Source organism: Falco biarmicus, chromosome 7, assembly GCF_023638135.1.
Source record: "Falco biarmicus isolate bFalBia1 chromosome 7, bFalBia1.pri, whole genome shotgun sequence".
Taxonomy (NCBI): Eukaryota; Metazoa; Chordata; class Aves; order Falconiformes; family Falconidae; genus Falco; species Falco biarmicus.
In genome coordinates this window covers 45,018,084-45,088,620 of record NC_079294.1, presented here as the reverse complement: position 1 = coordinate 45,088,620, position 70,537 = coordinate 45,018,084, and the positions used below count along the sequence as shown (strand labels likewise).

The 70,537-nt window shown below is 47.3% G+C and overlaps 2 protein-coding genes across 3 annotated transcripts; both read left to right on the top strand.

The window, feature by feature from the left end:
* The first annotated feature begins 20,500 nt into the window (after positions 1-20,500).
* On the top strand, positions 20,501-52,187 carry LOC130152362 (inverted formin-2-like). Of its 2 annotated transcripts, XM_056345814.1 has the most exons (15): positions 20,505-20,599; positions 41,317-41,725; positions 43,079-43,194; positions 43,726-43,885; positions 44,671-44,704; positions 45,763-45,904; positions 46,008-46,149; positions 46,680-47,474; positions 48,696-48,841; positions 48,928-48,989; positions 49,615-49,717; positions 49,802-49,887; positions 50,435-50,535; positions 51,857-51,927; positions 52,041-52,187. In XM_056345814.1, the coding sequence occupies exons 1-15, from the start codon at positions 20,510-20,512 to the stop codon at positions 52,170-52,172; spliced, it is 2,589 nt and encodes an 862-aa protein (XP_056201789.1). In that variant the 5' UTR covers positions 20,505-20,509; the 3' UTR covers positions 52,173-52,187. The 2 variants fall into 2 exon arrangements, with proteins under 2 accessions (XP_056201790.1, XP_056201789.1); XM_056345815.1 differs by lacking the exons at positions 45,763-45,904; positions 46,008-46,149; positions 46,680-47,474; ... (5 more) ...; positions 51,857-51,927; positions 52,041-52,187 and having other exon boundaries at positions 20,501-20,599; positions 44,671-44,708.
* A 796-nt stretch (positions 52,188-52,983) lies between these two features.
* Positions 52,984-66,265, top strand: LOC130152363 (inverted formin-2-like). Its single transcript, XM_056345816.1, has 8 exons — positions 52,984-53,249; positions 53,860-53,980; positions 54,533-54,697; positions 55,395-55,497; positions 56,343-56,501; positions 57,505-58,272; positions 59,717-59,776; positions 63,206-66,265. Exons 1-7 carry the CDS (start codon positions 52,993-52,995, stop codon positions 59,773-59,775), a joined length of 1,632 nt encoding a protein of 543 aa, XP_056201791.1. The 5' UTR covers positions 52,984-52,992; the 3' UTR covers position 59,776; positions 63,206-66,265.
* Positions 66,266-70,537: the final 4,272 nt, after the last annotated feature.

The window sequence follows — 70,537 nt, the reverse complement described above, 5'->3', positions numbered from 1 at the left end:
TGTCACATCTTAAATCACAGGGGATAAGAACCCAAAGAAAAAGCCTGAGAACTGAGATAAAGCTCCTCCTCTTAAGATACCTGCTGGTTCAATATGTGCTTAGTGGGATTTGCAGGTACAGACTATCTAATCACATCGGTGGAGTGGTGCCTACCCACAAGAACACCAGCCAGAAGAACACAGAGCAACACTTTGCTATGGACTGATCAGCGTGGTAGGACTGGGTGGAGGAAGGTTGCTCTGTTCTTGCCTTTGTTTTTCTTCACTATAACTTTTCAAATGTCTCTTGTTTGGGCTGAAGTTTTATCCACTGTGTTCGCATTTCAGGCTGAATGTCTGGGGAGACAGTCTGGCTTTCAGAAACACAGCAGAAAGGAATTTACATTTTTCCAGCAGCAAGGCTAAGGCGGAGGAAACGTTGCTTTGCCCTTGCAAAACCCAAAATTTCCTTTCTCACACAGTTTAAGGACAAGATGTGGAACTAAGCAGTGAAGTAACTTTTAGGTCATGAACCCAGCCCATGAAAACCTGTCCAGATTAGCCCGTTCACAAGTTACCTCCTGACTTTGCTGCTGCTTGAAGAGGGACAAAGAGACTGCAGAGGGAGAGTGGAATTTCAGACGAAATTAAGGAGCACTAGGCTAACCTTGCAGCGTAATGCCAGTGAAACCTTGCCCTGCCTCTCAATGGATCTCTTGCTTCCCTGGGGAAAGCCTCAAGGTCACCAGTGTTATCCCAGCACCTTCTTTGCTTAGCCTTAAAGCTTCTTAAACCCTAACTGAAGCTGCAGGCAGTGCCAGTTGGATGAAACCTAAGTTCCTGGCAAAAAAAAGAAAAGACAAAGACACAAATTGGCAGAAGGCTTTGTGGGTACCTGGAAGAAAGAAAGGAGATTCAAGACTTGAAATTTCTGCAATCTCCATAACGTTTAGGAGATGTTTCTGTTCAAAGAAAGACATGGCAGAAAGCTGGGGAAATGTTATTACTGCAGGCAGAAAGGAGAACTTGAATTAATTGCCCAAGCACTCGTGGTGAGCTATCACCCACACCTAAAGTGGCTCTTGGAAGTTTGGGGTGCCAAAGAAGCAAAGAGATGGAGAAGCCTGAAAAGTGGGGGCCACTAGCAAGAACAGAGTGAGCTATCAGGTTTTTTATTTTCTCCCTTCAGCAAAATACAGTTTATTTACCCAACTAATCCACATTTCTGAGTAGAAAAATATCTCCCCAAACAACAGAAAGCTTAGTTTTCCGAAGCTGGGCGCCCAAGTCAATGTTTTACTAGGAATCTAATCTAAAAGCTGAGCACATGCCTTGTTGCTGCCAGTCAAGTTTTGGTAGAAATGATAGAAATGTAAAGAGATACACACATGTAAAATACCTCCTTACTGAAGAACATGTATTTGTTGCACTAAGGGTACATACACGAACATGGGAAGAGCACTGCATTTCTCTGCCTGACTCACCAGCAGTACCCACAGCAGATGCCAAAGTGCCAGAAGTTTGGAGGATGTGTGTGGGTAACATAGGGAGGGCTGATCCATCTCAGATGCTTTACTTCCCCTTTTTAAGTTCACAGGAGTGCAGAGCAGATCTGATTCTCTGATTCATACCCATTTCAAGTTGATACCCATTGCCCCCAGCGCTGCCTGCACAGGAAGAGCATTCAATCTGAAGGTCTCACTTCTCTAAAAACCATAAAAAAACCACAGACTTAGACATATGATTTTCAAAAAAAAAGCACAAACAAACAAACAAAAAAAAAACCAACAAAAAAACCCAGACTGACTCCCAGGAAAAGCTGGCCACCAGACCGCTCAGGTCCCAGAGCAGAACCCAGCACAGATCTACAGTCTTCTCCTTCACCCATGTCAAAGGCATTTGCACTGTCAATGCCTAAACATAAAAAAAGTCTGAAGCCTGAGCTGCAAGAAGCGAGGACTCTTTGAAAAAACCTAGAATACGCCTGTCCTCATGTTCTAGGAAGGAAACCTTATTTTCCAAAGGCCTGCATATTCAGTGCATATTCATTTCTGGATAAACGCAAAATGACAGATACAGTACTCACAGCTCCTGCTCTGGTTGTCCACAAAAGGCACATCCTTCGCATCTGATAGACATTGCCTGTCCTGTAAGCCTCCCTTGAAAGGTTCATAGGAAGCATCCTCCACTGAAAGATAGGTCCTCCAGTGCAAACATTTTTCAGTGTAGCCTGATTTGTGTCCCTTCAGGGGATTTGGTCTGGTGAAATCAGACCTACAGCAACAGGATGAAGTGCAGAAAAGGTAGAGACAGGTAGCAGTGGCTGGGCAAAGTAGTGTAAAGAAGCACCACTCTGGTCATTCTAAGTTCATATGCTCTTGCATAGTTGTGGTGAATTGGTTGGCACCCAAACTACCTAAAAGGAGGCAGAGTAAGAGTTACAAGCCTTGCTTAAAAGGGACTTCAGTCTCAGTTGGGGATGCAGACGCTGAGCCTTCCAGACCACCTAAAGCGATGCAACATAGGCAGGGAAAGCTTGTCCAACACTAATAAAACAGCCCCTGCAAGCCAGGCTAGCAAGGGTTAAGAGTCTCATAGCTGCATGTCCTTGGGATTCAAATGAAGCTGCAAATATGTGGTCAGAGCAGGACGATGCAGTCTCCCACCGGGCTGTTTCACAGACTGGATGATCCAGGACAGAGCTGTGTCCACATGGCTCCGCTGTGTTGCTTTCCTGTAAAGAGCAAAAAAAGCACATGGCAACTAGGAAATGCAAGTCAATTATAAACCAGAAAATCAAATAGCAGTGCCATCTGGTGTGATCAGAGTCATTCGCTCCCTGTGCACAATCCAAGTGCAAAGTATATAGATGGTAAAGAGCTGTTATAAGATATTCCCCATCTTGAAACCGTCAGGTTGTGATTTCAAGAAGGGAAGAGGTCATCCTCACAGGCTCTCCAATACCCTGGGAAACGGAGAGGGTTTGGAGATGGCAGACACACCATTCTGGTTTTTTTTTTAGTGAAGTGGTTTGAAAGCTCAGCCCACTCAACTGGGAAGCTTTGGGATGCCAATACAGCCTAAAAACCCCAAGCAAGCACCTTGTCTGGAATTTGCACTCTCACCCATTGTACAAGCAGCCTGGGTAACTCCCTAGACCTCCATTCACTGCTTTAACAGAGCTGATTTTAATGGAGCTGTGCCAATTTTGAGGGGTACACCCTTCCACTGGGCAACCACATTGCAAGCAAAACCTGAATGAGTCTATTCGACAGATCAGGCACTTACTGTTTAATTATACAGATGAGTAACACCAGTGAACTGGTGCTTTTTCTTTGCTAGTTTGTTACAGGGGAATGAATACGAATTAGGCTGTAAAACAAAACAACTGTGGTGTAAATAGTGTAATTGCTGTCTTCTCATCTGTGGTAATCAATGATCTGTGAGCCATTTTACATGGCTGCCCCAAGCCACTTCACTGTCTTACAGTCTGGGGGCAATAAACAACTCCTTTGCAAATGACAGAGAGGGAGATGTACTCACTCCAGTGTGGTACCCAGAGAGAGAGCTGTACTACATCGATGGGGATGCTGGCAGTACGGAAAACTATGCCAGCACTCACTTGACACAGAGAAGGGATGGACAAGCTGAGGCACACAGTAGCACACTTAATATAGGCAGGCTCTCATTTGATAACTCTACTTAGTAAAGTCCCTGGGAGGGATGTTTACCAGCGGTCACAGTGTATGCCCAACTGCCATGTTTTAGGAGAAGACTTAACTGGTTGCCACTTATCTTCAGCAAAACACTTCAACTCACAGGTATGTGAGGCTGAAGTTAAGCTGAGGCCAACGTGTTTTACTAACTTGGGGGACACAAGGGGACTGAGATGATTTGCAGGATCTGGAGGAATATTTGGTAAGTGGGGCTCCTTCTTCATGACAAAAAATCAGCTGAAGGTGCAGCCCTGAAACCCCCTGAGGGCCATGTCTCTCCATGCAGTACATGATGTCCTGGCCTCAGCTTCCCCGTGGAGCCCTACGTGTGCCCTAAAGAGTAAGTGGGGGGATTTAGACAGTGATTTCATGACCCCTTTAGTCCAGTGTTCATCTTGACCACTGCTGCAAGGCCCATCCTCCTCCCCCTCGGTGCAGGCATTTGGGCAGCTCGCAGGGGAGCAGGGCTGGGGGTCCCATCCCTCTGGGCACTGCCCCGGTCCCCTCACACCTGCAGAGCCACATGGCTACAGACATTAGGGAAGACAGTCAAACCAAAACCCAGCCTGCCCTGCAGAGAGCTGCCCCAACAGGCCAGAAGCAGAGGAAAGCAGTGCTTTGTCAGCTGTTACCCCAGGATTAGGGACCTCACTCGGTCTTTTCTCAGAAAGTGGAGAAATGAAATAGGGCTGTGGCTGGTTTGTCCCATATCGCTCTGGGGTGACAGGGCTGACCCAGAACACGGAGCAGCATGGAGGGTCCCAAAGGTCCAGGCTTCCTTCTTATCCAGTGGAATATCTGAGCCTCTCCCCCTCTGTGCAGACCAATTGCCCAATGCAATGCACTTTGGATGAGAAAGCCGATGCACAGTTCCACTCAAGCCAAGGAGAAGGGACTGTCACGCTGCCAGCATCACAGTCACTCCCATTCAGGCCTAAGATACCCCGTCCTTCATCGCTGTCCTCGGGGGAGGCAGAGCTTTCACCCTGGAGTGAGAGACAGAGCTCAACCCCCTTCTTGCCAACGACACAAGCACAGCCTCCTCCTGCAGCTCTGGCTCCAGCTGCGCTTCCTTCCTCAGCAGCAGTTGGAGCCTGTCAGGGTGGGCGCAGCCCCCAGCGAGGTCAGCCCTGCGTGAGAAATCAAACCACAGCTGCAAAAATGGGAACTAGAAATCAAGTGCTCAGTCTGTGGTCGCTACAGCACAGATGGGTATAAGAGCGTGGAACGAGCACCTGCGCGGCTCTGCCTGGAGGCTTCTGAGCGCAGCACCGCGTTTACCTGTGCTCAACCAGAGCCCTGAGTGCACCGTGCCAGCCTGCACATGCACTGCAGGGAGCTCACCTCCAGCTCAGCTCCGCACACTGGCTCCAGCCTCAGGAAAGGCATAACCCTGAACCACAAACACCCCCAAGACAGGCACGGTTTGGTGTGAACCACTAAGCACCCAAGCCTGTGCATAAACGGTGTGCTTCAAAGTGAAGCTGCTCTGCCTTTGCCATCGCTGGGCACACGCACACACACACACAGAAGGTGGGTGCAGACAGGAGCTACTTGGCTTCACAGCATAAGTCAGTAGTTGAGGCAGGTTACTAATCCTCAGGTCTCTCCTTTAGGCTCTTTGCTCTGGCACAGCAGCATCCTGCAGGGTTTGAGCACACCCGGATACTCTCACCACAGACCAGGACTCACCACTTCAGTGTCCATTTGCAGCGTTACTGGTTCCTGCGCTGCAACTGCGATGAGAAAGAAGGAACCTGGCAGCAGTCATGCCACACTCCCAGCAAGCCTGGCACAAGCCATACTCTCCCAATTTCAGTGCTATTGATTCTCCTCCCACCTGCCTCTCCCGCATGCACGGTGCTGGTCTCTGTTCCCCAGCCCTGGGGCTGCCCTGTGGTTCCCCTGGCTCCCCCGCTCCCTGTGGTACTAGCGGGGCTTTGCAGGGCAGCATTGAGACCTGGAAGCAGAGAGGACATGGCTGCCTGCTCACCTCCAACCCTATTCAAGAGCTAAACCAGCTGGCAAGGGATGTTTTCATCTTGTTCATTTAGGACAGCTAGAGGAGGGGCTTTTTTCCTCTAAATCAGCATGAGTTCAAGAAGGGAGTTCACATCCAGTTACAAGCACATGTGCTCACATCTTGGCTAGAAATGATGGCCCAGCTTTTCCCAAGCTCACCTTTCCAGTCGTAACGAGAAATTCCTACCTGGCCTGCAGTTGACCAGCATGGCTGGAGTTACTGCTGCTTACAAATTGACCCTCAGAGGGGAAATCAGTGGAGTCTCTGCTGATTCCACCAACTGCATATCTGACCTGCATGGTGTAGAGTCTTAAGGCATCATTTAAGCTGTCCCTAGCTTGTATTTAGTAAACATGGTGGGGGGAGGAAAAAAAAATGTGCAGGCATCCTCCCAGATTTCCTGATACCACAGCTCATAGCTGTTTCTTTCATAATTGCCAGCAAGCTTTTTATATCGTCCTGGAAACAAGAGTCAGTCATTTGTCCAGACAAAGTGCATCACCTTCTGTGATCATTCCATCAGTGCCGGATGCCTGGTACAGCAGGTGTGGGTGCCCAGACCCTCCTAGGACCAGCGATGGCTCGGGTGGAGTGATCACACAGTCTGCGAACAAACCCTTTGCGCATCTCACTGAGAAGCTGGCAGGGATCATAACCCAGAGCTTTACAAAGGAGCAGATCTCAGAGCACCTAACACCGGTAAGTAGGACATCTCTGTGCATGGGGACAAAGATACCCATCTCCAAAGGCCTTCAGGCACCTAATGGGCTCCGAAACCCAAGTCACAGCACCAACCCGGCACAGCAGTATGGCCCGATGCTGGCTCTCCTGTTTGCCCCTGTTATTTCCCCAGTGGCTGTGCCACACTAATACCTACCACAGGAGGAAGTGTGATAGTGGGGTTTTTTGGGTTTTTTTTCCACCTCCGTGCAAGGTGAAAACCTTGAAAACCTTCTTAGACTTCTTTGGGTTTGATCACTATCAGCACCTCCCTGCCCCCTCTCAGAGCACCGCAGCTGGCTGGCAGTGCTCCCATTTCAAGAGCATCCTGTCACACCCGTATCTCTGGGTCACCAGCGTGTTGTGTAGCTGAATGCTGCTCTGCATGAGTTGCTGCTTCCAGAGGCTCTGAGGTTCTCTGTTTTTAATCAGATCCCAGATTTCCTCCCCCTACACTGATTTGTGATCCTAAAAGTGGCCAAGATTCACATCTTCCGTTTTGGCTTCTCAGGGGGTATAATCTTATCCACAGCAGATATCTAATGAACCCCATCAACCTCAGTGCAATGACACTGTCTTTACCCAGCTGTAACTCCAAACAGCACGTGGCCATTGATTTCATACCATGTTTCAGACACTTCATCACACTTCTGCTTTTTTTTTTTTCATTTGACACAGAGTAATCTCTTTTCTATGTCCTGTTCACACCAAAATGAGGGTTTCAGAAAAAAAAAAAATTAAAGAAACTTTTTTTGGCCTGAAGAAGGCAAAAAAGATTGAAGTTCACAAACCCACCTCCAAGTGGAAAACTGGAGCCCTCCACAATTCCCCTGCCCCTGTGTGGCAGGGAAGCACCCCACGCTGCCTCCTGCGCCTCCAGGGCAGTCCCGCAGGCTTTATCTGCCCCCTCCCATTCCAAGGGCCTGACTCCTCCGGCATTTCTGCTCACCTCCCACGTTACAGGCAGCCTGGACCTTTCTGGGCTGTCCTCATCTGCTCCCAGGGGAAAGGCGAGACTCTCCCCCTCAGAAAGCCCAGCCGCGAATGTCCAAGCTGTGGAGCTCCCAAGCGTCCGTAACGCTGCCCGGCTGAAAGCCCGTTGTCCCTGTGCTGGGTACTCAGAGCAGCCAGAGCACACACAGCCCTGCTGAGCTCCTCTAATTGAAAAGCATTTGCCTTATGTCCCTTCTCCTTCTCCTGACCATCAGAAGATCCCCCAAAAACCTCCAGGATCAATCAACGGTACCAATTCGGAGATCATGCTTGTAAAACAGAGGTGAGACGTCAACCCAGGGACCTGCACCTGCTTTAATCCAGCTGTCTGAAGAAGTATCTCACCCCGCAGCCCAAGCCATCAGACCACGCACTTCGCCTGACTTGTGCTCTGTGGACAGTGCCCTGCTGTGTCTTCACAACTCACTTGACCATTGCGAGGTGATAAAAGCTGGCCGGCGTAGACAGGCCCATGTGCACACTGCAGCATTGGTGTGCAGTGCTCTCCAAGGGTCCAAGGCAGCCCCCTCGCTGGGGAAAGGCTCCAGCTGCCTCGCTTGAGCAGGAGATCAGGTCATGGCCCCGGTGAACTGCAAACCCACCAGCTGCACAGGGCTTCTCTGCACTCGAAAACATAGAGGTTTGTGTACAGAGCATCATTGCAAACCTTCAGAACAAAAGCCAGCAGCTCACCAAGAAGCTCTGTGTGGGTATCACCAGCAGTGACTATCTGGGAAATATCAGTTATTTCCAGCCAGAGGGCTGAAGGCAGCTATTACCGTCCTGCTTGTCATCAAGCTCCTTCAGTGCAAAAAGACTGCAGTAGCCGCATGTTCCTAATGGTCTTCATTTTGATGAGGTAAAAGAAAACTGATCTTTCTCTTATTTCTCTCAGGCCCATAGGAAGCTGAGCTCAGTGCAGGAGCAGCTTTTGCTTCTTTACTTATGAGTAATTCAAGTTTGAACTCAGTTTTCAAAACACATGTCTCACTAGCTAGGAGCTGCTAGACTCTAGTTATTCTTAGCCCGTAAGTCACTGTGATAAGAAGCTAAATGAAAGTGATTCCCAACAAAAAACATACTGAAGTGAAAATATTTATCATACTGCTTCTGGAAATGAAGAAAGGCTCTTCATTTTCAGGGCGAAAAACACACTATTTCTGTAAGAAACCACTTCGAGGTTGAGGTTTACTCATCTGGACTTCCTGGAGTGAAAATAATTGCAAGGTGTTTGTAAGGGGCCCTGCCTCCCTCCTCCCATCCGGGATCTCATCTACAAGTTTGATGGGGAATTCACAGACCAAGAAGAGCAGCTGCACCAGACACACGGGTTCCCAACCCAAGGGAGCTGCCACGGTACAATACTGCCCATGGATGCACTGCATCTGCGGGGAGGGGATGGTAAGAAGTCAAATGAGTAAATCCCATGCCCAACATGTGAGATTGGACAAATGTGCTGTTCTGACTTGGTGGTGTCTTACACCAGCGTAACTACTTCTAGTAGGGTGAGCTCAGCACAGAAACAAACCCTTTTCTGGCAGAGCTTTTGATGCAGGTAAATGTGAGCTACCCATTCCCCATTCATTTACAGCTCTGTTCACCGAGCTGGAAAATAGAGCACAGCACCTACACACCTCCCCAGCTTTTGTCTTACAAATTTGTTAGATAATGTCAAGCTGAAGCTTTTGGGCTTGTCTTTTTAAAAGCTGATGACAGATTTAAAGACCAGTTTTCCTAAGCCCTGCACAGATTTCTTAATAAATAAAACTGAAGTGAGCATAACAAAAGATATCTCTCCCTGTACATCTCACACTGCTTGCCTCCTTCGAGCATCACAGCAATACTTGGATACATGAATATTCATTCAGGCAGTCCACAGCAGCTTTCAGCAGCACTGCCAGGATCTGGTCCGACTGCCTACAGGATGGCCTTTGGGATTCAGATCTTCCTCTGCTCTGGGGAGGAGTTACGGGTCTGTGGCCAAGCACAGCCAACACTGCTGTGATTTGTGGGATCTGCGCCCTGCTGCCAGGAGCCGTGACATGGACTGCTCATCCTTAAGATTTGGCAGCCTGAAATGACCCAGGCTTAGCGTTTGCTCCAGCCACACCGAGAAGTCCTGTTGGGGGAAGCGGGCCCCAGAGCTACCAGCCCCGCTGCAGCCCTTCAGCAGGCATGGTTCCTCTGAAACCTGTGTGAGACCCCAGTGCAGAAAGGCGACGCTGGAAATGCCTTGCCAGCTTTCCCTCTCGCGCCAGCTTCTGCCACTGGTGCGCCAAGGGGCAAAGCTCCCCCGGCCGCTGCAGCCACACTTCTCCCTCCTCTTTACACCGGCTTCAGGTCCCCTCTGGTCGCTGTCTGCCAGACACTCAGGAGACACAGAGCACTTGAAAATTTTACAAAGAACAGATCAGGAGGGCTGGGCCCACAGGTCGCCATCGCATCTGCAATGAGTTTCTCTGGGCACACATGTGCCAGCGCTGCTTTGGCTTTGCAGCTGCTGACGAAAGCCCACTGCAATGACCTGTCCTTCATGCTGAGCCTGGCTTTGCAGGGAGAGGACTGGTTTGTCCAGCCTGGAGCAATTCTCTGCACACCACCAAGGCCACAAACATGATTTTCTCTGATCATCAAAACAGTCAGGCACAGGGCAAGGCAACATAATATGAATGAAACAAGCATGAGGCAGCCCAGACTGCTAACAGCAGGGAAACAAGAGCTAGACAGTGACTTGAAGGCTTGCAACCAAGCGAGGGGTAGAACATATCCTGCCCTACCCTAATATAGCTCTTGCAAGCCTTATGACTCAGTGGTTCACCATGTATCACCACTCCCTCCCTGGTTTCCTCCTGCAACCAAAAGAAGCATTTACTGCTGGCCCACAGCAATGTTAAGTAACAGCCTTTGCCATGCTGGTGGCTGCCTGGCCCCATAAACATGGGGTGGAGATGTGGCATATTCCCCCTGCAGCCCACCTAGCTGCAGGAGGGGACACGTCAGTCCATACACGGCCGAGAACACAGGAGGCAGGTCCCTTGAGTAGGCTCCAGGGCTAAGCACGCTGCTTTCTGAGGTTAGCACAAACCCCTGGGGCTCAGTGCAGCTGTTACATGGCTGGAATGAGGGAAGGGACTATTATGAAAGCAGAAGCTCAAACCAGTGAGATGCAGAAAGCTGTTGGTCCTCCTTACCCCATCCTACCGTTAACCCCAGAGCCTCTGCCCCAGCTCTGCCATTCAGATCTTAATCAAATTCAACTCAAAATTAGTCTTTCTTCAAGCAGTTTTCTGATGAGTAACCAAGTCACATCAGTGGCTGAGTCATAAGAAGCAAACCTTTGTGCAGTGAGAGCAAGCTATGGAAACTCCCTGTCACATCAGCTTTGTGACTGCCGTCTTCAGATATTTCCAAAAAGGCAGCTTCTCTGTACCACAGTTAACTCAAAAGCTGTCAGTGGCAGGGGATAAATGTTTTGAAAATGTTAGCAAATGATTAAATGCTACCTTAATTGCAAAGAACAAAAGCAGAACTGCACAGAGGGAGGCAGGCTGGTTTGCCTTGTCCCGTGGTACATAATCCCGTGGGGACAGAGGTCTGAGTGCTCTTGCAGACCCTGTTGCCATCGTCCTCTGTCACCTTGGAAGAGTCAGTGTCAAGGTCTAGCACCAATCTGAAGGTCAGTCTTTAAAAGAAGTCTGACGCTTGGTTTACTGAGCTCTTTACAGCTCAGGGGGAAAAGGCAAGAACACTTACGGGGGGACCACGTATGCCCCACGTGTGGTATGGGACCATAATCCTGCCTTTGACAGCAGTGAACACTTAGGCAATAAGGACATGGCATGCTAATCCTAATACTTTTCTAATCCATGTGCAGTTTATGGGCTTTCTGGTCCACAGTTTGTGTTGGATCTTTATGATTAATAGCCTGAATGGACCTTTCTGCCCTGAATTTCTCTAACCACTTTTTAAAGCCCTTTATTCTTCAGCATCTACACCAGAACAGTGAGATCTACATTTTAATGTCAGGCTGTGTAAAGCAGGACTTTCTTTTCTTTGCTTAAAAACTGCAATACTGAAAAAAAAATGAGTCCATTTTATGAGCCCAGGTTCTCATTTTGCAGAAAAAAGTGAATAATTTTGTTCTCCATTCACCTTCATTGCACTTAACGACATTGCAGCCTCAACCACAGACCCTTTCAATCACCCCTCTTCCTTGTCAGCAAAAAGTCTTCTCATGAGAAGTGGTTCTACTCCCTTTACCATTCCCATTGCCCTTCTCCACATCCTTTCTGCTTCAGCTTGTTTTTATTTCTTTCAGCAAGGAAGTTAAGAACTGCATGCACTGCTCTGGGTGTGCAGCATCCTAGCCGTGAGTGCAAAACATTTCTAGAGTAGCTTATTATGTTTTCTCTTTTGTGCTCTTTTCCTGTTTGAACAATACCTAACAACTGATTTGCTGTTTTCTTTCTGCTGAGCATTGAGTTGACATTTTCATAGGGTTATACATGATGAGTCTAAGCTCTTCTTTCCGAGTGGCAATAGCTAATTTTAGACCTCACCACTGCGCGTGGTTAGGGTTGGTTTGTTTTCCTTAAGTACATGAATTGCATCTGCTGTTCTACCATTCAGCCAATAACCATTATGAGATCCTTCTGTTAATCTTTACTGTCAGTTTTCTCAGTAAACTCTGTATCATCAGGAACTGCTGTCAATTTCTTATTCACTTCTCTTCCAGATCACTTCTGAATACACAGAAAAGCAACCCAAGATAAATCACTGTAGCGGTCTATTAGTCCCTTCCTTCCCAGCTGTGAAAACTTTTTCCTTCATACGTTTTAACCAGCCATCAGTCCATGGAAATGGCTTCCTTTTATAGGTTGATTGATTGTTCCTTTTATATTTACCCCTTTGACCACTGATTTAATCCTCTGTTATTTTTTTCCACCAATTTTCCAAGGACAGCCTGAAGTTTCCCGTATATTTTTTGTAGACTTTTCTAGATCCCCATCCTAAGGGACTTTGCTGTTGAGCTCTTCAGAAAATCTGCCCGTTCATCGCCATGTGTCTTCACAATGTTTGAGGAATGTAAAGAGTAAATACTAAAACCAAAAAAGTAAATTTACAGGAATGTCACAAAGCCTCAGAGTAAATGCTGATGGTACTCAAATGTTTATGTATTTAGAGGCAAAGCCATGTATTGAGTCATACACGTCACCAGCTCCTTTGCTGGAACAGATCTCCGTGCTCTCGGACTGAACACTGAAACGTACACAAAGATTTTGATGTTAATAGAAAATGTTTATGTGTTATTATGCCATGTGACACGGTGCCATAGGAGACAAGTCATTCATGCCAAGCTCTGACAACGGCCACTGCAAAAACTCTTGCCTAATGCTAATCAATGAACTGAAGGTGATCAAAATGCCCAAATAAAAATTGCTTCACCCAATAAAACAAATGATGATTTAGCAAGAGTCTCACTCTGGTTGCTTTGCTCTCCAGGTACAGTCAATTATGCAACAAAGGTTGAAAAGTTTGCGTTGTACACACACACTGCATCTTAAGCAGATGATCTCCAGTACAGCAACCCAAACATTCTTTGCATTATGAGCATAACACAAAATGAACTGCACAAACATGTTACATCCCCACAGAACTTTGGGGGCAACTTACAAAAACTATCGCTAATCTGCATACTACCACTGCTTTACATGCTTGAGCAAGTGCCGTTATTCTATTGTTGGAGTATCTCGGGCATCTAAGGATAGGCTTTAGAAGTTGTACCTTCCTCCTTTCTACACAAGGAACAGAAGTGCAGGGAGTTAGTCTGTATAATTACCATAGCATGGGCCTCAAGCTACCTGTAAGGCCCAAGTTCTTCTTGGGCTGCTTGTTTGTTGGCCCTGACTTCAGCCAAGAAAAGGTATTTAAGAGAAACAGAGCTTACAGGGATAGGAGAGAGAAGCGATGAACCAGTTTGGCATCAATAAAGCATTTTTCTCTAAAATGGTGGCAAAAATGTTTTCTGGCTTTGTTACTGGGCTTGAAATTGAGACCCTTTGGCCTCATAGCAAGATGTACTTAGCTTGGCCAGGAGAAGACAGAGACACAAAATAAGCATTTCCTTACAACCAGAACGGTAATGGGAAACAGGCTGACTATTTCCTCACAGTGGATCCAACCATGGCCCTATTATTTGCGGTCAAGCATGATGTATGCATGTACAACCGCCAAATTATCAAATATTCCAAGCTATTGTTGAGCAGAGATTATGGGGTCAGCCTTTGTTCTGCTGCATGCCCCAGCTGTGAAAGAGAGCCTTTGTAAAGGCAAATGGCCTGCTGTTTGTGTCACTTTCCCTCCCCAAAATGAATTCTGCATTTCTCCCAAAGACACACACTAGGTCTAAGTCTTGCTCTCACAAAGGGACTCTGTCTGGGTGCCTTTGCTCAGAACACAGGTTTTGTTTATCAAAACTGCTCATGAAATTTGGTGCCATGTTGATAATTAACATGCAGAACATGCTGCCTCTCAGCAAGCTAGGACAGTGGAAATGGTGATCCTAAAGGAGAAGGAACCACGCCTTTCCCCACCATGGTACTTCCATCCTCCCACCAGCTCAGGCAACCTGGCTAGGTCAGTGCTGGTTTAGCACCAAGCTGTCTTTAGAAACAAAACCCCCCATGCTTTGCTCAAAACAAAGACCTTCTGGGGAAGCAGTGAGACAGCCTTTTGCAGATATCATACCTTTTTAATCAGTCTTTTGATAAGTCGCTTAGCTAGGACTGTTGCAGACATGGTTTCAAAGAATGGATAGTGAACCAGGCTTTGCAGATGTGAAGGGCTACCTCCACCTATGAGGAGCAGGCTGGAAAAAAGCTCAAAAACATAAGACCAGCTGTATGGGGCCACACCAGTCTCCATCCAGCTAGCCTTCAAAGCACTTACATTCAATCTCTGTAAGTGGTCGAACCAGATGCCTCGCAGTTGCTAGTGCAAAGAAGAGCAGATAACGATACCCACCCCTAACACATCCTCAGCCTCTAGCATTTTGCAGCTTAGGGACTTCCAGAGCCAGAAGTGTCATCTTAATAGCCCTCAGTCTATTTTTCTTCCATGATTTGGTCTTCAATGATTTTTAATAGCCACAAAATCCTGCAGCAGGGAGTTTCACAACTTATGTCACATTATGTGAGGAATCATCTCTTGTTATATGCCTTGAACATTTCTTCTACTAGTTTTTTTCTGAGGTTCTAATTCTTTTGCTGGAGAAGACACTAAATAGCTGGACTGTGTTTGCTGGATCCAGCCACAGTGCCCTACAACTTGTAGGGCCCAAGCTTTTGCAAAAATCCTTTCCCAGAGATGTAACATTATTTTTGCTGTATCTGCATCTCTAGTATTCTGGTGAGGGCAAAGAGATAGGAGTTGTGTCATCAATGTAGTAAATTGGCTACACTTAGTCCCTGTAACACACATCTTAAGCTGGTTGGTCCTTCTTCTTGTGGCTGTGGATTGGTCATCCGAAGGGTGATGGAGGGAGTTTCCATTACAAGAGACAGACAAACCTACATAGCCCGTGAACTTTCACCTCCTATCTCAAAGTGTATGAAACACATCAGGCATACAGGATGCAGGGGAGAAAGGAAGCCACCAGTGAACCAAAATCAATGCACGAGATGTAGGCTGAGCCTAAGGTATCTGAGGAACAAGGAGGGAACCAAAGGAGGGGTGACCTATCCAAAAGCACCCCACCCCACATTGTGAGAGCAGCTGTCCTTGGTCACCACCCAAAATGGGAGGGCATAACTATATTTCACAGCCTTTCTTTACTCCTTCAGGCCACAGAAAGATGTTTGAATAAAAGGAAATGAGAATTTAGGACCAAACCCCTTTGTGGTCACTGAAACTGGTGTCTGCTGTTGCAGGCAAACCCCTATTCAATCACTTTTCATGAAGCAATGAAGCTCCCTTTTAACTTAGCCTAGGATTCTTGGCCTTTTATCTCCTGACAGAGATATCATTTTTCTGACCATTAAAAAACCTGTTCTCTTCTCCAGTGTAAATGTGTTCATTTCTCATTAACACCCATTTGTACTTGGGCCAGTACAGTTCACAGGCTTGAATACCTGGGGGGATCTTGCTCCTGCATAGCACTGACATCATTCCTGAAATACTCAGAGATGATCACATCCCCTCTCAACCCTCATTTTGTTATGCTATATCAGCCAAAGTGTTTTAATCTCATGCTGTAAACCACCACTAGCATTCCTTTTCTCAGCATCTGTTCCCCTTTAAATTCACCATTCTGGGAATTATCGAGAATTACACACAGCATTTCAAAGGATGCTCCTGGTTGAATTATTGGCAATGGGGACCTGAACTCCAGCAAGATGGACTTAAAAGCGGGCAGCTTTCCCACCAGAGCTAGAAACATTTCCAAGCTCTGGCAGACATAGAAATCTTTACCCCATCTGGATAAGAGACAGAGGCAGGGAGCCATGCATTACCTGCACCCCCAGTTTGGCTGAGAGACGTATATCCCACCACCAAATGGGACACCTGGATGAATATTCTCTTGAGTTCATAGCTGGTTCCCTCATTCATGGCAAGTGACAACAAGCATGGCTTTGCCGTGTACCTGGAAGAGTACCAGGCAGGCTGAGGAACAGAGATTTACAGCAAAGCCAGAGCACTGAATCAGTACAAAATTATGTCCCGTTAGTCCATGCTTTGAATGTGCCTGAATAATCAGCGCCAGAACTACAGTGCTTTAAAAATCCATTACACAGGAAACACAGCCATTAATCCTAAACTGCAATTAGGAAGAAATCTGGGGGTGAGAGGAAGGAGACTTTAGCCTCTTCTTTAACTGCAATGGATGCTTGTTCTGGAAGCTTTTAACTTCTTTGAAATCATGTTTGCGATGCAATCGCTGTTGCTGGGGAAATAAACGTGATGGCACAGGAACAAAAAAATGCTCTCAAGTGGGGAGTAGGCAAGAGGAGCAGATGAGTCCTTATGAAACAAAGGACTCCCTTGCTCTCCAAGTGTTGTCTCTAACAAAACAAAATATGAGGCAGAGTGACTGAAAACATCTTAGAAAAAATGACTGTGCTTAGCTACATTATATAATAGGACATCAGTGAGTCTTTATCTAAACTACACAATCTGAGGCATTTCACCCATTCTATGTCTCTAGGCTTCATAAATGTTGGTTGGGTTTTTTTTATTTTCCTCCCGTTGCAACTACTGAAAATGTGTGTCTAAATCCTCATGTATGTATGCACCATCATTGCCTTACAAATACTAGATTGCTTCCCAGTGTTCTTAATCTTCTGTGGTGCAGGGAACACTAAAACACAAAGATTATTATGTTCTTGGTATTACAGATAATATCTTCGTCTTTGAGGCTCTTATCTCTCCCGGGGGGGCCCCTCCCTCAGGAAAATTCAACCACTGCCACTGCTTTGCAACTCAAAACCAAAAGCATTTTTCTTCTGTGTTCTGACCTTTGCTGTAAGCATTGCAAAGGGCTGAAGTGAAGAAACAAAAGACCAGGAATACTTCTGTGCAGTACATGCTCTTAAACCTCTAGCACTGCTGGAAATGAGTCCCGCTTTAATCTGAGCAGGGACAAACACAAAACCAGCTCTCGTCATCAGACCTTGGGACAACAATTCCTGCAGCTGTGCAGTAATGACATTCTCAGCTTGGCAGATCTCTTATCTAAAACTCAGCTGCTTGGTAGGAAGAGGAATCTCTGCACAAACGTTCACGTCTCTCAGACATTCACAAGCTCTGCTGCAGCCCTGCTCTCATGTCATAAGCCCCAAGTAAAGGTTCCAGTCCACCTGAGAGGCAGGGCACAACTGTAGGTAAAAATCTCAGAAATCTCATGTGGATCCCAGAACAGCAAGAAAAAAGAGACCAGAATTAAAAAACTTTGATCCAAATATTTGGCATTTAAACTAGATGATCGTTGTAGGTCCCTTTCAACTGAATTATTCTATGCTTTGCTATGCTATGCTATGCTGTGCTATGCTACTCTGTATTAGTGTAGGCAATGAGAAGCATACAAGCTAGGAGTGGTTTGGCAGTAGCTTGTTCCACTGAAAAAATTGCTTTTTAAGAGCTCAATTCAGCCAGGGCAACAATCTCCCCAAGCTTCAAGGCTGCATCTTCTAGCTGCAGTAGTGTTTCTTTCCACCCCTTTTACTGTGGGACCAAGCAACCAAGGACCAGCATCAGCGTGCTGTTGAACAAAGAGGCTTGCCATCAGATCTTTTGCCTGAACCAAGGCAAAAAAAAGTGGCTAGCTGTGGATTAGAAGAGAAAAAGTGGCTCATGATGTAACCAAAGAAGAATTTGGTCCATGGGGTGGATTTCTATTTACACATTTCTGATCTAATTGGTAGTGATAGCACCAAACAGAAACGGCAATTCAGGCAGACACTGAACAGCACCTCCAGTGATCACAGCCACTCCAGGCAGGCAGATGAAGAGCCCAGGGAGGGTTCAGCCTGCTTTTTGAGGATGCAAGGTTTCAAGGTGCAAAGCACACTGCAGATACAGGTCCAGGGAAGCAAATCAGCTCCTGTATCCCCTCGGCCACATCACATGCACATCCAGCTCTGGACACACATGCACAATGTGGCTTTATCCCAACAAAGGAGCATTTGTGTGTTCACTGTTCGCCCCCGCACTCATATCTGCTTCAGTCAAAAGGGATTTGGGTGAAAATGAGGGGTATTTACATAGAATTTCATTTTCTTTCCTTGCCTTGTCTTTGTTGAGCTTTGTTCCTCATTCCTACATGTTGATGAGAGCCTTTATAGCCCAGCAGTTATAATTTATCTTCCATAAGCAATTTTTAGGGCCATATGTACTGTCACCCTCATGTCCAGGTCAGAAAGCATGACTGACAAGTGTCAAGCATTGGGGTAAGGATGAGTAAAGCAGTGACACGCAGAAGGGGAAGAACTCCCTTGCTGTCTTTTATCGGCCCCAAGTACAAGGTCACAGTGAGCTGCAGGTCTCCTGCATGTAACACAGCTCCCGAGCCTCCCTGCTACCCCACAGTCCTATGGGTATGGCTGATAAAGGGATTTAAGGGTCCACTGGCCAGCTGCCCCAGCACACACAGCCACCACGGGGAAGAGAGGCCACAAACCTGATACTGAAAATGCCTGAAATGGGTTTATACGTGAGACAGCATGAGGGGAAGCCTCAGGGGTTGCATCACGGCCAGAAGCAAGGTGTCCTGCCTGCCTTCTGCACGGCCAGCCCTGCTCACGTGCCAGGGCTGCCCCAGCGTGGAAGGGGAACAGACCAAGGCAAAGAAGAAGAAAAATGCACTCGGGTAGGAAAGATTGGGGTTCCCTGTTCCCCATCACACACCCAAGTAAGAAAAACTTCCAGAGGAGGGGAAAAAGGCTAAAGCAAAAACAGCAGCAAAAAACAATTACTATCTCCTAAATAACAAATAGCCCTTTCAAGATCAGGCTTATATTCTCAGAGAAAGATTCCAGGGGACACATCCATTTTTCCTGCTATGTAGATTTGTAAAGCAAATTATGTACCCACCTAAGCACTGCACAAGATGCCACTTAGAAACATTTATTTTGGATAAAAGAACTGAGCCACGGTGGTTAACTGCCATCCCTGAGAGATGCAGTCCTCTTCCATTTCTCTCCTCTTCCACTAAAAACAGAGGAGCGTTTTATGAGCAAACGGTAAAACCTCAGGTCTCATTTTCCAATTTGAAGTCTCGGAGATGATCCGCACCGTGTTCTTACCCTATAACTATCCTCCTGTCTCCCGCAATCACACTCAGTGGTCTAAGCTCGGCTCTTCCCGGCTTGCAGCAGCCCTTTGCAAAACACTTTATCGTGATTTTGAGGTCAGCTGTCCCCCTCTCCCCTACCCATGGTTTTCCCTGTCGGGTTTTCTCGCTGGATGAGGAAGCCGAGTGGCTCTGCCTGAAAGCAGAGACGCCTATTGGAGACAGCACTCCTGACCCACAAAGGGAAAGAAACTTTCCCACCAAAGTCTCCCCGCTTGGCCGACAGCATTTAGCTTCACTCCAGTTTCACCGCGCACCCGTGGAGCCGAGGCTCCGTGCTCGGGGGGGAGGCGCCCCCCGCTCTTTCCCCAGCCGCTGAAGGCGAAGCGCGGCAGTGGCGGAGGCCGGGGCGCAGCGTCCCTGGGCTCTCTGCCCGCCCGGGCAGCCTGTCCCCAAGCTGTCGCGGTTCCCCGCTCGCCCCCAGCCCCCAACTGCAGCCCCAACTGCAGCCGGGGCGGGGGGCGGCGGGAGGCAGGGGGACCCGGGGGGGGGACCCGGGCGGGGGACCCGGGGGGGGCGACGAGGGGGGCGCAGCCCGCTGGGAGGGCTGGAGGCCGGGAGGGCAGCACGCCCGGGAGGGCCCTTGCTCCGGGGAGGCTCTGCCCGGACCGCTGCCCCGGCGAGCCCGGGGGAGGCACCGGAGCTGCCGCCCGGGATATCCCGGCAGGGCCCTGGCGGGGGCGGCGCGGCGGGACCCCTCACCGGGGGGGGAGAAACTTCGCCGGAGGGGCCGGTCTGGACCCCCCGCCCCGCCGCACCGCCCGCGCTCCGCCCCGAAACCGGGCGCGGCTCCGCGGTCGGGCAGAGCCCGGCGGCTGCGGGCTCCGGCGGAGGGTCCCTGCCCGCCGCACCGCGCCGCGCCGCCCCCCCCCGCCCGTCCGCCCGCCCGCAGGAGGCCGCCGCGGTAAGGCCGAGCGCCGCGGGGACGGGGGCGGGAGCGGGGTCCTGGCGGCCGGGAGAAGTTGGGCTGAATCGCCCCCCCTCCCGGGGGGCAGCCCGGCGGGGCATCCCCCCCCCCGGCCCTGCCCCGCTCCCAGCCGGGCTCGGGGAGGAAGGACCCCCGCCGGAGCCCGGGCGAGCGGCTCGGGGGCGCTGCTGGGCGCTGGCTGGACGGCGGGGGGCCGCAGGTCCCCGGCGGGGAGGGATGGTGGTGGTTGGGGACCCGGTCTGGGCTGCAGGTGTGACGGTAGATCGCACGGCTGGGACGTGGTCCCGGCGCCGGTTTGGCGGCACATGGACCGGTGGGGGTCGGTCCGGGCTGCAGATGCAACAGCGCAGCACGTAGGTGGGACGAGGTCCGGATCGCAGGCGCGGCGATGGAAGGTACAGGTGGGAGCTGGGCTGGGCTGCAGTTGCAAGGATGCCGTGTGCGGGCTGGATGTGGTTTGGATCGCAGGTGCAATACACAATGTATAGGTGCGACATGGTCCCCATGGCCAGCGCAGCGGTGCGACGTGTAGGTCCAGCGTGGTCCAGATTGCAGGTGTGACAGCGGGATGTGCAGGCGGCATATGGTCCTGCGGTGCCTGCGTGTGCCAGTGCACCCACTAACACATAGCGTAGGCTGCTGGGTCTGCTGCTAGCGCTGGGCCGCTTGCAGGCTTTTATTTTGAAAAATTCTGTTATCCAGTGGTTTTCAGACAAGGTTTCCCAAGTCCTGCCAGGGTTTACTTGCATACTTCTCTCGTGCCTCATCCTCCCTTTTGCTCAATAGCTCAGCAATGATGAAGTGGCCTCTTGCAACATCAGCACCCAGAGCTGAATTCCAGAGCTTGGGGGTGGGTAAGGAGTGCTCCGATACACTGATCTTAGGAAATAATACCCCAAAACAGTGTTCACGATCCTCTCGCCCCATACCAGATCGGCATTGTGAACTGTACATCGTTTTTCTCTGATTCCTAAGACTGAGGAATTTCACTGAGTAAACATGCTGCAGGCTGTGAAACATGTTAAGCTCCCTGGTACACTGCGAGGACTTCTGGCCTAAGTCAGTTAAAAAGAAAACTTGGGAGTCACCAGAGTAACAGTAAGGTTGCAATTGTCCTACTGAACTTGCTCAGAATTTGGGCTGTCTGGCCACTAATCTCATTTCTCTTCAACCCACTTAAGCTTGTCTTTCTACTACACAGAGGAGCAGTGGCTGCCAAAACTGGAGGGCAAGGGGGGATTGCAGGAACCTAAGAGGATATGTGATTTTTTTTTGGTCCTGTTATAAGTTAATAATCCCATTCTAGGCTGTCATCCAAGAATTTTGCTTCAAAAATGCGAGCAGTGTACAAGACCCATTGTGTAAAAGATAATCTAAATGTAGGACAGGAAGGGACCTGGCAGGTCAGCAGATCTAAGCACTGAATGATAGTATGCATGCGTTATTGCACACCGCTGTAGTTCATTTGTTCCCAGGCTCCCAGGAAGGGGACGTTTCAGAACTTTATTGAACTGATACTATAATTCCCACCCACCCCACCCTCACAATATATGGCTTTATCTTAATTTTTATTTGCACTATGATTGCTTAGTTCTCCCAGTCTGATGCTTTTCTCTCTTATCAGTCCAGAAATGAGAGTTACATGCTTTTCTGTTTGCTGTGCAATGCCAAACAAGCTAGAACTTGCTGTCTGCTTTCATGAAGCGGGCTCCAGCTTCTGCTGATCCCTGGCAGTCGTGCACTGGGCTTCTTGCTCTCTGACTTCCCCGTGGATGAGCGGGGCTGCAAGGTCCAGCTGGTGCCTCTTGTGCTTTGACACCCCACCCAAAAATAAATACCTCACCTGGTAGGTACTGCAATTAACCTTCTCCTCAGGCTCCTCCTGTCCTGTGATGGGGGTGGGAAACTGGGATTTTCATCTCCAGATGTCTGTCCGACTTTTGTGTTCTGCTGTCAGCTCTGATCTTATTCCAGCCTTCTTATTAATCCCATTTTTATTGTGTATCCCCATGTTCTGTGCTGGTGCGGTATTCTCCCAGTTTTCTCCCACTTGCTGTGTCATGAAAGGAGATGTTAAGTAGGATGGGGTCGCCTTCACTATCCGTAGTGACCCCTGCCAAACTCAGACTGACCCTTTCCGCGGGACTGGCTGTCCAATCCTTTCAGGTCTGTACCCTATTTATTACAAATAATCATTTTTTCTGTCTTAACTCCTGGTTTCACTGAGCTGCGTAGCAAGTGGCTGTGCTTCAAATGTGTTGGAAGCTGAACTCTACCCCTTTTTTGCGTGCCAGGTATGCCGGATAGGTTTCCCAGAGCAAATGACTAGAAAATTATTCTTATCAAAGCAAACAAAGTTGCATTTTGTCCTTCTTTCTCCCTCACCATTTTCTTCCATGTCTTCAATTATTTTTTTCCTGCAACAATTATTCTGTTGATGAGGGATTTTTAATCCCTCCATTGTACTGTAACCAGCCGTGAGTAGAAGATGGGCATAATTCAGCAGTGGGTAGCAATAGAATGCCATAGGTTAGGCAGCAAACAATAATCACAGAGCTGGAATAGTTGCAGGAACTTCAGACATACTCAATGTTCATATCTGAGCTCAGATTTAACTCCCAGTTGAATATCCTTGCTCTTAATATTTGCAATAAGGTCTATCAATAATGATTCAGAGGAAATACCACCTACAGATTCAACAAAGTCAACTCATAGGATCACACTGTGGCACTGAACAAACCCATCTCTGTTCAATGCAAAGTACTACAGTTTGTAGGTACAAACACATCACAAGAAGATATCCCTGTTCCAACAATTAACATTGTACATTGCTTTTTACCTAACTAGGTGAAAAACGGCTAAATATTTTGCAGAGCCTAGGCACAGCCCTGCTGCGTGATACCCCTGGTGTTCGGTGCAGGAGGGAGGCTCGAGAATAACTATGTGCTACTGGCCTAATATATTATAATCCCTTTGGTATTATCCACCGAACTCCAATTTATTCTGGTGTTTCTCAGCATTGCATGGGCAGCAGTTTACCATACAGTGCTTGTAAGCGTTGTGCTGCAGAGGCTGCCTTCATCTCCCAGTAGCCAGAAAAAGCACTGAGAGAGCACCAAGCAAACCATCTGTATCTTAATTATACAGAGAGCTCTTGTGTCCCGTGCTGTCAACCAAGTTGCTAAGACCAAATTGGGAAAGGAAAAAAGTGACATCGAATTCTGAGCCTTGGCTTTCACCTTCTAATGGAGGGCAGTATCTTGGTAGGTCTGCTGTGAGGTTGTCACAGTATTCCAGTTGTTCCAGTTCTGCGGATGTGCTCTATGAACTGGAGCGAAACGCAAAACGGGAGCGCTTCAAAAAAGGATTCTCAACATTTGTGTGGCTTCTCAGGGCCACTCAGGTTCCTCATTAAGGGCAAGTATCATCTGGTTCCTTTTTCCTAGGAAAAAAGTAAGTAGTGAGCAACAGCCAGGCCTTATGATTGCTACCAGATATTGTCAGTGGTAGCTGAGGAGCCAATTTTATGGAACTGAATGTGGAAACAAATAGGAGGAGGGTGTGTGGGGTTCACGAGCCCCTGAGTCATAGCTTGGCATCTACAAGAGTGGCTGCAATTAAAAGTAAGTGGTTGTACGATGTGGCAGGTGAACATTTGTTGCCGTTTTGTCAACCTAGCCTTTCATATCTGTGGAAAACATCAGGAGAGAATCTAACAGCCTGATGTTTTTCTATTTGATGTGATGAACAGGTATCGTTCACAGATTCAGCTGTTTCTTCTAGACTGATACCCGAGCTGACATTTCAAAGTGCTGGGAATACTGAAGTCACAGATCAATGAAAATCTTAAGCAAGCAGTAGTGTTTGCAAAAGGCTTTGTAGCATTTGATGATGTATTTCAAGGTGCTCTGAGAAATCTACTGAGCTGATAAAGGAGACCCAGCAAAGCCAGAAGGAGGGCTGAGAGCCAGTCGATGAAGTCCTCATCCCTGCATCGGAGTCACTCAGCTGATTTCCAAATGTTTAAATATCCTAAAAGTAGTGGCTCACTTCAGAAGGGATATTGCTGCGGCACTATATCCAGTAAAAAAAAGTAAAGGCGAAGGAAGAGCTGCCAAATTTTAAACTTGGTGGGGCACAATGTTGAACTTGGCACAGCTATAGCAGGTATCACCAGGTGGTGCTACTTTGCATGGAGTTCCTGTGTGTGTCTCTTACCAGGACCATTATTTTGCCTCAGCTGAGGTGTATATGGTATTAATTTGGGGGAATGTTTAAGGGCAGAGGAGGAATTTCCTCTTTGTATTGCTGCTCCATCAGAGACAGTTGGGCAGGTGTCCTCGATCGATCCATCCTTGGTGCTGGGAGGACTTTCCCAAAAGGGACATGAGTGGAACTCCGGTTGATAGCTTGTGTAGCTGCTCACAGAGCACCCACAGGTTCAGTAACACAGAATCTCCCCAGATCCAACTTGCAAAGCCTGCTGTTGCTTCTGCTCCTCCCAAGCTGATGGTTAATGCTGACGCAGGACAGCACTAATGGCAGCAGGCCACCTCGGCACTGTGTGGGTCTCCACTTTTCCAGCTGGAAAAGCTGAGTCACGTTTTAACAAGCGAGGACAGCAGAGGAATTTGGAGATCATTCCAGGAAAGTGTGGGAAAGGAGGCACACTGCAACTATAAAACCTCTAAATGTAGTTGTAGTTTAAAATGGAAAATGTTGGTGATACTGCCCAGGTGGAGGTCAGATGAAGTTGGAGACCCGCAGGTCTGCTCCACTTTCCACCTGCCCTGCAGCAAGCCTGGCCACAGGGAGTCATGGCTGCCTGCCCCTCCTCGTGTTCCCCCCCCAGGTGCCAGCCCTGTCCCTGTCCCGGGGGTGCACAGTGAGCTCATCCCTTGCTGGAGACACAGCCCTCCCCAGCCTGCCCGGGTGGGTGGTGAGGATGAGGGGAGAGCCCCTTTCCTCTCTCCGAATCAATGAATGAGGATGGCGGGATCATTTCTATTTATTTATTTATAAATGGGGTGAGCAGCTATGTTTGTGTCAGTGTAGCTAAGGAATAACTTTGTTACCCTCCACTCTGTCAGTTAAATTGTATTATTTTTAATAAGGCAGCTATCTCCGTGCTGCTTCTGTTGTGCTGGTTTCCCCTATCTGGGAACTGTCTACTCCTCATCTGTCCTGCTTTTCTGTTAAGTCATTGCACAGCCTTTGCTGAAAGCAGTGAGCTAAGCCTTAGCATTGTTTTCCGACAGAGACCCCAGGTGGAAATAGAAGTTCCCATAGTACAAGGTAGCAGCTTTTTGTGAGCAAGGGTTTTCTTCCCACAGCCTCCCAAGCATCCACACCGTGGCACATCAGCTCTTTCCATTGCCTGGCCCAGATCAAGGTACTTCACCTAAATAAAAGGATGGTCCCTGCTGCCAAAGAGTTTACTCTGAGGAGCGGCTGCAGCCCCTCACGGGCTGGATGTGCAGCCCAGGGCGGGTGGGGAGGAGAGGTGAAGCTGCACAGCCCTCCCGTACCATCGGTTCTGCACTGGCCCTCCTGCAGCTGCACTGCAGTGCTGCTGCCCAACACCAAGCGCGTTCCCAGCCCTGCAGCGGGTCCCTCGGGCACGTGGGGTGGCATCGGGGGATTGCGGGGTCTAGCTTTGCAGTCTTGCCCCCTTTGCTGTCCACAGCTGTGGACCTTGGGGGGCTGCCTCCTCTGTGTTAGTTGTGTGAGTAAGCCTCCTCCTGCCCCAGAAGCAGCCACAATCTCCTTTGTGTGTTTCTAGCTCAGAAAAGGCTGATTCATTCTCTGAAGCAGATTAATTACTGCTGCTATTTAAAAAAAAAGAAAAAAAGAAATCCTTTATAGAGTTGGTCAGCTTAACTTTCAGCTGTGTGTACAATGCAGGAAAGCAAATGTGCTCTGAGCAAAAAAGTTTGCAAGGAAAAAGAAACTGTAGCTTGCGATATTTACCTGGCGCTTCAGCAGCGGGCTCTGCAGTTCAGGAAGTATTCATGACTGTGTCTTCTTGACTTATATGACAAGTGGTGCAAATTTGAGCCCACCATGAAGGTGAACTGGGGAACAAATATTTTTATTGCATTATATGTTTTATAACTTGTTTCCCTTCTGGTTTTCATCATGCTGATGTGGCACCTGGATCCCCAAGTAGCTTGCATCCAAAGCCTGGCTGAGCTGCTCCACTTCTTCCTTGGAAGGCTGCTTTCCAGCCTGCTTGGCTCTGCTTACTTGTTTATGCACTGATGGGCTGTAGTTCCAGATTTCAGAACAAGCTGTCCAATATTCATGAGTTATTCTGTATTTACCCAGTCCTGAGGCTTCTTTTATAAGCCCGGGGATAAATTCTGGGGTTTGTTATTTCCATTTCTGGAAATGGACTGAACCTCCACAACCATTGTCAAGCCCTAAATATGGCCTCTATCTAGAAGAAAGGTAAGAGAAAGGACAACCACAAAACTAAATTGATTTACAAACCTGTAATTCACAAACCTCTGTTCTGATAACAGTTGTAAGCAAGTGTTGGAGCAAGCCATATATGTAGAGATTAATCAGTTATAAAACTATATCCTAATACCAGTTGTAAACTTATTTATCAGATAAATAGAGTGATTTTCCTCTTAAAGATTGCTGACAGCCACATGCTCAGCTGGCGTAAAGCACTGCAGCTCTTTGGACTATGCAAACATGAGGGTATGGCTGAACAAGTGATTTCTTTGTAAATTAAAACCCAATATCAACTACTTGTTTCTAAAGAGATTTTAATTATTATGTAGGAAAAACTAAAAGAAATCAAGGTGTTGGTAAAATATCCTGCATGTAAGTTAGACTTACGCATATGTAGGGTCATTTTGCCCCAGCATGAGAATTTCCCACCATAAACCTCTGGCAGGTTGTGACATATTAAAATTCGTGCACATTAATTCCAAGACTGAGTTAGAACTGGAAGGATAGTATCTGGGAAGACAACTTCAGGTCACCTTGAAACAACTGGACTAAGTACTGTAGCAAGGTGAAGGTTAAGCCAGTCAAACGTTCTAGGATTACTGTGTTAGAAAATAGGGATTTCAAACTTTTTCATTCAGCAGTAGAGAAAATAGTCTGAAGGCATGTTTGGAGTGGATTAGTTTTGAAATCATGCTAAGCCACTCTTCCACAAGAATTTATTTTAAACGGCTCAAATGCTTAATTTCTTGAGTCAGCAGCTGAGCATGTTCTCTGGTTACTCTCAGTAACGTTCGTATTAATACAAGCTTGCAGGAGAGTACCTGGCAGTATCTGAGTCTGTCCTTCTTAAGGTGTGCAATCTGTACTTTGCCTGTGCCATTAGGAATCCTGCTATAGTCACCCTTATCTGAACAAAAACATTTGGGACGTTTGCTTTCCGGGCTGTTCCACGAGGTGAGATACCAGCCACCATGATTCATCATCAGTGGTTGAATGGAAAAGCTGATCTGGATAGGAAGGAGTCATGTTTGCAGCCTGTTTGGAGAACAGCTGGAGGAAAACTGCTTCCTAATCTACCATTCTGGTGCCCTGGTAGCTTTTTTCAGCAGGGACATCTGTAAATGTTAATACGGATCCAGGGAGCTCTTTTTAGTGGTGCCTAGAACCCTTTCCCCTGTGGGCATCCTACATCAGACTGGTTTTTAGGGAAGAGCTATTCCCTGCCTGAAGATCTTCATCCTTGTGCAAGTGAGGAGGGTTTGTGTCTGTGACGGAGAAGCAAAAGGCTAAAACCTGCACAGGATCTGCTGCCTCTCTCCCTCTGGGAAAGGGCTCAAAAGGTCTTCTTTCTGTAATTACATCTCACTGCTGCAGCACCAGTGTGTGTGCAAGGGAGCAGAGTTCAGCCACCTCGACAGGCTTCATCCTGGCAATTCCCAAGCGGTTCCCCTGCAGCCTTAGCACGGGTGTAATGTAGTTATGCAGGATAAATAAACTGGATAAATATCAGGCTCCTTACTCAGCCTGTGCTTAAGAGCACATGCATCCTTTAGAAATCCATGCATGGGTCTGTGCCCTTTGCTCTGGGTAGAACTGCTGGTGCAGTTTGGAGGTTTGGCAGAAAAAAGCATCGTTGTCTGTCCAAAGAAGGCACCAAGTTCCCCACGGTTAATGGTTTAATCTCCCCAGCTGGAAGCACCCTCCCCAAAACAGGATGTTTGTTTTGTTGCAGAAGCTTCCTACCAAAAGAGCTGTGGAGCGAATGTTTTGGATGTTTCCAGATCGACCCCAGGGAGGGAGCAAACCGGCTGCTTTCACAGTGCTCTCCCAGTGCCTGGGAAAGTCATCACTGGCCCACCCCACCTGCTCCTCAGCTCTTCTGGCATCTCCTGCTGTCCCCGTGGCAAAGGGTGATGCTTGCAAAGGCCAGGCACCTTCCCTTCCTTGTGGGCAGGGCGGGGATTGGGCTCTGCCTCTAAATTTGTATGTCTTCACCTGGCCAAACCTCGTTTCAGTGCCCCTTCGGTACTTTGACACTGGTCCTTCTGGTTGTTTAACGCAGAGTTCAGTTCTCATATGAACGAAGGAGTGTTGTTGAATTGTCTAGACTTCTTCCCAGTACCCTAATTTTTCCCTTATATACACGTGGTTGTCTTCACTGGCTCCATGGGAGCCATAGTACCCAACAAACTGGTCACAGAGATGCAGAGGCAAATATTACACCTCTAATTCTTGAATAATGGCTGTGCTGATGTTTAGTAATTTAGTAGCGGATGCTACTAGGCATTTTAGGCAGTATCACCTAAAAAGAGCCATCGCAGCAGACCTCTGGCTGGCATCTCTCCCTGGGAGCCAGAAATGAGCTGAGTGTCTCCTTTCCAAAATCCTTGACACAACTTCCAAGAGAAGCCACTGGCACGGGAGCTGATTTGTCATGTAAATGTAGAGCAGTGAGAAGACACTGATGGCTGTAATTAGGAATAATCTAATTCCTAAGGGCAAACAGGGTGTATTTATTTATCTTTAATTGGATTCCTGCATTTTGTGGACCCACCATGTGGACAGGGGAGCCACCACGCTGTGATCTGGAGACAGCAGAGCAATACTGGAGCTGTAGACTGTAGATGGTCTCGGCTCTTTACATAATGTGGGACTGAACGACTAGTTCTTGAATTAATCTGCCTGATTTTGATGTAATTCCTATCCAGAGTACCACCAAATCATCTGCCAGAAAATCAGGGTAAAAATAGGCTGATTTGCTGGGGGGGAACCACTAGCCCTCTCTGAGCAACCTGAAAGCTGCTGGGACAGAAGCTCAGACAGGAGGGGATGGATCCATAAAAGGATTTATGCCTTTAACACGCTACATCCCTGTGGTTGGGGGGCAAAGTTTTGCTCCCCAGGACATCACTCAGCTCTCCTGGAAGGCAAACGTTCAGACCCCACCCCCACACCCCTCTCCAGGCATGTGGGGCTGCTGCTGCTTCCTCCAGAGGAAGAGGAGGCGAGGGGTGCTGAGCATCCCCCACTCCCCAGGCAGTGCCCAAAGCGTTCGGTCTGAGACGCAGCCCCATGGTGGACTCTTCCTGGTGGTGCCATCAGAAGCAAACACCCTTGCTGGGGCTGAGCTGGGACCACCAGGCCGGTGGCGGTGGCAGGGTGCTGAGCGCGGCGGGGGGCAGAAGCATCAGTACATGCATCAGCTGCTCCCACAGCGGCTGGCTCACTGCGGTGGGGTGTGGGCAGCTGCCTGCAGCAGCGGGCAGGGCTCTCAACACAGCGATGGGGGAGCTGGGATCCAACCCCCCTCATTTTTCTCAGCTGCTGCCCATTGCTGCTGCTGTTCATGTGCCGTGGGGCTTGCAGGAGGGGGGCTGCAGCCCTAGAACCGTTTTTTCTGCTTTTTAGCCCATTTTCTCTGCTGCTTCTGCTTATTCTTCATGTGCACATCACTTAGGTGATGCAGCCTCTCTAAGAACGTATTTCTGGCCTATCTCACAGGTCCAGACTACAGATGAGACCTGATGGTCGCTGATAGCCCTTTAAATTTCTTCCGTGGTTGCAAGGACAGGAATTTGCCATGTCAACAATCCTTTCTCTGCAGGATTTTTTTTTTTCTCTTAACTTTTTATTTTTTCCTAAAACCCGCTGTGAGCCCATCCTGCTCCCAAGAACCAGATTAGCAACTAAACTTTACAGGACTCAGGGATTACACTTCAGGAGTGCATGTAATGTAAAGTGACGTTCATTTGCTGTTGTAAAACCCGTTATGAATTAAAGTTTGTCTTGGATTGTATAAACACTCCCTCAGAGTGCTTCCTACAGCAGGATGGGGAGATGTGCAGAGTCATTTCCTTGGATATTGAATTGTTATGGTGAAATTGCCTTAATTAGAAAGCACATGGGCAAGTTCATCGCTTTAAAGGCAAGCTGAATTTGGACCGAAGGGCAGACAGATCAGTGCATTTCTAACATCGGTGGAGCTGTGTTCGTGTCCACGAGGGTTGAGTTTCCCCACTAAGGCAGGAAAACTTGCTGTGGGCTCCAGCTTTTCATCTAGGAGGTTCAGTTCAGGGTAGAGACCTCACAGAGTAAGAAAAAACCAGCATTTAAAGGCTGACCACCACTCTGAGCCAGTCAGGAGGTATCTGCTAAAATGGGCCGTGTTGAAATATTCATAATTTAATAATAACTAGCTTGCAGTTAACACCTCCCAAAAGGCTGAATGGATGCGTTTTACAGCTGTGGCTTGCAAACTAGTTTCCACGTGACATCTCGACCAGAGAGGCATAGAGGTTTTCTGTTGAAAAGAGCTTTTCAAGTCTTCGAAGCCTGCTTAGCTCATAAAAGCTGGGCTGGACTGAAGCTCAGCAGGACCTTAGGGTGCCCCAGTGAGAGCAGGATTCCCATCATCGAGCCCCTGCCCAGGGGAACACTGCCTGAACCTCCAACCTTTGCTGTGCCACCCCTCTCCTAGCTGCCAGTCCTGGGCAGCCTTGGGTTGGACATCCTTATTATTTAAGCTGTCCTGGCTCTTGCAGCATTTCAAAGATCTCTGAGATCTTGCAGTGTTTAAAGCCCCAGTGCCACAAAGCCAGGAGACAATCAACAAATGGTTACAGGACTGGTGCCACAGCCAGGAGTTTGGCTGCTTAGACCATGGGACTCGTGGAGAAACCTGGTCTACTGGGGGCTGATGGGGTCCATCTGTCAGAGAAGGGGAAGAGCATCTTCAGTTGTAGGCTTGCCAAGCTGGTGAGGAGCACTTTAAAGTTGCGGGGGGAGGGGAACCTCAATCCATCCCACTCCTACCAGTTTGATGCTGGTGCCAGCAATAGATGCCCAGAGCCTGGAGAGGGATCGCAGGTCAGCAGGAGAGCACCTGAAGAACAGCACAGAGGAATTACAGCCGCTCTGGCTAGTAAGTCAGCTTCCTCGGGGGCCCAACTTAAATGCAGGTGCACACAACATAGGGAATGAACCAGAGGAGTTAGAGACGTGCGCACCCCTGCAGGGCTACAATCTTATTGGCACCACAGAGATGTGGTGGGATGGCTCCCATGGCTGGAGTGTTGGCATGGGAGGATACAGGCTCGTTAGGAAGGAGAGGCAGGGGACTTCAGGAGAGCAGACTTTGGCCTCTTCAGGAATCTGCTTGGTAGAGTAGCCTGGGACAAAGCCCTGGAGGGAAGAGGGGCCCAAGAAAGCTGGTTAATATTCAAGGATCACCTCCAAGCTCAGGAGCGATGCATCCCAACAAAGAGGGAGTCAGGCAAAACCACCAGGAAGCCCCCATAGCTGAACAAGTCACTCCTGGGCAAACTCAAACACCAAAAGGAAGCCTACAGAGGGTGGAAGCAAGGACAGGCAGCCTGGGAGGAATACAGAGAAATTGTCCGAGCAGCCAGGGATCAGGTTAGAAAAGCTGAAGCCCTGATAGAATTAAATCTGGCCAGGGACGTCAAGGGCAACAAGAAAATCTTCTATAGGTACATCAGTGATAAAAGGAGGACTAGGGACCCTCTCTGTGGGCCCCTAGTGGGGCCAGTGGACCCTCTCCAGAAGTAAACGAGAGACCTGGTTACCGGGGATGTGGAGAAGGCTAAAGTAATTAATTACTTTTTTGCCTCAGTGTTCATTGGCAAGTTCTCCAGCCGCACCGCCCCGGTCACAGAAGGCAAAGGCAGGGACATGGGAGAAATAAGAACTGCCCACTGTAGGAGAAGATCAGGTTCAAAACCATCTAAGGAACCTGGAGGTGCACAACTCCACGGGACCTGATGAGATGCATCCACAGGTCCTGAGGGAACTGGCAGATGAAATGGCTAAGCCTCTGTCCATCATATATGAGAAGCTGTGGCAGTCTGGTGAAGTTCTCACTGACTGGATATTGGGAAACATAACCCCCATTTTTAACAAAGAAAAAAAAGGAAGACCTGGGGAACTACAGACCAGTCAGCCTCACCTCTGTGCCTGGCAAGATCATGGGGCAGACCTTCCTGGAAACTATGCTAAGGCACATGGAAAATAGGGAGGCGATTGGTGACAGCCAGGGTGGGTTCACTAAGGGCAAATCATGCCTGACAAATTCAGTGGCCTTCTACGATGGCATTCTACACAGCAGTGGTGGATAAGGGAAGAGTGACTGACATCATCTACCTGGACTTGTGCAAAGCATTTGACACTGTCCCACATAACATCCTTGTCTCTAAACTGGTGAGACATGGATTTGATGGATGGACCACTTGGTGGATAAGGCATTGGCTGGATGGTCACACTCAAAGAGTTGTGGTCAACAGCTCAATGTCCAAGTGGAGACCAGTGACAAGTGGCGTTCCTCAGGGATTGTGCTGGTATTGGAACCAGCACAGTTTAATGTCAGCCACATGGACAGTGGGATCGAGTGCATCCTCAGTGAGTTTGCTGGCAACAGCAAGCTGTGTGGTGTGATCAACACACTGGAGGGAAGGGATGCCATCCAGAGGGACCTTAGCAGGCTTGAGAGGTGGGCCTGTGCAAACCTCATGAAGTTCAACAAGACCAAGTTCAAGGTCCTGCACATGAGTCAGGGCAATGCCAAGCTGGGCCGAGAATGGATTTAGAGCAGCCCTGAGGAGAAAGACTTGGGGGTGTTCGTTGACAAGAAACTCAACGTGACTCTGCAATGTGCGCTTGCAGCCCAGAAAGCCAACCACATCCTGGGCTGCATCAAGTGTGACCAGCAGCTCAAGGGAGCTGATGCTCCCCCTCTACTCCACCCTCCACCCCAGACCCTACCTGGAGCACCACGTTCAGCTCTGGGGCCCACAACGTAAGAAGGACATGGACCTGTTGGAATGAGTCCAGAGGAGGGTTGTGAAGATGATCAGAGGGCTGGAGCACCTCTCCTATGAAGATGGGCTGAGAGAGTTGGAGTTGTTCAGGCTGCAGAAGAGAAGGCTCCATGAAGACCTCACAGCAGCCTGCCAGTACCTAAAGGTGCCGACAAGAAAGCTGGAGGGGGACTTCTTACAAGGGCCTGTAGGGATAGGACAAGGGATAATGGTTTTAAACTTGAAAAGGGTAGATTTAGAGTGGATATTAGGAAGAAATTCTTTACTGTGAAGGTGGTGAGGCACAGGCTGCCCAGAGAAGCTGTGGGTGCCCCCTCCCTGGAAGTGTTCAGGGCCAGGTTGGATGGGGCTTGGAGCAACCTGGTCAAGTGGAAGGTGTCCCTGCCCATGGCAGAGGGGTTGGAACTAGATGATCTTTAAGGTCCCTTCCAACCCAAACCGTTCTGTGATTCTATGAAAACCCTGCACAGCTGATGTAAGGTACAAGGGACTGTCCCCACCACCTGCCACCCCCACGCTCTCTATCCCACCCACCCCAGCCATCCTTCTTCCTCTTTTTTTTTTTTTTTTTTTTCCCCTCCCCACCCCCCTTTTCTTTGCCAGATCATTTCCCTGCTTTGATCATTTCCCTGCTCTGCGTCACCCCAGGCCAGGACCACTTTCATGTGATGGCGCACAGATGTGCGGTGCGGTGCAAGCCTTCCTCCTTCCCAGCCCATGGGGAAGTGTTACCCTCCCAGCGGCCAGGGAATGAATGGGGTGACAAATGACATGCAAATACCTTCTCTGGAAGCTATATAAAAGTCACTTCCTTGCCTTTCTGAAGATTGACATTTACGTACTATTAGACGCTGATATCCTGTTGAACTTTCTTACAGCATGCGATTTGCAGAAACGCTCCTATGGGGATTTAGGCTTTATTGACTGAAGGTTCCTTGGCAGAGAAGGAGAAAATGAACTGGCTGGAGAAGTGAAGGCTCACACAGCCAGCTGAGAAGGATCCTTCTGTGCAAAAGAGACAAGGGAATAATTTGGCTTCATCTCCGAGGTAGGAATTTTTCCCTCTGCCTGTTTTTTCTGTCCTTTTGGCATCCTGTGGAGGTGTTGAAAAACAAAAGAAAAAAAAAGCAATAAAAGGTTTTTGGCTCTCATAATAAGTTGGTGTGACAGCTTCCCGCTGAGCAGGAGCCGGGAGAATCTTAGAAAGTTACCACTGCACTGCTCATGTTGCTGGGTAACAGTTTCTGTTTCTCACGTGACCCCCAAATCATAATAATAAATCGCATCCCAAAATGCCGAATGATGCTGGAATTGCTGGTAGGTGGAGGTGCTGCCTCGGCCAGCACGCGAGCACTGTAGCAGGGGCAGGGGGGGTCTCCAGACCCACCTTACACCCCATCGTGCTTTTCTTGGGATCAGTATTCCTTCCTGGCTGGGGTCAGGATGCCCCGCTGGCTCCTGTGGCTCTACTAAGGACAGCAGGGAGGAAGCCCCGGTGAGCCCAGGGTGCAGCGGGTGCAGCCCCATTTGCTGCAGCGAAGCTGAGAGCCAGCGTTGCTCTGCAGGGGGCAAGTGCTGGCTACCACTTGGCATCCCTCCGGCATCTGCTGTGCCCCCAGAGGCCTGTGGTGGCATGTGAGGATGCCGCAGGGCTCGTATCTACGGTGGAAAGCTTTTTAAATTGGTTTGGGTGACTTGGCACTCAGATAGGGAAGGCTGGCACCTTGCTTCTAGCCGCCGCGGTGGCAGTGGCCGTTTCCAAAGCTAAGGTCTGACAGCTGCACCAGTCTGATTCAAACCTGACTTACTGGGATAAGGTAAACTGCTTGTTGAGTGTCTTCAGACAGTGTTATTAAACCCATTTGAAGGTAAATTAGTGCAATCTGTAAATATAAATAAGGGTTTAGATGCCACTGAAGATCCTAACATCAACATCCTTCAGCTTCCCAGTTCAGCTTGATTTGTATGTGGTACCTGTAGCAGCCTGATGATTTATTTACTTGTTTATTTACTGGTGGGGAAGAAGTCACCGGTGATTATTTTTATTGGTACAGTTAATCCTGGTGTAATCTCACCACTACCAATACATATTGAATGGACACATTTACCCCATGTGCAAGACATCACGCCACATCATAGCTTACAGTTGCCCAGGAGAGAGAAGCTGTGCCGGCACACAGTATCCTAATAGCGGTGGATGGGACTGAATCAGGACAATCTGTTTTTCCTTTCTTTGTGAAAGAATAAGCTATAATGGAAAAATGTGTGTACATTTATACTGCTATGGCCGTGGTCCTTTATGTCTATGCACTGAAGTCCTTTTCTGGGGGTTTGCTGCCAGTCCCAGCCAGCAAATGGATGGCACAACTCCCGCCCACCGGCTGCAGCAGGCTGTGTCCATGCTCCCTCATCTGCTAAAGGCAAAACGCTCCCTGCCATGGTGCGGTGCCTCTGAGGACACTGCCAGCCTGAGATGCTCCATGAAAGCTCTGATTTGAGCTGTACTGAAGTGAAGCATAGTGCATCAGAGACTTCTTGAACTTCTTCAGTAACGCAGAGCAAGACTGGGCACTCATTCCAAGACCTTTTAATTTTTAAAGCAGAAATCACTCATTCTGGCCTCTGATACAGGTGAGGATCAAGAATGCGTAGATCGCAAGTCTACTGAGGCTACTGGTTATGGCAGGAAAAGGATGGAGCAGCAGCTGCTTTAGGTGCTGAGGCAGGATCTGTTGAGCAAACCATGCCTTTTGTTTGCACACCTCGATTTCCCACTGTACCCTCACCATCAGCTCCCCTGGGAGCCTGAGTGCGCTGCCAGTTCCTACCGATGCTAATGGGCCCACACCAAGGGGTCAGATTTGTTTCTACAATAGAGATTTGTGGTGTCCCCCACACTTCTTTTGGTGTGTGGGAGGATGATTTCATTAGCCTGTACGTACACAAGCTGTTCAGAAGCTGCACAGGAAAACACAATAGTACAAATGAAAGCAAAAGGAGAGCAGGAAGAAGCTATCACGCTTCTGGAAGTGGCTTCGGAAAGCACAAAGCCAGGATATTGTTTCTTTTTAGTGACTGAGTAGTCTGACATGTTGCAAAATACAAAAGCTTGGCGTATTCCCAGCAGCAGAGTGAAAATTGGAACTGCCCAGAAGCAAAACCTACCATTAGCAGCCAGCCAGGCAGAACGGGCTCCTGAGTGCCAGGAAATGGCACAGAACAGAGGAGGGGCTGAGCAGCAAGAAAGCTTTTCTTCAGGGGCAGCGCTGTGCCCCAGCAGCCTTGGGGAGGGAAGTAGAGGGCTGCGAGGGTCAGGATGTGGGGTCACATGCTCTCAGACTTCTTCAAATTTGTGTGTGTGGGGTCAGGATGCTCTCAGACTTCTTCAAAGGGCCACAAGGAGCTGCCATTCCCCCCATGCCCCCCCCCCCCCCCCCATCTTGCAGCATGGGCAGCAGGTCTGCTCCCAAAAAATCAGAACGGTTTTGACTAATTTTTCTCCCTGTTGTTTTCCCTCAATTATACTTAGCTGCCCTGAGAAAACTCTTTTTAGATGTCCTCCCAGGTCCTTGCTGTGATCCATGTCATCCTGGAGGCATGTAATAATTTAGACTGAAAGCTGTGCTGTGCAGCTCTGTTCTCCACAGCTTCAAATGATAGAGAAAGTATTGATGTACCCTGATTTATCTCCCACAGATGTCATCTCCCTAGGAGCTGACTTGAAGGACAGAGGGGCACAGAAAACTGAATTTGGGAAGCACCTGACTCAAAAAGAAAAAAGGACGAAATTTTATGAACTGTGTTGGATGCATGCTGGGAACATCACAGCTTTGCAAACCCAATGATCCAAAAAGCTAGCACCATGAACCACAATGTTGCTCTGGCTGGGAGCAAGAGGAGAAGTCTTTATGGTGCCTTTATGTTTCCCGAAGGAATCTCTTCAAACGAAGAGTATTTTTACATTGATGCTTTTTTAGCCGTCATTCCCCATCAGGCTTAACCAAGCTCGGAGGGTGAGAAGCAAGATGAGGAGAGGGTTGCATTTATCATGGTGAATGCTGTGAGCCGTGTCCCCATGGCAGCAAGCACAGATGCACCATCAGGATGTGCGCAGGGAGCAGCACCCAGCACCGGTGCCTCCTTCCGCTGGGGAGGGCAGACCATGGGTGCTGCAGGCATGGTTGAGTGAAGAGGCTGGGGAAGTTGTTTCCACCATCACATCCTCCTCTATAGCCTAGGCAGCAAAAAGCAAAGCTCCCCATGTCTGTCTACTGGCAGGAGGAGAGATGTTTTCAGTCTAGCGTCTTGCCTCTGCTGGCCAGGGGACTTTCCATCCCTCAGCCAGCTCAGTCTGAATGGCCCCTGTGAGACAGCCAGATAGATGCATTCCATTTTAAGCCCTTATCTGTCTCACTCTGCTGAGATCATTTACTTGCTAATAAGCTCCTGTGGTCAGAGATAAAAGGCTTTTTTACCAGCCCTGTGAGGATGTACCTGAGTGGCTTTGCAACACTGTGGTTCATGGAAAATATGGAAAGATGTTGCATTCATAATATATCACTCATATCTGTGTTTGTAAACAGATTTATCACACCATCTGCAGAATCATACTGCAGTCTCCTCCATATTTATTTCATTTCAATTTATATATACAGCTCCTGTTTATTTTATTCCCTTTTTATGATTAGAGACATTAGCTGCTTTTTTTTTCCTTCCCTACAAAAAGAGTGCACTCTCTGTGGGAAAGAATATGTAATCAATCCAATTTGTTCATCTTAGTGCATAAAACCAGAAGCTGGTACTGTTTGGAGAGGTACCTGCCTGGACTTGTGTCTCATCACTTCACATCTGTGTGGAGCAGGTGGGGAGGAAAGGATAATTCTGAACAAATCTGTGGGTAAACAGGATGTTCTGTCAGTGTTTCCCGTCTCCTGTTGCACTGGGTGGGCTTCATTTCCAGAAACCAGCTAAGCCTGAAGTCAATAATACCACTATGCCTCCGATTTTCTGTAGCTTCTTCATATATAACGAAGTATTTGTACAACTGTTGAGCAAAAAAGCCAGCCAGCTTTGTAATCTGGTTTGGTAAGACGCATTTAGTCAGATGCAAATTTTAGAAAGTGGTTTTCTGAAGTATAAAAAGAGAGAGAGGGGAAGCTTGCGGTCAGCAGCCACTTCTGCAGCCCCTTGGCTGAACAGCACGAGCCCTGGCACAGCTCCAGGCAGAGCAGAGCCAGGAGGACCATCCTCCTCCAGTGGTTGCTCCTGCAGGCTTCCTCACCCGGCGGGAGCACGAGGCTCTTCTGTGCACACCCAGGGACCAAATCCAGGTTCTCTGCTCGCTGCACGCTTTCACTTTGGGGAGAGGAAAGAGCCTGGGCACCAGCAGAGGCAAGAGGAGGGATGGGTCCTACCCAGTGAGCTAGGCCATGGCCCCCGCTGCCAGCACTTCAGTTTGTGCCCATCCCCTGTGCAGAAGTTAAAAACCCAGGACAGTCAGTTCCTCCTCCCAGGCAGGAGGCTGAGGGATGTCAGGTCCTTGCGGAAGCCACCAAAGAATGGGGCTGGGTGGAACGAGCTGTGCTGCACCCTGGTCCGATGGTCCTCGGCACTGCCCCACACTGGAGGCCTGGCCTGGACCCCAGGCACTGGAAGAGTACTCGATGTGCAGCACAGGGCAGGATTTGTCCATAGCTCCTTGGGAATGCCTCTCCAGTCCAAGACTAAATTCGCCGTGGTGAGAGGGGTACGGTGCTGCCTCATCACCAGGGCTGTGACTCGGGCAGGACATTTTCGCTTCTCGCCCTCCAGGAAGGGAGGATTTCACTTCTTTGCATCGAGCCTAACCCAGATTCCTGGGCTTGGGAACAGAGGAACGATTCAGGGTGACTAACTCCAACAAGAATTTTACCGAGAGTGAGCAAGGGCTCCGGGCTGCAGACAGTGATGACAAATCTTAGAAACTCAAGCCTGTACTTTGGCAGGAGGGTTTATTGTTTGGGTTTGGTTTTTTTTATATGATCCTTTTTATTACTTGTCAGCTGTACAGTGTGTTCTCAGATGGTATATTCACAACTTCATGTTTTTTGATCATGACCATCATTTTTTCAGATAACAGAACAGTGAACAACTGGGCGCTTGGCCAGGTCTTTCCCCATTGAAGCAAAGTGAAACTCGGTGAGAGGGTTTCTCCGGAGCTCTCTAAAAGGATTTTCTGTGACTGTATCCCACAACCTCCACCACCTCTCTGGCCCTTACCGAACACAGCTTTTGATGCTGTGAGCTGAATGCCCCTGCCAATCTCCCATCATCACCTTTTCCCAGGGGAATTGTTCAGGCTTTCTCAAATATCCCATCCTATCACACTTCACATCTTTCCAGGAGGCACGTTTAGGCCTACCAAAAATTAGTGAGCAAACTTTCTGGCAGCGCATTTGCCGAGGGGTAACTGCCAAGATGAGATTTAGGGTGAACCAGCCGCCGTGTGGCTCTGCCGTGGAGAAGCCGCCAGGACCTCTCTCAGCAGTGCAGTCCCCAGGAAAAATCACAAGGCAGGCTTTAAAGTAACGGGATTATTTCCAACCGTTGTAAATGGTCTGTGCTTCATCTTGGTTTTCTGGCAAATAAAACCTTTGAAAGATTTCTCGAGTTAGATTTTCCAAGCCTTTTCCCTGTGTGCTGCAGGGCTAGAAACCCTTGTGCTGGAGCTGGTAAGGGAAAGTGAGAGTCTCCTAGAATCCCTTCAATCCCACAGGTGCTGGGCTTTGGGGGCCAGGTGGTCCCCAGGTTATTTTGAGCCCTGTGGGGCTCACCAGGCCAGGGAAGCAGAGGTCTCAGTGCTGTGGCAGGGAGCATCAGTGGCTGGCTTTGGGTCCAGCAGGTTTATCTCCCTTTTGTGGGACAAACTGTCCTGTCTGAGAGCAATTCAGCTTTCAAACATTTGCATTCAGGTTTGAAAAGGACTTGCACTGTGTAGCTTAATCACTGTGGGTCTGAAAATTAACAGTTCTGCCTAAAACCATAAAATTTGGCCCCAAGAGTTAACTAGACTTGGCTTTGCTATTTCTCTGTGCTGAATCAGCTCCTCACGCTGCTAACAGCGTGGCTGAGACTGGCCCGTCCTCCAGGCAGATGGGCCTCGAAGAGATGCTCCCTGTCTCTGAAAAGACATGCTGCTGTTTTCATAGCCTCCCACCGCCGCCCCTTCGCTTGCAAGCTGGTGGGCTCTCACCTAATCATGTGCAGGCACCATGTTTTGCAAACGTATTTGCTATTACAGCAGGCGAGAAGAGATTTAAGTGAGTGCTGTAAAACTAACCTCCACATCAGTCAAAAGAAACAAAAGCAAAAAATAACAAGGATCTGCTCAAAATTACTTCTCCATCCCATTACAAATGCTTAGAAACTGCGTAGCCTCTCCAGCACAGTGCGATTTTAAAGCGGTTTAATGGGCGTTAAGTTGTTTAGAGCTGATAATGCCGCTTCCAACTTCATCCTTTTCCTGCATGGAAATAGGTAGTGGCTATCGACTGGTGTAAATCGGCTACTTTAAAGCCGTATGTGCTGGCTTAGATGTGCTAAGAGTCTCTCTACAGAGTTTTCAAGGCCTGAATAGAATGTGTGTGGTTAGGAAAGGGATATATTGAGTTTCTTCAGCAGAGGACTGGTTCCAGCGTGTGTGCCCTATGTGCTGGAGAGCTGGGGACCTGCTGTAGTTGAGCTTTACATCGTGATCGCTACGAGAAAAACCCGGGCTGCCAGAGGGCTGTTTGCCAGTCCAGACAAACTTCTCACTTTCTCTTTTCTTTTTCTTTCAGGACAAACTGTTCATAATGTCAGTCAAAAAGGAAGGTGCCCACAAGAAGTGGGCTGCCCTGAAGGAGAAACTCGGACCCCAGGAGACTGACCAGTCGGAGGCTAACCTGGAGAATGCTGAGCCAGAGCTGTGCATCCGTCTCCTGCAAATGCCGTCAGTGGTGAACTACTCCGGGCTGAAGAAGCGGCTGGAGAACAGCGATGACACCTGGATGGTTCAGTTCCTGGAGCTGTGTGGGCTGGACCTCCTCCTGGAGGCCCTAGACAGGCTGTCTGGGCGAGGAGTGGCCAGGATTTCTGATGCCTTGCTCCAGCTCACTTGCATTAACTGTGTGCGAGCAGTCATGAACTCCCACAAAGGCATCGAATACATTGTGAACAATGAGGGCTACGTCAGAAAGCTCTTCCAAGGTGAGAAGACATCTTCCTGCTTCATCCATCGCATGCAGCATAGGGAGGGACTTTTCTGTTGCTTATCCTCCTGCCCTGCACCAGGCTTCTTGCAAATTGTTGGTTGCAAGTGATTAATGAGATTGTTTTCTTCTTTAAGATAATGCTGCTTTGAAATCACATGGGCTTCCTTTGCCACCCAATGCTATTTCCACACAGATATCTTCATAGTTTGCTGAGAAGCCATGGATAAACCCAGCCTTAGCTGTATGCAGGCTTGAGAAGTCTTCAGCCCTTTGGTTGTCAGCAGACATTTGCTTTTTAGTCTCTGTGAGCCCCAAGGGAAGAGTGAGAGGAATTAAAAGGGCTTGGAGACTTGTTCTCTGTAAAGAGGAGGGAAGGTGGCATGGTTTAGACTCCAGACAGCCTGTTCTCTGCACTGCTCGGTCCATTCCTTTTAGAAGATGGTAGGTAATACCACTTGCTTTCCTTTACCATTCACTTGGCTTGTCGTTAGGTATGAAACTCATCAGGGCATCTCCTAGAACTTACTGTACAGCAATTAATGACGGTGGTGCTGGGAAAATAACTTCTGTGCTGCTCCACAGAGCTGAGATCACAGCTGTGCCCAGAAAACCTTATTAACAGCTCTTTAAAATGCATTTAGTCTGAAAGCTAGCTTGCTCCCCTCTTCGGTTTTGAAGTCCTCTTCCTTCCTCTCCTCCCTGTGTTTTCTTAACCAGTGTGAAATATAAAACTGGCATTTTTCTGCTGCGAAAACAGGGGGGCACCCTGGGCTTTTCAGCAGTTGAGCTTCTTTGTGCGCTAAAAAATGAAAAATCAGATGGTCAAATCCACTTCCTCCCAGCTGCCGGGGTTCACAGAGAAAGAGTAGTGGAAAAAAGGGAAAACATGGGGACTGGTTAGAACAATTGGCCTACTTGATATGCATATTGGGTATTTCTGCACTAAAAATAAGACTCATTAATGGAGGAAGATGGTTCATCTGCTGTTCTAGAAAGGACCCATATGTGAAAATGGGAAAAAAAATGCGTGACTGAGTGCTGAGGCCTTGGCTGCTGTTGCAGCATGCCGCTGGTAGGTGGAAGAGATGAACAGCTACAAGCAGCAACAAAATCCCAATAGGATACCTGTAGCATTTACTGTTTCCACTAAAAGTTATTTACACGTCACGTAATGCTATTGGGATGGGATGTCTATACATTGAGAGATTTGTATTCCTATCTTCCATGCAGTGGCTCCACTCCGTCTTTTTTCTACCACTGATCATAACCCATGTAGCAGAAGACACTGAGATTCAGAACATTAATGTAATTGTAAAATCTTTTCTGTTTTGTTTTGTTCTTTCTCCAGCACTTGATACAACTAATGTCATGGTCAAAAAGCAAATATTTGAACTCTTGGCTGCATTGTGCATTTACTCATCAGATGGCCACGCTTTGGCTTTGGATGCCTTGGACCATTACAAGGCAAGTGTTGGGCTGCAGCAGGAGGTATGGCTCTGCTCTGATCCATGCAGGTAGATCCATGTACCACAGAAAAGGTCTGGGAACTAAGGTCATTTTGCATCGTTTTTGGTAAGAGAGGCAGGGATTTATAAGGTAAAAACTGTAGGAATTTGGCCTGGTCAGCATAAGTCCATGGTGCTGCTCTGTGACTTGTCTGGACAGATGACTGCCAACCACAAAGTCCTTTCTGGCAGGAAAAGCATTACCAGATTAGCAAAATAGATGGTGCCACATCCACGGGTTTCACTGGCCACAAGCTGAGGTAGGTGCATCAGTTATCAGAAAGCATAAAAGCATCCAAGAGGAGTTTCACTGCCTTTCTGTGCCAAGCAGACCCTGTTTCGTAATGGAGGAGTGCTGCTCTTACCTGTATTTCCCCATCTTGTGCACAGTGGGATAAACTGAGAGATCTTAAGATCCTAATTCCAGCTGAGAGCCTGCACCAAAGCGGTAGACATTTCTGAACAGAAATATCACGTGTGTTATTAACAGAGTGTGAAGAACCAGCAGTATCGATTCAGCGTCATAATGAACGAGCTCTCCAACACAGACAACGTGCCATACATGGTGACACTGCTGAGTGCTATCAATGCCATCATACTGGGGAAAGAAGAGCTAAGAACAAGGACACAAATCAGAAACGAGTTCATAGGTAAGGATGTTTGTTGAGTCTAACTTTCTCTGGAGGAAATCACTCGCCAAGCAGTTTTATTTTCAGATGTATCCATAAGGTGACTAAAGAGGGCTGGGAAGCAAAACTGCAAATATTAAAGGCAGACTTTTTTTAAATTATTTTTTGGTTCTCTTCAACAACCTTTCTGTAACCACTTTTTTTTTAACTGTGCTGCTTTCCCGTAGCTTTGATCTTTTCTGGAATCCCAGTAGTGCTGGATCACTTGAGCTTCTTCAATAAATTTCTATAACCAACCGTCCTATGTAGCCGTATTTCTGTATATTGCAACTCCTATTAACAGTAAATCAGGTTTCTCCACCCTGTGTCTGCTCAGCTGAGCCACAGAAACTGCCCTGTGATTCAGAAATACTTTCCAGCTGCTTGAATACCAGGATCCTAGGTACCGTTGTTAGGACCTGCCTCGCATAATACACACATCTGAGCTGGTAAGCCTGGGAACCGTTTCTCTCTGGAGTTCATCTGACTGATTTTAGATGTCTGCTTTGTGACTCATGCCCCAGAAGTGCCTGTGTCCCTCAGTCACTCCAGGGGGATGCTCCAGTGGTTCACGCAGCTGCAGGCATGTGTCCATGGGCCTCTTCATTTGCCAGATGACCCTACCCACTTTGACAGATCCATCTAAAGACATTTTCACTTTTTCTCTCTGCAAAAAGTGTTCATGAGCATAACATTATATAAAAATCATAATAGATCAGAACCAAGTAGGTCATAATGCCAATATATCTAATTTTTTTCTCTCCCAGGGCTTCAGCTGTTGGATATTTTAGACAAGCTAAGGTAAGGATCACTGTTTAAATTTTCTTTTATAAATAAGATTCACAGTAATGTAGCTGTGGAAATGTAATACTTATCAGCCTTTGGTTTTGTGAAGTGTACCTGAGTAGGGTGGGCCATGCCTGTGTGTACCCATTATATGGGAACCAGAGGCATTAGGCCGGTGTTAAGATGCTTTTGCCAAACACAGTGTCACGGGACAAGCTGTTGGTGCAGATGGCATTGACAGAGGCTCTGGGCACAGATGGAGCAAGGCTTAACAACGTCCTCATTGAGGCTGCATTTCACACTGAACCTGAAGAGGTGCTGTGGGCTCGCTGAGCAGCTTGCTGTATCCGACACACCTTCACTGCTAGTGTTGGTCCCAGAAGCATCCAGCTAAAACAATTTGCTAATTCATATCTGGACAGATCTGTCTTCACAGGTTCTTAATTTAAAAATTATATTCTGTCAGAATTCCCATGATAAATCCTAGGATGCATTCTAGCATGAGTTGCAGTTATTCATGTAACCGGAATGGCTCCATCCAATCCCATAAAAATTAGGGAAAAGAAGATCTTTCAATAGTGCCAACCAGCAAGGGTAGTGTTCCTGCACTGAGTGGTCTCAAGAGTGCTGAGAAAGTTGACTTTAGAGTATTTGGGAATTTTTTAATCCAATTTTGAGTAACAGAAAAGGAAGGTTTTCAAACAGAAATATGACTGGAATATTTTCAATTTGTCTTGACTTTAAGAAGAAGGTGGCCCGGTTTCAAAAAGGTGGAAATGCCACTCTTATTACAGCTCCAAGGAGAAACCCATACAAAGCACACACTGGGCCATGTCTATGGGTGAAAAGTCCCATTCATGTCTATGTGCTGGCTGTAGAAAGAGGTACATTCTGTTCAAGAAAGGGTGCACGCACTGATGGCATCTGATCCTTTATAAATAAGGTAGTTGGGCACTTTCAACACCAGCTAGCTGAGTCTGAGAGGCAAAGAGATAAAAGCCATTTAAATAAAAGCAATCATCTGAAAATCAGTGGAGGGCTCTCCAGTGAACATGAATGCTGTAATATTGTAGAGACATAGAGGAAGACGATCTGCTTATCCAGTGTGATACCTTTGAGGAGTTCAAGATAGAAGATGATGAGGAATTATTAAAGATATGTGACGGGATAAACATGAATGATCATCATGAGGTCTTTTCATCTCTCTTCAATAAAGTAAGTAGACCCCCATGTGGGGCGCAAGGTCATGCAATGGCAAAGTTAACACACTTTGCCTGGAACCAACCTTGCTATGATGGAAAGTTGCCGTGTCTTCCAGGTGAGCCGCTCTCCGGTCTCCATCCAACTGCTGTCCATTCTCCAGAGCCTGCTGCACTTGGAACCATCTCACCACTCCAGCCTCCTGCTGTGGGAGTCCTTGGACGCAGTAGTGAACAGAGCCCTTTTGCTCGCAAATGACAGTAAGAATGACATATCCAGCCTTGCACTATCCTCTTATTTTCCCGTGTCCCACCCACTGCCCACAAAAGACCTTCCAAAATGTGCAGTAAATAATCCATGGGACTTGCTAAAAGCTGAACAGAAGCTGTGACAAAGCTACACCTCCCGCACAGGGTCAAGTCTTGATGTGAAGCCCCAGCCATGCGGATGCTCATGAGAGCTTTAGGCCACGTTCAGCGGTGGGCTCGGGGTTCATGGCCATGCTTTGACGGTTAAGCCCTGAGCTTTGGGTTGTGGGAGTCAATGGGAATCTGTCCTTGTTGGCATCCTGCCACTGGTGCTGGCTAGTCTTGCTGACAGGCGTGTTCAAAACAGGGTTTGTGGGCCAGGACCATGGGAAGGAAATTGCCTGGAAGCTAAAAGTGCAGTTGTGCAAAGTGGCACCAGGGAGTGGGCCCTGTGGCTTTAGAACTGCTGCTTGGTGAGGGCTGGACAGCATGAGCCAGTGCTTGGGGCTCATCTCCTGCTCTGACCCCGACTTGTTCTCTAGTTCAAGGGAACACAGTTGAAGAAGTCATCGAGAGGCTGCTATCTATCAAGAAACATTCAAACAAGCAAAAGCGAGCTGAAAACCGGCTGTGTGGGGGTGCAAATGAAGGCATCCAGGCTGAGCTAGAGCCATGTGCACATGCAGCGCAGAGCCCAGCGGGATCATCAAACCCCTCCAAGGCACCAGCAACTCCCCCAGGGCCACCCACCAACGAAAAGATCTCGTCCTGCCAGCTCACAGCCTGCTGTGCTTCACCAGAGACTTCTAACCCCCCACCCAATACTGCTCCCACCCTGTCACCTCCACCTCCACCTCCACCCCCACCACCTCCACCCCCACCCCCCGGCATGGCAGCTGTGACCCCCACATCCCTCACGACAAATGCACCTCCAGCCCCTCCACTCCCTGGCGCCCCTCCACCCCCACCCCCGTTGCCCTCCATGGGTGGCATCCCTCCACCCCCACCCCCACCCCCATTGCCTGGCATGGGTGGCATCCCTCCACCCCCACCCCCACCCCCATTGCCTGGCATGGGTGGCATCCCTCCACCCCCACCCCCATTGCCTGGCATGGGTGGCATCCCTCCACCCCCACCCCCATTGCCCTCCATGGGTGGCATCCCTCCCCCTCCCCCACTCCTGCCCGGCATGGCAGGAGATCATATAGAAGCCGTGGTGGCTTCCCAGTTCAGCTGCCCTCTTGGCTTGGGCAGGCCTCCCCACAAGACGATGAAGACACCAACGCTGAGAATGAAGAAACTGAACTGGCAGAAGCTGCCCTCCAACGTGGTGAGAGGTGGGTGCTTCTGGCATAGAGTCACTGCTGCTTCAGGGGTGACCCAGTGGGAGAGACACTGTCTTTGAACCTGACAAGTGGGGTTGAGTCATTTAGACACAGAACTCACCTGATTTCCATTACATCTGACCTGCAGGGTTTCAATAAATAAAAGTAACATGAAACGACTAATATAATATAATAACCATTCCAACTAAATCAGTAGTTTGGAATAGCTTGTTTATAACTGAAATACTTTGAAATTAAAAGAAGGGGGAGGGATGGGAATATTTCCCTAATCCACCATGACATGGCTTAGGCTTGAGTTCTCAACAGGCTCAGATCTGGGTGCCCCAGACTTTTGTTCCCCTGTTCATCTATACTTGTAGCTGAGTATATCAAATTAATGAGTAAGAGTGCAGGTAAGGGTCATAACACAGTTCAAGAAGGACACTGAAAGAATTGGAGAGCCGTGAGAATCATTGACTTGCCTCTTGATTTTGGGGTTACATTTCCCTCTCCTGGTGGTTCCAAAGAGGAGCATGAAATGTGAGAAGCCAGGACACATTGTCAGCTTTGACCTAGACAAGCAAGGCAGGGAATTTGGCATAGGTGAAGCTTAAATAAGGCATGTTTTCAATCACAAGAGCAGTTCATGGTTGGGATTATTTCAGTAGAGACTTCTAGAGGCACATGTAGGTGACTTTTTTTTTTTTAAAAAAAAAGATGTTTAAGGAAGTGCAGTGGGAATTAATTCAAGCAGTCCTATAGCCAGCATTATACAATGAGGCTCGATTATAAAATGAAAAATGGAGAAAAGCCACAGTCAGAAAATGTCTAGGTTGTGGCCAATCCTTCAGCTAGCATGTGAGGAAGCAAAAATAACACCAGCCAGGGGACTAGAAAAGAAATGTCTGAGGTCCTTCTCGTGCTGACCCAGTTTGCCTACCATGGAGAAAGCAGTTGTATGGGGGGAGGTGGGGCTGTATGGCCTCTGTGTGCCCAGCACTGCATCCCCTTACCAGCACATCTTGGGGTAAAGCACCAGGTTTAATTACCTTCAGGCCCTTTGGACCCTGCCTGTGGAACTTGCCCTCCTCAAAAATTAGCATTTGTCCAGGACCGATGTCTCTTCTTATTTCATTTGTCTTCTGAGAAGTATCCCTTCTAGCAACTTTGCCCAAAAGCCAGGAATTTGCAGCTGTCCCTCTAGCCAGTCTGAACACCTTGTCTTTTTTGCAGAAAGTCATTCAATGTGGGCTTCAGTGAGCAGCAGCAGTGAGGAAACTATAGAGCCCAATTACGCAAGCATAGAGCAGCTCTTTTGCTTTCCACAAGCAACCCCGAAGGAGAAAACAGCAGCACCAGTGAAGGCAGAACCAAAGGAGGTGAGGAGGTCCCTCTCGTTCTTTTGAAAAAAGATCACTGCAGACAGCTCATCTAATATGAGATATCTTCTTTTTCTTTAATGAAGATCACATTTTTGGACTCCAAGAAAAGTCTCAATTTGAACATATTTTTGAAGCAATTTAAATGGTAAGACATGACCAATTTTCATGACAGTTGACAAAACTTTGAGCAGGTTTTGCATAGTATTTGGAAGGTCCTCATGAAACCTATTCTAGCCAATGCACTTTGGTGGTCTGTGTTACTGAAACATCTGAACATTTCCCAGTTTATCCTACACTGTCTTAAAATACTGAATTCAAGGGTTAATATGTTTCTACATACAAAATTCCCATATGTTGGCAAAGGCGTTACATCTCCATGTTACAGATAAGGTTATGGCACAGACTCTTTGGGTGACTCAGGCTGTGAAAAATCTCTGGAGATCAAATCCCTCCTCAAAACAGGGCCAATGCAAAAGTTAAGAATTAAGTTTTCTTTTAAGGTAATCAAATGCCCAGAGACAGAGATCTGGGTTGCAGGATTCATCTCTGGCCTCGAGTCATTTGACCAGGGCAAGAAACAAAATTTGGGGCATAGCAGGTATCCACGTCCCATTTCAAAGTTGATCATGGAGACATGTCTTTCCTTTTGGATGATTGTGGCTCTCACTAGGGAAAGCATGGAGCACTTGCACAGATGCACGTCTCGGTAGCATGTTATTGTGGAAGAGGGGTCTTTGGGTGATGGCTGACTCTGCCTCTCCTCCCTGCAGCTCCAACGAAGAGGTGGCTGCCATGGTCCAGAATGGGGACCGGACGAAGTTTGATGTTGAGGTTCTGAAGCAGTTACTGAAGCTGCTGCCTGAAAAGCATGAGGTCAGGAGAAAAAATGCTACCCTTAGTTTACAGACCTGAACATGCAGTGCAGTCCTGCAGTCTTGACTCTTTATTTCCCATTAGATAGAAAACCTGAAGGCCTTCAAAGAAGAGAAATCAAAACTAGCAAACGCAGATCAGTTTTATCTTCTCCTCCTTCAGATTGCCAGGTAAGGATGTTGGTCATGAACTTCAGCCCAATCTTTTTCTTGGTTTACCTCTGGGAAGTTTAAGTTTCTTTCTAGAAGCCTCACAGACCAACACTGGGTTATAGCTGGTGGAGCCCCCCTTCCAGCTTAGAACTATCCCTTTCCCTGTTACACTTAGAGGAAAGGCTGTTGCTGCTCCAGCACCTCCTCTCCCTCTGAAGTAGCAGAAGGTGGCCCAGACCCAGGGTCAGACCTGCCCGGGGAGGTCCCATATCTTACTGAAAGGTGGTGCAAAATGCAATGCCAAGACGAGGGAATCCATATCTCACACGGTGGTCAGTCTTCTCTTTGCTGATCGCAGTGCATCAGCAGAAACTACATGCCCACTGGTCCCTAAGGCAAGCAGCAGCCCTTCACCTCCCTCCACAAGCCACAGACACTGGTTCAATGTGGATGTGGTTGACAGCGTTGTTGTGGGAGGCCAGACTTACCTGTGATGTGGGAAGAGGACCGCCGTGCCAGCCAAGATCACAGTGCCTTTAAGGCTTGAATCGATCTCTGTCCTTAGCTACCAGCTGCGCATCGAATGCATGCTGATCTGTGAAGAGACCACTGTTGTGCTGGACATGATTCAGCCAAAAGCTGAAGCCATCCGGAGAGCCTGTGAAGGTAAATGACTTGATTTTATTTCTAGATGTTATTTATGACAGGAAACTTTAAACGCCCCAAAACTCCCCTGAAGCTTTGCAGGGATACTACCCAGCCCCTCCGAAACTCCCCCATGGTCTATTCACTGGTTCACTGCAGAATACAGGAGGCAGCTATAGGTACCTCCACTGATGGTCAAAGCACTTAATAAGACCAGAGATCGTTTTCCCTCACCCTCAGCCCTCTTAATCTGCAGCAGATGTGTTCCCCTGAAACACTTTCAATGGTGAAGCATGGGGAGCTTGTCAGCCCTTTCAAAGGAGCTGAATTTAGACAGCAGAGCTAGCCTTTTTACAGCTAATTCATTTGGCGTTTTTTGCCCCATGAAGACCTTCACACAGCAATTTTCTCTGCTGCCAGAAAAGCACATCGCAAACTTCCCCCAGAAAGTAGTGATGCTTCAGTTTTTTCCTTGCCTACAAATGGAAACAGAAGAAAAATTTTGTTATTTTGGCCTGTAAGTGGCTGATGCTCCAGTTTTGTGTGTGGAGAGATTGTTCAATAGGTTTTGGCCTCCTGTGGCAGAAACCTCAGGTCCCACTCCACTAAGAGCAGGGTGCTTTCCTTGGCACTATCAAGTGCCGCCTGTCCTACAGAGCCAGTTCCCCCAACTCCTGCTGGGGGTTTCTCCAGCTGGCCTTACAGCTGCCTGCTGGGATAAATTGAAGCTTCCCCCTAAAAGTGTCTTCCCAGCAGCCCAGTTGTCCTTTTTGGAGCTGTTCCTGGCTCAAAGCTGAGCGCTTCAGAAAGTACACCACTGCAGCACCCCGTCATAAAAGCAAGGACAGGGACTGTACCCTTCATGCCCTGATAATCATCTCCACCATGCAAGACCAAGAACAGGGTGACCGTGTCTGGTTTTAGCAGCTGGCAGATAATCACAAGGCTGTCAGAACTGGCCTCACTGCACAGCTGAATGGAGTCTGCAAGATTAAAATTGCAGCCCAGTTACCCTCACCCACACCAGGGTAAACTGGAGTACTTGCAGGGAAGGCAGCAAGTTGATGGCTGTTAGTGAGGAGGGTCCAACTCCAGGTTATTTTCAATTGGGAATGAAAGACCAGATGGAAAGAAAGAAAGAAACATAAATCAACAAAACCTTATACAACTCCTGGAATTGCATTTATGTAGAATCAGTTTCTCTGCAGGTTGGGCCTTTGGGCCACAAAGCTGAAATACCAGATTTGGTTTGGTTGGAATTCAGAATCCCAAGTTCAGTGCAGTTTAGGAAACATTCTGGTGTAACAGAAGCTTTTGTTTAAAATTCCTTTATGTTTTTCAGATCTTCTGAACAGTCATCGCCTCCCACTCTTTTGTCAACTGATTCTCAAAGTTGGAAACTTTCTGAACTACGTAAGGACTTCCCTTGTCATGTCCTCTCCCCATTAAAGTATGTGGATGATCTCCTTTAAGGTTGTAAATTGGATGGGCACGGGAGTTACATCTGCTTTCTTTCTCTTTTGCAGGGAAGTCACACAGGTGATGCCGATGGGTTTAAAATCAGCACTTTACTCAAACTAACAGAAACCAAAGCAAACCAAACCCGCATTACGCTGCTCCACCATATTCTGGAGGTACCACTATCAAGTCTTGGGTGACAGGGAAGGGGGAGGATTTTATCACAGATGAACCATTTCTCCTACACTACTTTCAGTTAATGCCACAAGCTCATGTTTGTATCCTCCCTGGCTAGCTGCAGTGTCACAAGTTGGGAGTGTTCAGATCACTTAGGCTGGTGGAGGCTGCTCGTGGCCACTACTCAGGAAGCTCCTTATTTTAAGACTTGCTGCTTGTGGGCGCTACTCAGGAACCTCCTTACTGTAAGACTTGTTCTGCTTTCCTCCAGCATCATTCCCCACAATGGCTGGAACTTCCTTTTTCATGTTTGTGCAATCTGCATATCATCAACTGCAAACCGCAGAGCACATGGCTGCCAAAGCTGTCCCGTCTGGTCTGTACCTGTTTAGCCCTTCTGCCTTTCCATGACCTCTTCCTTTTCCAGCAGGCTATGCTCGAGCTTTTCATGCTCCTCTCCAAGCCTCCCTGGATTTCTTATTCCCTGTTTTTTCCTTTTTTATCCATGCTCTGTTCTGCTGCCTTCATTCATCAAGGTCCCTCCATTCCAGTTATGCAAATTCAAGCCCTGCTTTAGCTGGCAGTAGCTTCAGCAAGCACAGCCATGAAAATAAATAATGTAAATAAGATTCAAGCCCTTTTGATACCCCCCTGGGACCTAAGGAGGTGTCAGACTGCATCAAACCACAGTCCTACCTCTTTCACGGTCAAGAGTAGGTGTCTCAGAAGAGAGCAGAAGAACAGTTCAGGAGCAGGTCAGGTTTGCTTTGAATTACTATTTCTCAACATTCAACCCTCTTATGTGTGTCTATAGTCCAGGAGCAATGCCTTTCCTCTCCGAACATGCCATTCCATGTTGGATGTGGCTCAGCTCTGCTAGGCAATCAAACTGCAGAGGGGGGCAGCGGCAGGACGTGGCACAGCCATCCATCCTTCCCAGGCACTTCTGCCCATGTCTCTTCCCCCCCAGCTTCCTCTCTCAGCTCCTGCCACACAGCAAATAACAATTCTTTCTCTGTTTTGCTTCAGGAAGTAGAAAACAGCCACACGGACCTACTGGAACTGCCAAAGGATCTTGAATATGTTTCAAAAGCAGCAGGGTAAAATTGTGTGTCACTTCCTTTGAATTAAAAGCAAAAATAAATCTCATACACATCAACAATGTACCAGAAATTAGGACATACGCAGCTGGAATAGCACATTAACAAGATGGCATCTTAGTTTTAACCAAAAGATTTGCCTGATGAATGTTGAAACCCCTTTAATATATAATAGTTCTGGGCTGAAATTTGCAGAGTATTCAGTTAATGCTGCCTCCTGGGCCCTTTCAAAACCTGCATTGCCTTTGTGGTAGCAGGAGCTTGTGGAGGCTGGCTACCCAGAAGCATTTATGCCTTCAACCAGGGAAAGTGAGCTAATGCCAAGCCCTGCGTGTGGAGAACAGCCCTTTGAATGGGTGGACTTTTTTTGGCATTCATCATCTCAGTACACAAAGTTGTAGGTAGACCTGGCAGCCTTTTCATAAGTGCTGCAGAGAGAAGCTGTTTTCTGTGAGTTTGGACTGTGCAGAGAGCTCAGAGCTCAGGTTTCAGTTCAGTGAAGTGGTGGGAAGCAGAAGGACAATCAACCCCCCAGCTCAGACTTGTCCATTCTTTGGTCCTCGCAAGATGCTGGAGTGTCAACTAATGGGGGGTATCTGTGTGATTTCAGAATTAATCTTGATATTATACGCACGGAGTCTAGTACCAATTTAAAGAAGTTGCTGGAGCTTCAGCGAAAGGTCCTATCTTCAAACGACGATGTGAAACAACAGTATGAGAAACCTATCCAGGTCAGAAGTGGAGCTCCCTTATATCTCCCGTTACACACACAGAGGCAGCATGCAGTACATAGGCAGCTGAGGAGGCTAATGAGAGGGTGGAAAATATTGGTGCAAGACATGCTGTCAGATGTGGAAGTAGGCTGTGATGCCACACAACCCATTGGTGTCTGCCAGCTCCACCCCAAACCTGGATACATTGGTGAGGCCGTTTCTTAAGGCCTCTGCCCCAACTGCTCTCTCCATTCTGTTCTATGACTCCTCACTTTGAGTGAAGATGTCCACCCTCTCCCTCTGTGTGGATCACTTCTCCTGGGATCAAGCTTGACATTGAGATTTCCATGTCTTGCTCAAGCCACCCCTGTAAACTAGCACAGCACAGCCAAGAGCAAAGATCATCTGCAAATCTTCGTTTCTTCCCACCTTATAAGCTCTGATGCAGTTACAAGCCAGGGCTCAGAGTCCTGCTCCAAGCTCTTAGGTTGACATCTTTTTTCTCTTTACGTGCACTTCACTCATTGTGTTCTGGATAGTATTTTACTGTGTATATTAAATTCATTTCAGGATAGCATTGATGCCTCCAGAAAGCTCGAAGAAGAATTTGAAACCATTGAAAGGAAGAGAGAAGAACTTGCAAATTATCTCTGTGAAGACCCAAGCAAGTTGTCTTTAGAGGACATATTTAGCACCATGAAGACCTTCAGAGATCTCTTCATCCGAGCCCTGAAGGTTGGTGTCTGCACACGTGATGCTGAGCATCCCTAGCACTGGGGCATGCCTCTGTGCTGACAGACGGGGTGGGATGGGCACCTGAGTCTGGGCAGGGGAAGATGCTGGTTATAGCCTCCTCCTTTGGGCGCTTGGCATGACATCACCCGGTGAAGAGGTGCCTGATCCCTACTCCACTGCAGAGTTGTGCCGTGCTGGTGCTCCTGGCTGGCACAGACCCTGGTGGTTTGCAATTTTGGTGCAACTTTAGCTTCAGAGGTACAAAGATGCTTTGGAGTCAAGTGTGTAAATTTTAGAGGACAGGGCTTATAAAACTTAACTCTTTGCTGCAACCTGAGCAACCAGACTCAGAAAGAGTATGTGTAGTAAAAAACCCACCAGTTTGGGGGAAATTGTGGCTTCAGTACCTTCCACTTTTGCCTCAGCTAAAGGTCAGGCAGAAGAGCTCCACACTGGTAGGTAGCTGTGTCACCACTGCCACCTCCTCCAGGGATGTGGCAGCCCTGGCCAAGCCAGCGGTCTCCCTCCCACCCTCTTGGCAGGACAGGCTTTATTTCCCATGCCCATTTTATTTGTTGTACAGGTTAAGGCCAGAATTTCTCTTCTTCCTTTGCAACCATCTGTAGATCTTTCTCTTCGTCGGCTTTTCTAGCAGACATTTAGCCAAACTTCTCATGCCCCTGTTACATTACCGCAGGAAAACAAGGACAGAAAGGAGCAAGCTGCCAAGGCAGAGAAGAGGAAGAAACAGCTGGAAGAGGAAGAGGGCAAGAGACAGAAGGGAGAAAATGGAAAAGTCAGTGAGTACCTGAAAAGGCTTCAAAAAAGGAGAGATGAGGCCAGTAGGAGCTCTTTGCTGGTCCTGCTTTAATGGACCAGTAGTGGTAATTTATTTTGTGGATTTCCAGGTGCTGGCTGACTAAAGGCTTTTTTAGGTGTCTTACAGCCGTAACTAAGGATTGACTTTTCGCAGCTGCAGCTGGGCAGAGAAGTTAATTTTAGGTTTGCTGACTGAACAGCAGAGAAAAAAAAATACCAAATCGAAACATTTCAGTTAACTTTTCCAGTTTCTAAACATATCTTTTGAATCCCAAATCTAACAAGAAACATTTGACTTCTCCCCTCTCTAAAATCCCCATATACACTTGAATGGTCTCTCTTTACCAACTACTGACATCCCAAAAACCTTGCAGATTTTAACTTAAATCTGCATTTCTCCAGATGGAAATGAAAGGCACAACTGGAAAGTACAATTGGAAGTAGCTGAGAGGAAAGAAAAATCAAGATGCTTTTCCCTCCAAAACAAAAGGCCCCCACCGACACGGGGAGAAAACAGGAGGTGTTTCAAGGTCATGGTACAACCAGGCACAGGTCCGGGCAGAGCAGGTGCCACCAGTGCCAGCCTGTAGCACCCAGACTTTGCGGGAAACCCTTTGATTTCGGCCAGGACACGCTGCTGTGGGGGCATGGAGCATGGGTTTCTCCCAGGCCTGGGGCATCAGTGCCTTGCTTCTACCCAGTGGTTGCTCGTACTGGAACAGCAGTACCCACCCCAAGCAAGAGCATCGCTGCAAAGTCTCCTTCTGCCCCATCTGACAGATGCAGTTTTAACACCTCTCTCTCTCTCTCTCTCTCTTTATCCCAGTTAAGAAGGGGCTGGTGAAGCAGGAGGAGGTGTGCGTCATCGACGCGCTGCTAGCCGACATAAGGAAAGGTTTCACGCTGAGAAAGACAAAGAACAGACAGGAGTCGGATGCAATTCCTAAAACCTTGCCTGCAGAGAGCTCAGAGGAGACCCAGCCTGGTAAGGACACAGACCCGACTGTACCTGCAGCTATTCATTCCCATCTGCCTCTGAGCCTGAGCCAAGGACACAAGCAAGAAACCTTCACATTTGCATTTGGGGCATTTAACTTAAGGAGGCTTTGCAGCCATTGCTGCAGAGAAGAGGAGCAGAGAGCCCTGAGCTGTTGCCAGCCGGGTCTGTCCCAGAATTAGCAGCAATTTAGAGCAGCGTGGCCTTGTACCTGTGCTGATAAACCCTCCGAGAGGCACAGCCCATGGGTCAGCCACAAAGCCATGCTGGTGGGGCACACGAGTGCCTTCCATGCTATCAAGTCTCAGTAGCACAGCTTGTCACTGCCTTGGGGACTGCTGCACCCTGTCTTAGTCTACATTTGGGAGTCTAAAAAAAGTCCTTAAAAAAGATGAGAAAACTCTATTTGCAGAAGGACCAAAATCCTTTAGATGCTTGTTAGGAGGCAGCCCATGGGTTTAGCTTTTATTTGATGGCTTGGCTTTGGTGTCAGTCATGTTAGAGAAGTCCAAGGGCATTGGCCTACCACAGAGCCTGACTTGTGCCCTGTGGTTCTCCTTAACCTGCTCTGCAAGGGCAGGATTAGGCTGGATGATGGGCAGTTTTGAAGTCCTCATGCAGCCAAGCCAGCAGTCCCACCTAGTTTAGAACCTCACAGGTGGGTTCCCTCTTCCTGCTGTAGGCTTTCAGGTGCCCTTGCAAGTCTGGGGGCTTCCACGGAAATCAGCTGGTTGGCAGCAAAGACACAAAAACAGCTGCTGAAAACAGAGGAGGGGCTTTGCTGAGCTGGAACCTTGGAGTCCAACATGGTGTATAAGGAGGGGAGGTGCAGGGAAGATAAAATATTGCTGCTTCTGCGTAGCTGCTTTAGGGTCAGCGCACCCTCCATAGGCAGCTGGCTAGCTTCTAACATCTCCCAGTGGCAGAAACACCTCGGTTGATCCTAGATACAACTCTGCAGCTGTGGCTGATGGCATGTTTTTGTTTAAAGGAAAGAGCATTAAGGATCCGCAAGCAGCAGGAAAGCAGATCAATGATAAGACCAAGCAAAACAATGATGATGATCGTCCCTCAGAAAGCACTCGGCCCTCAACCACTGCCCTGATGGAGATGAGTGGTGATGTTACAAATGCCTCAGATTCAAACCAGGCATCATCTAAAAACAATGCTGGAGGAGGTTTGCCACCAGAGTCCCGGACTCAAAGGCCCTCAGTAAGCTTGGTGGAAGTTGATGGGACCAGTCAGCCCATGCCAGACACCATGATGGAGCAGGCAGGCAGCTGGGCAAGCCTCCAGCAGAGCACAAAGAGCGGCTCCATTGCCTTCTCTGCTGCTAACGTGGGCACGGGGATAAGGTTTGCAAGCAGCAGTTCGGGCACTGCTCTGAGAGACCAACTCAGATGGACCAACGGGTCCATCTCAGAAAGCCAGGACAAGGAACACCCAGCTGATGGCTCCGAGAGCTACAGTCTGGTGCAGGAACCAGAAACTCAGTTGGGCAAGACCGGGGTCGACCCTGGCAGCACTCAGCCTGCTCCCTGTGATGAGGCTGAGTCAAAAGAGATGGCAAAGGAAAATGAAGACCCTGGTACAGACTCACTGTTGGATACCTCTCAAGAGAAGTCCTTCTCGGAGGAGCCAGCCACCGACTCCTCCTGTTCAGCAACACTCCCCCCAGGGCAAACTCACACCGACAGGGAAAAGCAGAGGCCATCTGGGAAACGAAGGAAGAAGAAGAGGCACAGCAAAAGCTACTCAGGTAGTGTATTTCATGTGTAGCCCTCGGGGATTGAGTTTTAACTGGGGAGGCTTCCTGATGTGTTTATATATAGATATGTTCCTCCCCACTTTGAGGTCCAGTGCCCCCTGCCCCTAGAGCTACACTGTTCCATGGAGCTGTTACGGTTTTTAAATCTGAATGAGATTTAAAAAGAAAAACATAAACACAGTTCATTCTTTTGACATTTCTAAGTAGTTTATAAAGAGGTGATGATGAATCAATAATTAAAAAGCCCATTAGACATACACAGTAAAGATGGCAATAAGCACATCTGTCAAGTGTGCTGAAGACAGCTACAAGGCACAGTTATGTGCAAACAAGAGCCCCATTAGACTCCAGAGCAGTGATTCAGAGCAGTTAATACTGGGTACTTAATCAGTGATCACCCCCTCTCATCTACGTATAAACACAAAGGCAGCAACATCAGTGCTGCTGTGAGGTTGCAAAAGCAGTTTGTCAGCAGTGACCTGACAACCTGCCCCAGGGGAACTTTAGGTGGCTCCTGAACATCAGGCCCTCAAGCCATCACTGCAGGGTGAGGGGCAAAAAGTCAACAATTCAAACCCAGCATCTTGCTGATGCTTCTGTGAAGGACAGTGTTTGGCCAGCTGAGTCCATCCCTGGTGCTGGGCTGCCCTGCCACTGCTGGGAGAGAGCTCAGCGCGGGAGGCATGGAGCCACCCAGGCCTCCACCTCACAGCAAATACCCACAGCTGGTCCCAAACCTGGGAAGTTCGTCCAAGTCCCTCAGACTCTACCGAGCTGAAGCTGCCCTTGGGTGGGTACTTTAAACCCACATTAGAAGTGCTTTATAGGGAAGACACATGGGTCTGTCAGCCTTTAGAAAGGTACAGTATACTGTCCAAAGCCTGTTTTCTGCAAGATCCTGGGGTCAAACAAATAGGCAGAAAAGTGGTGGAAATATCTATTTATTAATGTTTAATGTTTTCCCTTCCAAGGAAAGGAAAGGAGGGTTTGAATACCTGCTGCTGAGAAAGACAGCATGGAATGAGCATCTAGCACAGAGGGACTCACCCTTATACTGCCAGCATGCCCCGGGGCTGCAGTTATTTATGTTTCTAAACACGCCACTTTTCCCTAGTGAAAAACAAGCCACAAACCAGAAGTGGTTTCCCAGAGCAGTGGTTCCTAAACTTGCTTCCCAGAAGGCAGCAGGAGGAGCTGCAGCAATGGGAGCACACCAGGCTCCCAGCCCTGGTGATGTTTCCCCGACATCTGAAATCAGTATTTCTGGCTTAAGGAACTGAGCTTTGCAAAAGCCGTGGGGCTCCCTGGGCATCCAGGGATAGCGTGTTAGGAACCTCTCTGCTACTAGACAATATTTTCATCATGGAAAATCTCCTGTTGTTACATTTGCCTTGCCATGATCAGATATATTTAGTGTCTCTCTTTTGTTTAAAAGCAGAGATTGAGACTGATACTGGAGATAATAAAACAAAAAAAGGTTGTGTGGTACAATGAGGTATGTAAACTTGCAAAGGTGTTTTTGTGTGAACTAACCACAGCATTGGGACTTTACAGACCTAATCAGTATTCAGTGTATTAGCTAAGCTTTTTGTCTTTGTGTCTAATCACAAATACATGTAAAATAAATTTGTTACTCTGATTTTTACCCTCCAGTGTGTTGATCTTGCGTTGAGTGGAGTCAGTGCTGATATCCCCTCAACACAGGGTCACACCCCACGTCTGTCCTCTTTGTCAGCTGCAGCCAAACTGCCTTTCCCTGCAGATAATTAAAAATCATTACTCTAACCAAGTGAATCCAGCTTCCCGTGATAAACAAAGTCCTTGCTTTGATCCCATTATTTTATCAAGAAAATGCAAAAATGCAATTTCAGTACCTACCTCCTGCAAAGAACAATGTTTGGTTTGCTTGTGGGTAGCCACTTCCTATACCACTGTTTAAATGCAGGTATCTAGAAAAGGGAATAATAAACAGGACCCAGGGAGAAGTATTAGTTGGGGCAAAATACCAGCTCCATCTCAAAGCCAAATTCAATTCCAGGGTGCACACAGACTAGTCCATTGGAGCAAACAGACCATGCATACTTCTTCTGTGCACTCATGCAATTTATGGGGTGGTGGGGGTATGTCATTTGACTTCTGTCACCAGAAAAAGTAATATCAGTAAACCAAATTTCTAGTCAAAGTGTGTACCAAGTTTCCTGCATCCTTCACTGATGCTGACAACATACCCCTCAAAATGATGCCCCTCAAAAGAAAACTCCAGACAAGGAGTTTCAGGATGAGACCTTCCTTGGCAAAACTTTGCCTGTTTTTACAGCAAGTGGAAAGAAAAGCAAGAAAAACAATTGAAACACCCACTGTACTGAAATTGCATAGTTACGCCTTGTCCTTTCCATGCTGATGAGCATCTCTTATGAACCGAATCAATAACGTCAAATCTCTGTCTCGTTTTCTGAAAGGAATGTAGTTACTCTCCAGCATCCCCAGTGCCTGGGGCTGGGACCCCAGCCGGGACCCCTGCTCCTGCACCGCCTGGCAGCCCCAGCCCCTGGCGTGATAAAACAGAGGAATCTCTAGGATTTCCACACAGGATTGGTTTTGCTCCTGTACCTGGAGCATCATTGCTAGCAAGAGAAAATGAGGTATTGAGTAGTTACAGTCCCGACTACTCCCACCTTCCTCTTGGCCCTTTCCATGTTGTGTCACAGGATTACATCAAGTGGAAAAGGGAAGTAATTCTGTTTGTTTAAAAATCCTGGGGAAGATTTACTGCAAGAGCAGAAACTAGTAGCAGTGAAGCATAGGTAAGAAGTATGTCAGGAGCAGGGGTCATGCTGCACAGGGAGGGAAGCTGAAACCATGAGTTAAGCATAACTGAGATTATGTATTTTTTAAACACAAGGACTCAGGCCTGCAGACTTAAAAGAAGTTATATTTGAAAAGAAACACAGACAGCTTTGCATTCTCCTTAGAAGACATAGGAAAGCAACACAAAGGAATGCATGGACAAACAGTACCTTTACGAAGTGACAGAGTCAGGCAGGAGTTTCAGCACATCCCTGAAATGCAGTGCCTGGCACAGGTCCATTGCACTGGCAGCTCCCACCTGTGCTTCAGTGGCAGGAAGGCAGAGATGAGTTGCACCTTAAAACCTGAAATTCCCTTTTTCCTCCTCTGCCATCTCTATGTCACTTGGAAAGGTTAGCAGAAACAAACCCCATATGCTTCTTTTAGTCTCCAGCCACAGTGCTTCCTCACCCAAACGCAGCTCAGGTCCATCCCTCTTGATGTGACAGACTCAGCCAGCCTAGAGTGCTCCCCATCAATATTTCTTCCTAGGATATTCCACCTGATCTTTTTTTATTTTATTTTTTGTCCCAAGCACACATGGTCTGTTCAGGTCAAAGCACCAGTTCTCTTTTGGTACAGGATATTTCTCTCTCTGGTGGAATTTGCTGGATGTGGAAGTTGCGGGTTCTCAATGAAGCTGCAGTGACCTTCTTGTGCAGCTCCAGCTGCACAGCTCAAGACTTGATCCCCTTATCAGTTTTTAGAGCTTCTATAACAGCAGAAGAGTAAGGGTAGGAACAGCCTGTGACTCTATGAAATAATATTTCAGAACAATAACAGACAAGATCAGTTGTAAACAGCAACTGACCTCTTGCTTCACCTTGACTATTTCTTGTTACGCAGCAATTTCTGTATTAATGTTAATGTGTTAATGTTCTCTGGATGTCAGCTTCCACACCCAAAGAGTGGTATTCCACATTACCTCCATATTCTCAAAATAAATGGTTTAGCTGGTTTTCCTGTGGAATCAAGGCACTGGTGGCCACACTGTGTTTGTGTGCACCCTGGTAACATCTGAACTCATTTCCAACCAAATCTCAAAAGAGCTTGAAGAAGGCCCATTTAACAAAAGCTGACAGTCAAACAGAGGAGGGACTGTACAAATGCCTGAACTCGGGGGTGCTCTGAGTTCCCTTGCCTTAGACACTGGAGAATTTCTACAGAGAAAAGTTCATATCTATTTGTGCAGCTCCCTTTTTCCTCTCCTCCCATCTTTATGTCACTTGGAAAGGTTAGGGGAAACAAAAGTCTTGAAAGCACAAATCCATAAGCAACCAAGCTTTGGCAATTTCCTTGCTCACAAATCTGCTTGATTTATTACCTAGAAAATAAAAGAACAAACCAAACCAGGAGCATAGGCCAGTGTCAAAGACTGCAGCCTGGTGAGGAGGAAGGGAAGGGGCAGGAGGGGGGACACAGTGCTGGGTGCCAGCAGATGTGACCTCAGTGTCCCCCTGCAAAGACAGCAGCATTTAAGAGTCAAGGTTTTCCTTTTTTTTTTTTTTTTTTTTTTTTTGTAATTGTTTTCCTTTAATTCTAGAGGAACAGATGCTTCACCTCCCCTTCTGCAGCCTCAGTCTGTTTTCTAACAGACCCCAGGAATGCGATCAGGCTAATGCTCATCTTCCTCTCAGGCCTTTTCCTTCATGTTTGTCATTAGAAAAGGTATTAGCTTTGGTTATGGTGTGAGATAGGCTCTTAAAAACAACAGTGTGCAGCCCCATCCTTCGGACAGTCCTGCTAAATTCGCTAGATCTAGTAAGTTCAGCAACTTATTATCTAGAAGCATATTCCAATATTCTGCTTGGAAAATATCAGACTAATGTTGGACTGAACTAGCACTCCATTTGAAAGCAAAGTTGCCCAAACTCTTGAACATCAGGAAACATGTCCTGGAAACATGAGGATTTTATTAAGTACATAAAGATTTAGCTCCACCTGGTTTTAGGTTATCTGAGGAACATGAAACTGGTTTCCCTAGTAGCAACCCAACCATTACATACACACACATGCAAAAACACATCATTTTCACTTTCTAGTTGCAAATAGTTTGTATTTCCTCCTCCTCCTGCAGGTGTCACGGCAAGGCAGAAGAAATAACAGAGGCCCAGTGAACCGCTCGTGTCCCCGGAGCACTGCCAGCTTCTCAGAAGCCAGGTTCTGCATCACCAAAACACCACGGTGGTCACCTCTGCCCCACCAGGACACACTGCTTCACCTCGCACAGCCTTTCACTCCTCTCCCCAAGACCCAAAGAGCCTCCGCAGAGACTTCAGATCCCTCAGCCTGTGCCTTACGCTGGGCGCTCGCGGGAACAGGGGCCGGTTCTGTGCATGGCCAGTGTGGAAGAGTCAGACCTCTCATCTGCTGGCCTGGAAGCCAAGTCTTTCAATTTGCTCTTAGGCCAAACTCCTCTTGAAATGACAGCTGAGTGTGGCCCAAGAAAGGACGGCAGTGTTTAGCCCTCAGAGAAATTTTAAAAATAGCAGTGCATCAAGTAAATTAAAGGTATAGATTAAGCAGTCTGTACCATCACAGGTGGAAGCATACTAACTCCCTCTTCTCACTGCCCACTCACGATTAATATTGGACCAGGTCCAAGGCCCAGATCAGACAAATGTATTTTTACTCTCAACCATTCAAAGCAAGGGAGATCAGTTACATGGGAAAAAAAGGTTAAAAAAAAAAAGGTATATATTTTAGTAAGCATATGGCCATATAAACAGTGTCTGGTTCCTGTATGACGCTTATGTGCAATTAAGTTGAAGCACGCCAGTAGTCTTGCAGTAGTCTTCTTACATGCACAGATGCGTCCATCAGCTTTTGGAGAACTGGGGACCCAGTTCCTCTTATTAGAGCAACAGAAACAGGTTTTCCAGAGTACTCTATCAGATACATTTTCAGCTCATCCTTTAGTAAATCTCTGGGTTTGAATTCCATTGTCAGCTGCTTGCACTCAAAAGTCTTTGTGTTCAAGCTGCAGAACGCATGGGTTCATGTTACTTTTGCTTTAGAACTGAGAATGTGCAGTATTGTGTTTTCAAAATTCAGAACTTTATTTCTCAAGTTTTATAATACTATTGTATCATAGTTTTGTACATAGCTGTCCATTTAAAATGATCTATATTTGTTGAATCTTTGGTGTGATACTGTGCTGAAACATGAATCAGGTGGAAGAGCTGGGTGCATTTAAGAACTATGCCTTCATATGGTAACTCACTGTGGCTAGACTAATGTTCAGGCTAAAGCTTATTTTGCTTTGCTTAATAGGACTTGTCAATGTCCTTGTAATACTGAAAACTTTGCTGGATTTAGAAGTTAAACCAAGAATTAAATCACTGGTTTATTTTGACCAAAGCATTGCTATGAGCATATTGAAAATTGGTTAACAAAAGGAAAGATGAGTTGAGAGCAGAAGCATGGGCAGCTTCAGTTCAGGAGACCCCACAGGGCGGCACAGACCCGTTGCAGCTGCAAACCCGTTCCCGGCTGGCAGGAGCAGGCAGAGCCCCCCTGTTTCCTGCAGAACCACATAACCCACCCCAGGTTTGACTTGCAGAACTGTATCACATTCACAGGTTTCCCCTCTTTTCCCCCTCTTTTCCAGTCTCAGAGCACGTTGCCCAAGCATCCTCCTTTTGCTCTTTAATCTAGCTTCTCTGTTCTCGGGTTAGACCCTAGGCTACAGAAAGCTCAGCATCAAACACATTTTCCAAGCAGCTTTGCAACCTCCGTATTTCCAGCAAGAGCCTGCAGCTCAGGCTCGCAGCGAGCAGCCAGCCTCCTCCTCCCCACCCCGCTGTTTCATCAATAGGAACAACATCATTTGGAGATTCAGGAGTCAGGAACAAACAGGCTCTCCGAGTGTTACCTGGGGAACCTTACCTGCTGATGCCCAGCAGGTTGCTGTCTTCAGATGCTGCAGCGGGTGTCCACTTCTCTCCACCTGGGTCTTTCAGCTACCCTCATTTCCACCTAAAGAGCAGCTCTTTCCACACAGCCAGAGCTTCTATTGCTCTGCGTTCTTACCTTGGCCTTCTAAAAGAGGGTGTTTGGCATTATCTTGCCACTGCCCTGAAGAGTTTATGGAGAAACGGGTGATTTTGAGCCACTGCTGGTTCTTTGTTCCATATTCATCTGTGAAAACTATATTAAATAATCTATTCAATCACATCTCAATAAGCAGGCTGAAATAAGCTGCTCAATAAGCAGCTCTGCTTCCATTAAAGTGATTACTTAAGTACAGGGGAACAAAATCAGAGTGGGTCAAAGAAAGATGTTCAACTGGGATGTGCAGATTTGCTCCATTTGTGACCTTGAAATAAAGTTCATGATCCTGAAGATTTTTCAGTGGTTGCAAGACCAAATTAATTGCTGGTAAAAACAATGTAACTTGCAGCTATTTCAACAGGTCTGTGGTCATTTGAGCCGACAATGAGTTTGGATCTCAGAAAAAAATTCTTGTGGGGTATTGCAGCAGCTGCACATGGAGTCCAGTATATTCAACCAGGCTGTGAATGCCACAAGTTTCTAGCTGCAAAATAACTGCATATTCCTTAATTAAGCATTAGCTACATGATAAAATGATATGGAAGAAATTGGCAGAAGTCTTTTCCAAGTATTTCACATCAGAACTCAGATACGTTTAATAGTATGGGGTTTCAGGGTTAGGTTTTTGGGCTTTGTGGTTCTTTTTAAAATTCCAATACTGAAAATATTTCAAAGTTTAGAATAAAATAAGTACTTGGAAAGTTTTCTTCCTCTTGTGGGGATGGGGAAGACCTACAATTCACCAGGATTTGTCCATCAAAGTCCTATATTTTCTGCATAGTTTATAAAGCATTTAAGCATACGATTGTTGTATATGCTTAGTAATAATTACCCATTCTCTTCTCTCAAAGAAACAGAGATGTATAAATGGAGCTGCATCTAGTACATGAGTACCACCAGAGTGTTGCACTGTACTTAGAGCATGACTGAAATCTGTGTCCGAAGTTATGCTGGTATCTTTTGGTTTGAGTGTACCATTTGGTCATCTTCTACATTCAGTAGAGCAGAGGGGGCTGAGAAATACCTTCTGTTCTGGTTAGAAAGAGAGAGGATAATGGAAATAAAAGAAAAATTCATGAGTCTATTTCAGCAAAATTATCCAGTTTTCATTCTATCTAAACATAAAGCCTGGATCTACAGCTTTGTATTTCTGGTTTTCTCCGCACCATGGTCAATTGAGTACAACATACAAACACCAATACTAAAAGTCAGCACTACCAATCTTAGCTTGCTCCTTCTATGTGATAGAAGTCACAGCCATGAAATATGGGCAAAAATGTTAGTCATGGGGTTATGTTCACCTTTCAACTCAAAGCAAATACAGACATGAACCAATTCCATCCTAACACACATTTTGTTTGGTCACAATCAAGCTGTGGGCAGCATATGAGAAACAGCTTTTCCATGTCTAGAAGCATGACTACAGAGGGTTAAAAATGGGGCAGTGATAATGACAGACAGCTCGGGGTGTTTGCAATTACTACACAGTGACAATCTTGCAGAATAACCACATTGTTTGCAGGATTTGCAATGGAAATGAGGTCCCTAGTACAGGAAAAGCTTTCCAACTCCTTAGTATAGAGCAGGTACCAGACCTTAAATACTAGCGGAGAATTCGATCACTGCAGGTTAATCAGCATATTCAGCACTGTAAGTATAACTCCTTCATCCATGCTAGTACTGAATTCATTATTACAGATTCTCTAATGCTGTCTTTGCTGCAGCATGAACAACTCTTGCAAGAATGGTGTGTGACAATTCATACAGAGCCAGGTGTCAGCAGGAATTAGCAGGAGCTCTGCCCTCCCCTAATGGAGACTTTAAGCAGACTCAGCTCACATTACTCCAGACCAGAAGATAAGAATCACTCTGCGACAGTCAGCTCCTATCAAGTCAGTTTAGATTCCCTCCCAGCCTGCCAAAGTAGGTTTCTTCTATGATCAGCAGTCTTTGCTGATGATACCTACACTACGGTTACGGTCGGTTTGCCCTGCTCTGGGCATACAGAACCTAATGTCTTTGTTTAGTACTTATACAGCTTCATACAACATAATCTGCAATGAGTTTAGTCATTAATGAGTGACAATTAAATACCAAATCCATCAGAATAGATGAAAGTCACAGCTACTACAGAGAGATAGGGTTTGCATACGCAAAAAGGGTAACAGATCTAAGATGTCTACTGCTGTGATCCTTTGAATCGGATGAAACAGAAGACTCGATTTTGTAATCTAAAAGAAACCCCCAATAACACACAATTTACAGAAGTGATCCTTTGAGGCCAACAGGCTTTTTCTGTATACTGCCATGGCTTGTAACCTCTATTCTTTAAGGTTTTCACAGCTCAACTGGACAAAACCAGCTGATCTGACCTACAGTGATGGTGACAGTCCTCTGAACGGGAGCTTGGACAAGACCGTTTCTAGGGTCTCTCCCAATCAACATTTCTATGATTCTCTGTTAAGCAAGAACCAGACACAAAAGAAGTGGAGTAGTTCAGAAAAGATAGGAGGAGGAGATCAGAAACTCTTTCAGGTCTGTACATTAGTCCTCTTTGGTGAACTGGTATCATAAACTCAGAATATGCCCCAGGAGTAGTGACTACATTCACCATAGTAGCAGTCTACAAACCCATCCTGAATCACAGGACAAATGATTTGTTTTTCTAAAATATCTCCTGGATATCTCCTGGAGAAACCCCAGGGAGAACCCAAGCGTTTTTCTCTCTACAGGTACTTTCAACCGTTCTGCTTCACTCGTAGAGGTCTAGAGAACTGAGGAGAGACCCTGACCTCCCACGGGGCATGTCCGTGACACACACGGCAGCCTGCAGGGGTCTGGGTGCCGACCACAGCAGAACTGCCTGTAGATCAATGACAGCCAACAAGGTAATCTCTTCAAAAACCATGACCTATTGCAAAACTAGCAAATGTCCAAGGATTATCGCTATTCTATCCCATCTCTAATCCCTTCAGCTATACGAGCCCCAATTAAAGTAGCTAAAAATCCTTTCCGTTTTGAAGAGTTCATTCCTACTCTCTACAAAGCCTTCTACAAAGTTAATGCTACAATCCACCTTCTCCCAGCCTCCTACTTGTCACAGCCCATCCCTGTACTCTACATACACCTTTGCATGGTTCCTTGACTGAACTGCCTCACTGCTCTGTCCCAGGGCACAAAAATCAGCCAAGGGGTCTTAGCAGCAGTCTCCCCCAATGCCTGCCACCCACAGCTGCTACTGCTGATCCAGCCTTCAGCTGCAGCAGATCCCAAGGCTGCAGATCCCAGCAGCTGCCAAAAAGTACAGCCAGTTCCCTTAAAGGGCTTTTTCATTAACTATCACTAGGACTGAGCCCATAGACATTGAGAACACAGACTTCACAAACCACCCTCCTCCAGGCAGCAGCAGAGGTAGTTACAATGTGAAAAGTGAGCACTTTTACTTTGTTTCTGGCTGTAACCAGCATTTTGAAAGGAGAAAATGGAGGCCCAGCAGTAGCTGGATCTTAACAAGGGAGAGGCAGGTAACTTGCTAGATTGCAAAGACTAAAAAAGGGTTTTGCATGCCAGAGCACTGAAATGAAATACTGGGAACTTGGGCTATCAGGATCACTGATTTTCTGTCACTGGCTTCCTGTAGCAAGTCATTTCTCTGTGCCTCAGTTTCCACATCTGTAAATTCCTTTTGACAACTGTTGATGAAAAATACCACAAAGGAAATACTGTTAGTAATAAGAAATAAAAAAACCCACACCAAAAACAAACAACAACCAAAACATTCCTCTCTTTTCTGACATCATAACATTTGTGACAATATTAGAGTTAAAAAAAAAAAAGAAAAGGGTAGCTTTCAAAGAACTACTGTTCCCCTAAGACCTCTCTGAATCCAGATTGCAGAAAACCCTTGGAAGCCACTAGGAATGTTTCCGAAAGGAAGAGGGTGACCCTTACAGCAACAAGATTCCTTGTGCAAGAAAAGATTAAGATCTCTAGTTTCTTCTACCTCTGATTTTTATCCTTGTAAGAATCATAAACTTCAAGAATAAATTATACCCGTTGTAAAGTCAACAGTGAAGACTATCACGCTGGGATGCTCTTAATGCAAGCAGGTCCCTGAATCCACACCATCGCAAGTGTAGCCCTTTGGATGGTAACAAACAATAGCTTTGTACTTGTTAGGGACAATTTATCTCCATAACTGAGTGACTAACCTTCTCCCTGGTTGGGTTATACAGCCTGTAGCTTGCTCCCAGCCATTTGGTAGGCAATACATCTTCTTACACTCAAAAATATCTTGCATTGCAGATACTGACTCTTGTACTTACACTTTTGATGGTTACCTTGAAAGTGCATGGGGCACAGTTTTTAAACAATAATCTCCCGCCTCCAAAAAACCCTTTAGGAATAGCACAGAGGGGAAATAGCAAGTTTTTTGAAGCATTCACTGAAATCCCTGTTTCCAGCATGATAATCACCAATAAATCAACTATCAACTACAAGGAAAAGAAAGTTTGACAAACATAGCCCCATATCAGCCCATTGGTATCACTAGAAATTAAAAAATGAGAGTGCTTACACAACCCAAGACACAGAGGTATGATTTTTTTGGATCTAACTTAAAAATCTAAACCCTATACCATCAGAATACAAGTTATTTCTAGGCTAGTGAGAAGTGTGCCTTTTTTGATGTGTCAGTAAGCAGATGGAAATGAAAGCCTGTATTGTGGCAGTCCTCAAACATCAGCAGCTTTCCCAATAAAACAAAAGGTAGAGTAACACAGCAATGAAAACAGCTTCCCAGTTTATCGCAAATTAATTAATTTCAACTGGATCATCAGAACTGGGCTGGGGTATTGAGTCAGTCTCTGCTCCCTGCCCTGCCTAAACGGTGCCAGCCAATTACCAAGCTGTTGGAGCTTTCTGCAGCATGTTACTCCTTGTCTGGTTGCATTGAGATGTGTCTGTATATATGTATATATTTACCAGAGGTGGATTTTTGCACTTTCTAACGAGAAACTTCACACTGAAACATTTTATTTTTTTTTTTAATATAACCACAAGCTCATTTGAAGTATCAGCAATGTAAGTTACAACTCACTTGAAGTTACACCAAAGCTTTAATCTTCCTAAGAGCATGGATTTCTCTACACAGTCTCAAAAGTGTCATCTTTGGAGTTACATTATCATAAGGCTATTTACCATTCAAAGTATGTTAGCTGTTTCTTGTGTGATATTACTTATTTATTAGGATTTTTAAAAACAAGACTTTGCTTTACACAAACCCTGTAGCAATTTAGATGAGCACTGATTAAAAAAAAAGGGCTTTCTAATTAGTAGTCTTTTACTGATTCCTCCT

Coding starts and splice junctions, on each gene's coding strand:
- LOC130152363 (XM_056345816.1), top strand. CDS start 52,993: ATGCCATTCCATGTTGGATGTGGCTCAGCTCTGCTAGGCAATCAAACT. Junction 55,498..56,342: donor GGGAGAAAATGGAAAAGTCA/GTGAGTACCTGA, acceptor TCTTTATCCCAG/TTAAGAAGGGGCTGGTGAAG. Junction 58,273..59,716: donor GCACAGCAAAAGCTACTCAG/GTAGTGTATTTC, acceptor TTTGTTTAAAAG/CAGAGATTGAGACTGATACT.
- LOC130152362 (XM_056345814.1), top strand. CDS start 20,510: ATGGACCGGTGGGGGTCGGTCCGGGCTGCAGATGCAACAGCGCAGCAC. Junction 46,150..46,679: donor CCTTTTGCTCGCAAATGACA/GTAAGAATGACA, acceptor CTTGTTCTCTAG/TTCAAGGGAACACAGTTGAA. Junction 48,990..49,614: donor TTTTTGAAGCAATTTAAATG/GTAAGACATGAC, acceptor TCCTCCCTGCAG/CTCCAACGAAGAGGTGGCTG.